The sequence below is a fragment of the Atractosteus spatula genome, chromosome 19 (genome assembly GCF_055471065.1).
Source record: "Atractosteus spatula isolate fAtrSpa1 chromosome 19, fAtrSpa1.hap1, whole genome shotgun sequence".
Lineage (NCBI taxonomy): Eukaryota > Metazoa > Chordata > Actinopteri > Semionotiformes > Lepisosteidae > Atractosteus > Atractosteus spatula.
Window position 1 is genome coordinate 110,266 of NC_142724.1, and position 72,089 is coordinate 182,354.

The 72,089-nt window shown below is 40.5% G+C and overlaps 3 protein-coding genes across 3 annotated transcripts; 1 reads left to right on the forward strand and 2 right to left on the reverse strand.

Moving 5' to 3' along the window:
- The first annotated feature begins 491 nt into the window (after positions 1 to 491).
- LOC148817755 (annexin A13-like) lies at positions 492 to 16,443 on the forward strand. The gene is made up of 11 exons (XM_088937093.1): positions 492 to 601; positions 3,707 to 3,782; positions 4,111 to 4,205; positions 4,323 to 4,493; positions 5,247 to 5,280; positions 5,962 to 6,041; positions 6,445 to 6,513; positions 6,764 to 6,865; positions 7,125 to 7,200; positions 7,936 to 8,048; positions 15,206 to 16,443. The coding sequence occupies exons 1-11, from the start codon at positions 587 to 589 to the stop codon at positions 15,323 to 15,325; spliced, it is 951 nt and encodes a 316-aa protein (XP_088793219.1). The 5' UTR covers positions 492 to 586; the 3' UTR covers positions 15,326 to 16,443.
- Positions 16,444 to 19,272: 2,829 nt separating this feature from the next.
- On the reverse strand, positions 19,273 to 30,198 carry sack1c (scaffolding CK1 anchoring protein C). Its single transcript, XM_088937092.1, has 5 exons — positions 30,011 to 30,198; positions 29,363 to 29,886; positions 28,065 to 28,232; positions 27,082 to 27,206; positions 19,273 to 22,210 (listed from the first exon to the last, which is right to left on the reverse strand). The coding sequence occupies exons 2-5, from the start codon at positions 29,879 to 29,881 to the stop codon at positions 21,241 to 21,243; spliced, it is 1,782 nt and encodes a 593-aa protein (XP_088793218.1). The 5' UTR covers positions 29,882 to 29,886; positions 30,011 to 30,198; the 3' UTR covers positions 19,273 to 21,240.
- Positions 30,199 to 41,563: 11,365 nt separating this feature from the next.
- Positions 41,564 to 57,850, reverse strand: uqcc1 (ubiquinol-cytochrome c reductase complex assembly factor 1). The gene is made up of 9 exons (XM_088937094.1): positions 57,661 to 57,850; positions 56,243 to 56,350; positions 55,959 to 56,066; positions 54,809 to 54,881; positions 54,134 to 54,191; positions 52,071 to 52,179; positions 45,429 to 45,506; positions 44,770 to 44,883; positions 41,564 to 42,095 (listed from the first exon to the last, which is right to left on the reverse strand). Exons 1-9 carry the CDS (start codon positions 57,733 to 57,735, stop codon positions 41,961 to 41,963), a joined length of 858 nt encoding a protein of 285 aa, XP_088793220.1. The 5' UTR covers positions 57,736 to 57,850; the 3' UTR covers positions 41,564 to 41,960.
- Positions 57,851 to 72,089: the final 14,239 nt, after the last annotated feature.

The following is a 72,089-nucleotide window of genomic DNA, read 5'->3' on the forward strand; positions in this document are numbered from 1 at the left end:
TCGGCTGCTGTATGAGCTTATCCACTGAAAATAGATTAATCCCCTTGTGTCCATGATCAATAGGCTTGCCTGGAGAGTGACTCACTGCCCTTTTCTGACACTTCCCTTATAATATTTAAAGGTCAAAGAAAAAAACACGTCTGGGGAGGAGATTCGCTACCGAATAAAAAATAATGGCTCCTTGCTGTGCACTTTGGGGTAAGAATGAATGGTGCAGCCTGTGTTTATTGCCAAATACAATCATAAATAATTAAAATAAAAGGCATTTGAAATCGACAGATAACTTTTCTGTAAAAAGAGACAGCGTCAGTGGTGAATCAACGTAACAAATCAAATTCTATCTGGAGAGGGAATCTCTTGGATTTTTTTAAAAGAACGATTTAATTTCTTCGTCCTGTGTGTCGTTATTTGTTCGTGGTGCGGCTGCTGCAGTCAGTGTTGTTACCCTGTGAAGCTGCGCTCGAGTCCCACCCAGAGCACGTCATCTGCGCGCAGAGCTCTGGCCAGCGGGGGAGGAGACGGGCGCTCTGTAGTACTGACTGGCGGCCGGGTTGCAGCTTGTAGCGGAGGGACCAGCATCGCAAACATGGGCAACATCCAAGTGGGTATCATCACCTTTCTCTCCGCTCTCGTAAAGTGCTTCTGCACCGTTAGGGCAATGGTCCAGGAAAGGAGACAGGAGACACCTCTGAAAAATTCATTCGAGAGCTGTTAACGTTTTTTAAAGTTTGTTTTCGGATATTTGCGCAGAAAGGTCATTCGGGTTGTTTTTAAGTGCCAAAATATTTCACTATTTTGGAACGCTTACATGTTAATAATCCTGGAATATTCATTGAAGTATGTTGTGATTGTTTATTAATATATAGTTATAAAATAACGCTAGCCTTATATCTGCTGTGAAATACTTTCTCTTAAGCTTGTGAACAAAGTGATTAGGTTTCAAATGTAGTTTTGATTTAGGTTTGGCTCTGGTACCAGTTTACAGGCAGACATTTTCTGTTAAAGTTGTGTTTACAATACATGAGGAGGCAAAATGTCTTAATCCTGTTGGGAATTGGTTGTTTTCCCCATGCGGTATAACTAACTAGCATGGATTGTTTTGCAGTACGCTTGTTGTGTACACTAGAACAACGGTATTCTAGTTTTCTGTAAGCGAGGGAACGCACCAGTGAGGCCGTACATTTGCTGGGGGTCAGCAGCCCCTCGCTGGAATTCGGCTCAGTCCTGCTAGGGGCCCTGGGTAGACAGGGCGTGTTTGTGAGCTGTGGCAGAGAAGTGCGGACGGGAAGGAAACTGCAGTTCCTGTGATGAGGTCAAACAGAGCCGGCCCTTCCTTTCTGGAAGCTATTCTGAGGGCGGGCGGGGGGGAGTTCTGCAGACACCCTGTCTGGCTCTCCAGGCGTATTAACAATGACCGTTGTCTGAAAATAAGCGACGTCTCTTTGCTAGTGCTGTTACAGCTTCTGGTGAAACAAAACCATCAGAACAATATGGGGCACCTGTTGCAGAGACTGGGGAGAATATGTGCTTCCAACCTTTTTTAAAATAAGCTTTTTTTATCACTTCAAAACTGAAGACATAAGATGTTTTATAAATCGATATTGAAAACATATTTTAAGTGCCATGACTTTCTGCAACTTTAACATTTTGTTTGGAGCAGAAGAGAAGCCTGGTCTCCTCTTAAGATTTCTGCCCTGCTTCCTGAGTTACAATAAGTATTTTTTGCCCTTAAAGTGTGTTCTTTACACACAGTGACACCGAAATACAGATTAAAACAACCTTGTCTCAGCTAAGACTGGCATACTCAATACAATAACACACATAGAAAATGTGAATAAAAGTACAAGTACAATAGAGAAAAGCTTTATAATAACAGCATCTCCTGTTGAGACTGGAAGTGCAATGCAGGTGCCATGCAGAGAAAATGAAACATTAAGAACTGAGTGTACAGACAGTGTGGATACATATATGCAATGTCAACACACTGTAGGTGTGTGTACATTGATTATATTGTATTGAGTAAACGTAATTAACAAAAAATATTACAAATCTGAGAATGAATACTATTAGTGAGATACAGCATGAATGTTACTAAAGGATGTTGCTGAGCTCAGCGATCACCTGTGCTGTCTGAACATGTAAGTCTTGAGTAGCACTGACAGGTGGTCATGCACTGAGCACTTCTGACCTCTGTAGGCAAAGTCATCCCTTCATTGAGGAAAAAGAGTAGATAATGAGCTGATTGTGGTAGTGGGAGTACAGAGCTGGGGTAGTGTACAGAAGGTCTTGTATAATAATAAGAAGTTAGTGTTCTAAATATTTAAAATGTTTTTGCTAATTGTTATTGTTTTGGCAATGCTGTAATTCATGCCACAAATCTGAATATGATATGCCCTTGAATTTGAATGTGATAAGAGGCTGAAGACAGACAAGAGCAGAGTGGCTGAGACAACGGGAGCGGAGGAATATAGTTTTGAGAAAGAGGTGTGTAGCTACAGAGAGACGAAAGTAATGGGGAGCATGAGAGAAAAGACGAGGTGTGTTAAGAACTTCGGTCACCTGGAGTGGGCAGCTTGCAGGGCAGCCCGTGAAGAAAATCAGGGTCTGGACTAGGAGTTGTGTAGACCAGGATTCTGTGAATGAAGTGGCAGGGATGTGCCAGAAATGTGTTGGCACTGAGAGAGGGAGTGGGTCTTGGCAGAGGAGGAGGGGGTGATGATGGATTCAAGAAGAAAAGAGGTGGAGAGACCCACCAAAGAAGAGGAAGAGGTAGGGAGAAAAGGAGGTCTTGCTTTGAGAAGCTGAGTTCAGGGTGATGGGAGAGCATCCAAGAGGAGAGAGCTGTGAGACTCGCAGGTATACAGTAGGAATGAGTATCAGTGGGAAGCGATGAGAGGACTTGGGGAGCAGGAGGAAAGACGGGACAGCAGCTGACTCAGAACAAGACCTCAGGAATGGACAGGAGAGCAGTTTCTGTGCAGCAGGCCAGTGGAAAACCAGGCTGTGGAGTGTCAAGCACTGAGTGCTGCAAGAACAGAGAGAAAAGAAAGAGAGAGGGAAGACAGGGACTAGACTATAATTCTGAAGGTATGAGGTGTAAAGGAAAAATACAGATGTGTTTTGTACCAGAATGTGTTATTTCTATACTCTATATTCTAAATTTCTACATGGGACATAAATCTATTTGTAAGGCGGGTAGATGAATGGGATAGGCTTGCATACAAGCCTGAGTGAGAGCCAGCAGTGTATCTAACCGACCAGAGCTGTATAACTGAAAGAGCTGGAGTTGTGCTGCTGGGCTTCAGCAATGCTCAGCAGAGACTGGGGAAGCCCATTACTTCACACTGACCCTTTCTTACACACAGGAATGGGAGCAGAACAGAGGGAAAGTCTGACATTCACACTGCAGTTATACTATGATGTCTTAGTTGAAAAAGGCAGCTGTGACACTCAGGCATGTTGCTGATACACAGTGACTTTACCATCTCTTGGGCTATTTTGCAAACAGTGTTTCCAGTTCTGTGACTATTGTCCCTTCTATATGCTTGTAGAAGAGCTTAGAATAAGTAGCTGGACAACATGAGAGAGGTTATAGGGGGCTTTTCTAAACACAGATTAGTGATCCTGGGTACTTGTGGTAAAAAAACCTGAAACCTCCCTTAAAATTAGAACCAAATCTGGAATTTTGTCTTTTCTTTTCTCCCAGCCTACCATTGTGGACTATCCTGACTTTGAGGTAGTGACTGACATTAAAGCAATTCGCAAAGCCTGCAAAGGACTAGGTAAGAGCCTGCTATGCTTCTTCTAATCAAGTACCACAGCACAGATTCTCAGACTCGCTGTCTGACTGCCCACCACTGTCGAGATAATTCAAAACAGATTAGCAGACAGAAGAAGAATGGTGGCCAGATAAAAATCCCATGGTGTTGATTTACAGAGTAAAATGTGAATGTGAAGTGACTCTATGAGGAAGCCTTTTATGTGCTGTGGTGGGGAATGGTGTGGCTGGTGTCTGTAAGTCCACTTGCTTTATCTGTGTGCTTTGAGGGAAATTGTTTGAGAAATATGCTCTTAATTTCTCTTCTCATTTGAATATTTGTTTTTCTTCAGGGACTGATGAGGAAGCGATTATTGACATTTTAGCCAACCGATCCAGTGCTCAGCGGCTGGAAATTAAGCAGGCATATTACGAGAAGTATGATGATGTGAGGAAATTTCTGGATTATCTTTACTCAGGATGAACAAACACATTAAATTGCCAATTTGTAGTGGCGAAGCACTGAAAATAATTCTTTGCATAACTGAAAGAGCTGTATTTCCAGGAACTGGTGGAGGTCCTGAAGAAGGAGCTGTCAGGCAGCTTTGAAAAGGGGATCATTGCAATGCTCGACTCGCCCACTGTACTGGCTGCAAAACAGCTGCGGGCGGCGATGAAGGGCCCAGGAACTGACGAGGACGTTCTGGTTGAAATTCTGTGCACCAGAACCAATGAGGTTTGTCAAAGGGGCAGAGCAGAGCTGTACAGGAATGCACACATGTCTTTCACAATGTGTTACATCTCGTAGTACCACAAAGTTTGCAGAAAAAGCCAGTAAATAATACAAGGTCTTAAGTCACTGTCCTGTATCTACTCTGTCTACTATATTTGGCTGTGTGGAGTCACCATGTAAAGACAAATGGGTTTAGCCTTTGGAATCAGCTAATATTTTCCTATTTCATCATGTTTCTATCTGGCTCTTTTTCCTGTACTTTGACAGAAATTAATATAAGGGATTATAATATATCATTTGTATACAAGATAAATATTTACTCTTCCATGTGACTGAGTTGAGAAGACAAGGCTGTTCTAGTGACTTTCTCCCCGCTGTTCAAATGTTTCTGTAGTGCAGATGAATGCTTCAGGTAATATTTTTACCAGATTTCAAATTACTTCACATTAACATCTGTTTTTATCCATTAGGTCTTCCTGGAATTAATTTACAGAAACAAATACAAAGTAAAAACAGAAATACAAATACAAGTTTTCAGATATATTCTTAAAATAAGTACTGCAAACTGCAAAAAAGGTACAAATAAATAACAATAACAGAAATGACCACTGCAGCAGGCAGATGTGGTATGGAGTCCTGGGCTGAAATGTGCCTGAAACCGTTTGATATCGAGATTGTTGTCCTCATCAAGTCAAATGTCTTTGAAGGTGTTCTGCTCACCAATAAACAAAAAAAATTTCCTATTGTTTCCAACAGGAGGTCAAAGCTGTAAACAATGCCTACAATGAATGTAAGTATTTTGTCAGTAGAAGTCTTGTCCGAAACTAGCATGCTGTCCTTAGTAAATCAATCCAGACTTGTGTGGTTCTCAGTTTTCTCACTGTGTTCCCAGCATAAACAGTTGAAAAAGAACTAGATAAGAAACAAATCAACCCCATAGGGTCATATCACATTCTTGAAAGCATGTCTAAGGAGGTACAATTTAGATTGACCAAATATTCTGTTTCGGAGTTAGTACTAGAAACCCTTAATGACAAAAGGCAACTCTTTATTCACAGCAGCATTAACAATGGCAAAAGGACTAAAGGTGCCTGTTAGGATGTTTTCAAGTGGTTAATTAGCCTTTTTGGACAGGTTATGATTTAATTTTCAGATGGGTAGAGAGCTGTCAGGGAGATTTGTTCTTTTTTTTTTCTCCAAAGGAGCTGAGCTGAGCCAAGTTAAAAGTCTCTGTTTAATCCCTGTGGTGCACATACAAGCTGTTCAGATCCAGTTGAGCCTCATCTCTAGTGTCTGCTAAGAAACAGCCATGAGAATGCTGCTGTTATATCTCCTGACTGGATTCTGTTCTTTCCAGGCAAACAATGAAGAACAGCCTCGCTCAGGGCAGCTCTTGTTGACATTTGCACACAGCTCAGCAGTGTAGTAGCTGTGTGGCTGAGTGATTCTGTGATCTCTGTTGCTGTTGCAGTGTTTGAGAGGGACCTGCAGGAGGACATAGAGGGAGACACCAGTGGGGATGTGAGAAACTTGCTGCTGACTTTACTAGAGGTGAGTACACAGGGAGCCTGAGCAGATATTTTTCAATTGCAGGATCAGCATTAACTCATGTATGTTCTCATGAGGATGGGGTGCTTGACGGGTATTTGGGTGGAGCAGTGGCTCTGTGGCCAATGATCTGCGCCTGTGGCTGGAAGGTTGCCAGTTCAAATCCTGCAGCCGGCAGATTAATCCTACTCTGTTGGGCCCCTGAGCAAGGCCCTCAACCCCAGCTGCTCCAGGGCCGCCGTACAATGGCTGACCCTGTGCTCTGACCCCAAGCTTCTCTCCCTGTCTGTGTGTCTGTGTCTCATGGGGAGCAAGCTGGATGAATTCCTAATTAGAAGAATGAATTCCTAATGCAAGAAATTGTACAGGGCTAATAAAGTGATGTTATGTTATTTCTCACTGTTAGGCCGACAGGGATGAAGGCTTCGAGGTGGATGAGGCACTGGCTGAAGCAGATGCCACTCAGCTTTTTGAGGTATGATTACTTGCCACTGCATTTATTTAAAGAATCAGAACAGCTGTTCACACTCTGTAATCAGAGCTCTTGTGAACAAATATATGCTCAGTAACATCCACTATTTAGCTCCAGTCCATAAATATATAATCAATCAAAATGAAATTTCTTGCTGCACAAATTCTGTGTTGCGTAGATATGCATATTCATGCTGTGCCGGTTTCATGTGGCACCCTTATGCTTTTGAGTTTTTTCTTTTGATTTCTCTTAGGCTGGAGAGGGAAGGTTTGGGACAGATGAGTCAACCTTTACCAACATCCTGGCCAAGAGGAACTACTTGCAGCTGCAGGCCACCTTCAAAGTGTATGAGTCGGTATGTCCTGTTAGACTGCAGTGCATGCTGTTTTACTGCTGAAGCTCTTCTATTTGATACATTTATTCTGCTCACTGATTTTTGCAAAAATGGTCTTTACAATTTTTGCATGTTTTGTATTGAAAAATAAAGTCCTTTAATGATTCAAATCCATTACAGTTTTAAGATAAAAACAAGTGTTATTGAACAGTTGGAAATCTGACATCTGACCCTCATTGTTACTGTGGACAGTTCAAACAAACCTGACCTCTCTTTCTAGCTTTCAGGGAATGACATTAAGGATGCCATCAAGAGTGAAGCTTCAGGAACTTTGAAGGACTGTTACATCACTTTAGGTAAATATTCAGAGCCATATTTGTGTCTTGCCTTCCCACAAAATGCAATTAATTGTGCTCATCAGCTGGTGTAGGATGATTATTTCTTAAAAAATCTATGTTGCATTTTAATTTTTCCACTGTATATGCACCTCCAGATTACAAGTCAATTAAAAGAATCCTGTATTTTAATACTACACACTGTACTACTGCACGCGGAACTGTGGCATTGTGCATGACTGTGTTTGTCCACTAGATGTCAGTGCAGCCTTGCAGACATAAAGGTGGGGCGTGGAATGATGTTTTTCAGGCGAAGTGAACAACATGTTTTATTCATGTTTAATTTACAGAAGGGTAGGTTTGGCTGGCAATGAAAATACAAAGGGTTAGGAGTGACACATGCTCCTAACACAAAGACAAACAAGGAGTTGCAATGAAGATGAACAACATATACAATGATTGAGTCCCTAAACATAATCCGTGACAATTTGTAATGCAGAATAAACCTATTGACTGAGAATCACCTTTATAAAATACTGTTATTTTATTTATTGGTTAACATGTTAGTGAAATAAATTTCACTTTGGAAACAAATGAATGTTTAGACATGTTTTCATCAGTTCATGGTGTTAGTTTGCTTTTAATTATAGTTGATTTCAGAGAACATTCCTTACCCAAGTAGTTGACTCTTTGGCTGCAGAAATGTAGTGTTGGAATGGAAAGCAAAGAGCCTGACAGCAGCTGTTTTTGGTTCAGTCAGGTGTGCGAAAAATCTGCAGCTGTACTTTGCCCGGCGTCTACACCACGCCATGAACGGAGTGGGAACTGATGAGGACACACTCATCCGCATCATCGTGAGCCGTTCAGAGGTACTGCCAGTGTACTCTCTTTCCTACACTGCTACATCACTGCCCGCACCCTAGATCTCTCTCTTACACTGTTACATCACTGCCAGCTCACTGCCCATGTCCCAGATCTCTCTCCTACACTGATACATCACTGCCAGCTCACTGCCCATGTCCCAGATCTCTCTCCTACACTGCTACATCACTGCCAGCTCACTGCCCATGTCCCAGATCTCTCTCCTACACTGCTACATCACTGCCAGCTCACTGCCCATGCCCCAGATCTCTCTCCTACACTGCTACATCACTGCCAGCTCACTGCCCATGTCCCAGCTCTCTCTCTCCTACACTGCTACATCACTGCCAGCTCACTGCCAATGTCCCAGCTCTCTCTCTCTCCTACACTGCTACATCACTGCCAGCTCACTGCCCATGTCTCAGCTCTCTCTCTCTCCTACACTGCTACATCACTGCCAGCTCACTGCCCATGCCCCAGATCTCTCTCTCCTACACTGCTACATCACTGCCAGCTCACTGCCCATGTCTCAGCTCTCTCTCTCTCCTACACTGCTACATCACTGCCAGCTCACTGCCCATGCCCCAGATCTCTCTCCTACACTGCTACATCACTGCCAGCTCACTGCCCGCGCCCCAGATCTCTCTCCTACACTGCTACATCACTGCCAGCTCACTGCCCATGTCTCAGCTCTCTCTCTCTCCTACACTGCTACATCACTGCCAGCTCACTGCCCGCGCCCCAGATCTCTCTCCTACACTGCTACAGATGCAGCCATTCAAAATGCGTGAGGTATTTCGCGGCATACCCCGGTGGGCGTGTCACAGTATCACGCGGTATGACGCAGTTAACGTGGTGTCACGTGGTTAACTATCCGGCGTCGCCTTGTAAAACCGCCAGGGGGAGCTTAACCTCTCATGTACAGCATTTGAGCCTTTAATTTTGAACTGTGTATTACAGCATGTTAATCATCAGTCATTAAAATGTTGGTATATTTTATGAAAGCAAGATTGCTCAGTTGGACAAAAGTACACAGCCTACCTTTATCATAAATATGTATGCATCAAAGCCTTTACTGAAGATATTACTAATAGTATTAATAATGGATGACTTTAGACAAGCTGTATACTCAAAGTATAATTTCTTTAGCACATTTGTACAAGCACTTGGAATCTGTCCAAGCCATACTTTGTCAGGCATTTTGTTTTACTTCAACGGGCATAAAAACTTCCTTGCTTTTAACAGGGCGTTTCATAATTTCTAACTACGAAAATGATTTAAAATGCGACACTTATCATTCAACTAGAGCTTAAAATATCACAAGGATCCTCAAGAGCACAGCAAAGAGTGTATTAAAAGACACTTGTATTTATCAACGCTTTCTTTTCCGTATACCAGATTTTATGGAACCACTTCAGAGGGGTGTCAGCCAGTCAGATTCCAGGATTCGGCACTTTAAAGGAAAAATACACACCGGTATTCCATTTCTCCCTAACGATTTTAAGCATCGAAGTATTTAACTAGCATGTGAAATAGCGTGTGAAAAAGTGGTAGTTTTAAGCTTTTCTGCTAATATAATATGGAATCGATATTGATTTAAATCGTGTTCTGATTTAAATCGCAAACGCGTGTTTAATTATATGTGTTTTTTAATCATAATCAGGCTAATGCAACATAAATTGATACAGTATCTTTGTCTTCTAAGCATCTTAATAAACTTTCAGCATAGCTTTCTACCCGTCAAGATTTATATTTCTTGGGATTTTGGGATCAAACGTGGAAGGATTAGATTATAATCGTTTTTATTTGTCAAATACGTGATTGTATTTCTGAATGTTATGTGACACCTACAGTAGTTCACTGCTTTAAATACATCGAATTAAGAAAGTTATGTGTAGCACTTTAGATCTTTTTTCTGAACCAGGGAAAATCTGATCATGTTTCTCTATAACAATAATAAAAAAAACTTTATTTTACATATCGCCTTTAAAAGTGGCATCTCAAAGCAATACAGTAGATCGAAAAACAGTTAAAAGGGACCAGATTAAATACCAGACAATCGCAAACGCATTTTCAATAAAATTATTTTATTCATTCAGCAGTTTGTGAGAGGAACATCCAGCAGGGAGAGACACACACACCGGTTTTCATTGACAAAATTGTTTTTTTTCAATTCCTTTTGTCTAACAGGAATGTTTTGTTTGTGGACAAACTGTTAGACAAGAGGAAAAGACCGCCTCCTCCTACGAAGCATTAATCGCGTATCTAAGGAAAATTGCAGTATACCTTTGTTCATGCACATCATTATACAGTACAGTATCTCAATTTGTATTTCGATAAAAAAAATCGTTTGCCCAGCCACTACTGTTGTTATTGTTTTTATCCTGTAAAGCGTTTTCTTTTTCTGCGTTTTCCATTTCCTTTTTCTGATCACTCGCTTTCTGGATACACATCTCACCTGTCCTGTTCTTTGTTTTCCTGGTTTGCTGATTATGCCTGCTGCGGTCCACTCCTACCCTCACACCTAAAGAATACTATTTTAAATTTCTTGGCGCAGTTCATTAACCCTTGTATGTGCTGTCCGCGCCCAAAATGCAATTAAAAAAAAGTAAAAAACCGTGCTCAAAATGCAATTTAGAGCTTAATAAGATACACTCCACAGGCAAAATTAAAGACAAAATTAAAGACGATTAAAATCTGTAATCTTTCCACTTGTACTGTGAGTCATCGGACAGTTTCTGCTTTGTGTAAGGATGGTGAGAAAGCTGTGTTCAATGTATTTAAGGGACTCAGAAGTAAAAGAAGATGCTTCATATTGCGTGACTAATTTTAAAAACCAAGTTATAAATGCAGACGCTCCCTCGGTGCCGCGCCGGGTGTAAATATCAAAGTATACATTCCCAACAAGAATTGTACCCATCTGTCAAACAAATAAAACACCTTGAATTGAATTGAGGGAGAGATGGGGGTAGTGGGACAGAGATACTGTAGACAGACTCAAGGCAAATAAGATACTTATGGGTACGCAGGCATTCACGACAGCAACATACGAAACGTTTGCACGTACTGTATAGTTAAGTTATTACTTGGTTTTCAAAGTGCAACGAAATACAATATTGTTGTTGCTGCTGTATTGGTTGTTTTTATCCCGTAAAGCGTTTTGAGAAGCCACCTTTAAAGGCGATATATACTGTAAAACCACTGATTCTTATGGAATGTGCTCCGCGGGAGATTCAAATTTTTATTTATTTATTTTTTAATCGCGTATCTTAGGAAATCTCAGTATAACTTTGTTCATGAACAGTGGCATGTTACATTATCATTCGTTTTTTTAACAAGGCTCGCCAGCTAATGTGAATCGAAACCTGTCTTGCTAGCTTTTAAAGTCGTGCATGTGTAAACTGTACTAGAGGGCATGCAAGTTACTCTGCCCCTTTCAGCGGCAGGGAGTCCCTCTGCTGCAACACACAGCAGACAGAACGGGAGACTATTGCCTTTCATATCTGACACCAGTGAAGTAAAAGGGGTGTCTAAAGGGGTGATTTTAGACCACATTTTAGTTACTTTATTTTGTTTACTTTTAACATTTCTGTAATTTACAGTAGATGTCACAATAGAAGCCCGAAGCCTATTATACTCAGTCTAGCCTTGGATCCTCTGAGTCCCTTGACTCAGTTATTGCATATTAATTTCTTGAGATACGCGATTCCATATTATATTCCCTTTTAATCAAATTCTAAAAGTATGCTTGTTGACTCCGGTATCGCGTTACTTAAAGACTTCGATGCTTAAAATGTTTAGGGAGAAATGGAATACTGGTGTGTATGTTTTCTTTAAAGTACCGAGACCAGCCATATACTGAACGTTTAAGTTCCAAAATTAATATCGTTTATGGACTTCACACGCGTTGCAGTATGCTCCTATTCTTTTTATGCTCAGGCACTAAAATCTCCCTTCTGCTTTGTGTAAGGATGGTATCAAGAGCAATCTTAAGTGGTGAGAAAGCTGTGTTCAATGTATTTAAGGGACTCAAAAGTAAAAGAAGATGCTTCATATTGCTTGACTAATTTTAAAAACCAAGTTATAAATGCAGACGCTCCCTCGGTGCCGCGCCGGGTGTAAATATCAAAGTATACATTCCCAACAAGAATTGTACCCATCTGTCATGCAAATAAAACACCTTGAATTGAATTGAGGGAGAGATGGGGGTAGTGGGACAGAGATACTGTAGACAGACTCAAGGCAAATAAGATACTTATGGGTACGCAGACATTCACGACAGCAACATACGAAACGTTTGCACGTACTGTATAGTTAAGTTATTACTTGGTTTTCAAAGTGCAACGAAATACAATATTGTTGTTGCTGCTGTTCTGGTTGTTTTTATCCCGTAAAGCGTTTTGAGAAGCCACCTTTAAAGGCGATATATACTGTAAAACCACTGATTCTTATGGAATGTGTTCCGCGGGAGATTCAAATTTTTATTTATTTATTTTTTAATCGCGTATCTTAGGAAATCTCAGTATAACTTTGTTCATGAACAGTGGCATGTTACATTATCATTCGTTTTTTTAACAAGGCTCGCCAGCTAATGTGAATCGAAACCTGTCTTGCTAGCTTTTAAAGTCGTGCATGTGTAAACTGTACTAGAGGGCATGCAAGTTACTCTGCCCCTTTCAGCGGCAGGGAGTCCCTCTGCTGCAACACACAGCAGACAGAACGGGAGACTATTGCCTTTCATATCTGACACCAGTGAAGTAAAAGGGGTGTCTAAAGGGGTGATTTTAGACCACATTTTAGTTACTTTATTTTGTTTACTTTTAACATTTCTGTAATTTACAGTAGATGTCACAATAGAAGCCCGAAGCCTATTATACTCAGTCTAGCCTTGGATCCTCTGAGTCCCTTGACTCAGTTATTGCATATTAATTTCTTGAGATACGCGATTCCATATTATATTCCCTTTTAATCAAATTCTAAAAGTATGCTTGTTGACTCCGGTATCGCGTTACTTAAAGACTTCGATGCTTAAAATGTTTAGGGAGAAATGGAATACTGGTGTGTATGTTTTCTTTAAAGTACCGAGACCAGCCATATACTGAACGTTTAAGTTCCAAAATTAATATCGTTTATGGACTTCACACGCGTTGCAGTATGCTCCTATTCTTTTTATGCTCAGGCACTAAAATCTCCCTTCTGCTTTGTGTAAGGATGGTATCAAGAGCAATCTTAAGTGGTGAGAAAGCTGTGTTCAATGTATTTAAGGGACTCAAAAGTAAAAGAAGATGCTTCATATTGCTTGACTAATTTTAAAAACCAAGTTATAAATGCAGACGCTCCCTCGGTGCGCTGCTCTGGTGCGCCGGCTGTTACACAGTGCCTGTCTGCCGTAAGCGTTACAATATACATACCCAACACTGCTTGTACCCATCTGTCATGCAAATAAAACACCTTGAATTGAATTGAATTGAGGGGAGAGGGGGGGAATACTAAAGCCAATACTGGCTCAATACCCTCAATGGGCTTTGACGTGCTAATGCGTTGGTTTAACAGTCCGGGTGTGGCAGGCTTCCAATGTCAACTCGACTCGATTGGAAGACAATGAACGTATTTTAGCCCTAAATGAATTAATAGCAAACATGGTTTACATAAAATACATTTTTCCAAGAAAGTTTATAATAATACGATCTATAGTTGAAATCTGAGCCTACTTTAAAAATAAAGGAAAAGCATTTTCAGAGAGTAATCATGCTGTGTTTATGTAGAAAAAGCGATTAGGTTTACGAGCAATCTAATTACCTATTCGCTTAAAACGCTATTAAAAATTTACTCTGTTGCACACACACACACAATAGAAGCAGGCACCGCTGTCAGAAGGGAAGATATGTTCAAAATATCGCAAATATCGATCATGTTGCGATATTTTGAAATATAAAAGTCAATTGATTGTCCATAATATCGCTATTCTATTTTTTCGAAGAAATGTTTGTTAAAAGAAAAGACCAGCACCAGCTGGATTCGAAAACACAACCTGTCAGCTGGTAGTCACGTCTACAAGACAGCTCACATGAACAGGCAGGCGAAACAGCCCTACACAGCCCTGTCGCAGCACACGAATACCATTATTAAATTCTTTAGATACGCGATTCCATATTATATTCCCTTTTAATCAAATTCTAAAAGTATGCTTGTTGACTCCGGTATCGCGTTAGTTAAAGACTTCGAAGCTTAAAATGTTTAGGGAGAAATGGAATACTGGTGTGTATTTTTTTCTTTAAAGTACCAAGACCAGCTATACACTGTATGTTTATGTTCCAAAATTAATATCGTTTATGACCTTCGCACGCGTTACAGTATGCTCCTATTCTTTTTATGCTCAGCTACTAAGATTTCCCTTCAGTGGTAAAATTCAATACCTACAACGGGCACAGCAAAGACGTTTACTGTCTTTCTACGACAGACCAACGGACCACGAGTGCCCCTGTCGGTCAACCAATCACGTACTGCGGTGCCCCGCGTCATCTTGCGTCATACTGAGCGACGTCACCTGCGGTACGTGTCTGTAACGCGCACTTTGAATGGCTGCATCTGTACATCACTGCCCGCGCCCCAGATCTCTCTCCTACACTGCTACATCACTGCCAGCTCACTGCCCGTGACCCAGATCTCTCTCCTACACTGCTACATCACTGCCAGCTCACTGCCCATGTCCCAGCTCTCTCTCTCCTACACTGCTACATCACTGCCCGCGCCCCAGATCTCTCTCCTACACTGCTACATCACTGCCCGCGCCCCAAATCTCTCTCCTACACTGCTACATCACTGCCAGCTCACTGCCCGCGACCCAGCTCTCTCTCTCTCCTACACTGCTACATCACTGCCCGCGCCCCAAATCTCTCTCCTACACTGCTACATCACTGCCTGCATCCCAGCTCTCTCTCCTGCACTGCTACATCACTGCCAGCTCACTGTCCACACCCCAGATCTCCTACATCACTTCGGCCTGTTCAGGGGTACTGCCAGCTCACTGCCCGTGCCACAGATCTCGATCTTACACATCCAAAGCACTGTGGCCCGCAAATATTTTTCTTCTTCTATAAAATATGATCATGAACAAGTTGAGAAGGGATCCTGGGTCTCAGAAAATGAATTATGCCTGTTTCAGATCGATCTGGAGACAATAAAGGATATGTACTCTGAGAAGTATGACGTATCTCTGAAGGATGCCTTGTGCTCCGAGTGTGGGGGTGATTTTAAAAGGCTCCTTTTGAGAATCCTGCACTAAACGTCCAGGGGTTCTTGCGCACCCCAATGACCCACCTGCTGCCAAGTCTTCAAGGGATTTTTAGCGACAGCCAGTGACTGAAGTCCACTGTTAACTACTGTGCATACACCTTATGTAACTTGTTTTTCTGTGCATGTCTCACACAACACATTTCTAATTTTAAATTAACAATTTAACAATTGCTGACAACTTGGAGTGGTGTTAATGTGAAGGCTTTTTATGAATGTCTATCCTCTGCCCTTTAAGGAACAGTTGCTAACTTTAACATGAATACTTAACAAATGAGGTTTTTTAGTGGAGTGTTGAATTGAAACCGATCATACTCTTTACAGCACCATCAGCTGGATAGTGGAATCAGTTATGACCAGGAAAGAGAGGACTTCTAAGCTGAACTCCCACAGCTGATAGCTAAATGCGACTCTCCTGTTGGTCCTTTCATTGGCTGTCTTTCTGACTGCTATGACAAATAATTGCATTCTACTCTACTCTGACCTGTTTTATGAGTAAAAATTAAAAAGTACTTAATTGCAAGACTGTAACATAAAATTAAGTACACAACAGATTTTGTGAATAAACAAAAATGATCAGCTAGCTGTGCTTGACAGACCTGCAAGGTCTCGCTGTGAAGAATGACTCTGGGCAGTGCTGATGGTGTTGGGGTGTGGGAATCCCATCCTGTTTGTCAGATGTCAGTGAACCGTGTGTACTGGATGTGCTGCTTTCCAGAACTGCACAAAGTCAGAAGAATCATTAAAGTTATTTTAGCAGGAGTGGCAGCACAAGGAAAGTTTGTATTTATTGAAGTAAATTCACTCTGTAGAAGAACTACTGGAGCTATATTAGTAGTCAGACTGTTCTATTTTCTGTTTCTCATCAAGGAAACATTTTTAAAAATAGCTCCTAAGTGTGTCTATTGTAATCTGTTGCACTGCTTTTGCAATAGATGAAAACTATTAGAAGTAATCTTCTACTTTGCAGAAGTGTGGGTAACTGCTGTAATGACAGGAAGTTGGTCTAGATTGTAAAGCACAGACAGGGACCAAATACTAACCTCAGTCTCGCTACACATGAAACTTTCTACTTTCTGCTCTAAAGGCAGCATTAAACATTAGAACAAACAAGATTTGTCTGTCTCTTTTATTAGTCTTTTTTGAAGCGAGTGCACAGTGGTCAGTGTCTAAGTTTGTCAGTGAACTGACATTTGTCAGTTAAGGAACAAGTAAAGTTTTATTCCATGCTGAAAAGAGAAGAAAATAAATTCAACATTTCAGCTGTAGACCCTGCTTCAGGTGGAATAAACCTTTATTTGTTCCTTTGCAGCCTTCCCATGCTGATGCAGCTACTTCCTTTAACTAGATTTGTCAATTAAGCTGTCTTTAGCGCTCCTGTCTGGACAGTGGGTACACTCTTGTGATATAAAAAAGGCATGTCAGGACAGCATTAAGAAAACATTAGCAAAGAGCTCTAAGACTATACGTAATTATATTCAGTTTTCATATATTGAACGTTTATGTGTACTTTGTGTACTTTGCAGCACTGATTTTGACACAGTGTTAAAAAGCTTTGTTTTCCATTAAGGACTCCCACTAATTTAGCAGTCATTGGAAAACCTGGTGGTAATATCAACACCAAATTGTTCTTTGTTTCTGACAGATACATTTTAATTCTGTCAATTGATTTAGATTGTATTATATAAAAGGAGTTTCATTCTGAGACACTGAACTTTTAAAAGAAATATTTGAACTCCTCTGCAGTTCAAGAATTTTAAACAGCTGACCAGAATTTAAAAAGGCTGAGATTCTTCAAGAAATGAAACCTGTTTTCTCTCAGGGTTGGCTTGGTTTTTATTTGAAATGTTGTAAAAAAAATTATAAGTAAGCTTCATTCATCTGTAATGTGATGCAAAGATCCCTTCATGTCAGCTACAATTAATTCAGCTCTTTAGTTTTTTATAGAAACTGTTCGCCAGTACTGAACTGGGTGTGTTTGGAATTTCTCCCCTTCTTTATGAAAAAGGGAACAGTATAGTTTTACTCAGAAAAACTGAAGTTAGTCTTTCCAAAATAAACTATTTAGTCAAGGCAAATGTGCTGTTTATGCCACTAGTATGTTCGGGCTAAGACAAAAATACATTACAACCAGCACTGCCACAATGCATTCCCCGTAGAGTACTGTCTGTACTAGTACAGCAGCTCATCCTATATCTGTGTGTAGGCAATTGGTTGCAATTAAAGCAGTAATCGATGCATTGCGAGTCCATGTGTGCATGTATGTAGTGCGAGTCCATGTGTGCATGTATGAAGTGCGAGTCCGTGTGGACGTACGCAGTGCGCGTCCGTGTGGGGCCGCATGTAGTGCGCGTCCGTGTGTGCATGTATGCAGCGCGCGTCCGTGTGTGCATGTATGCAGCGCGCGTCCGTGCGTGCATGTATGCAGCGCGCGTCCGTGTGGGGCCGCATGTAGTGCGCGTCCGTGTGTGGACGTACGCAGCGCACGTCCGTGTGTGCATGTATGTAGTGCGCGTCCATGTGTGCAGCGTGCGTCCGTGTGTGGATGTTGGTGAGTGTTATGTATGCAAAGAAACAAGTAACAGGTTTATTCCATGCTGAAAAAAAGAAGAAAGAAAACAACGTTTCGGCTGTGGAGCCTTCTTCAGGTGTAAGAAAGACAAGGCAGTCAGCAAAGGTAATGTAGCGGGAGAACAAAGGCTGGTAGAGAGGAGGAGCGAGAGGTGGGTGCAGGGGACAGAAAGAGAGGCCAATCAAGAGGTGTGAAGTCAGAATAGGTGTAGAGAGGTGTGAAATGAAACCTCCAATGAATGGAGAAAATTTAGAAGAAAAGTAGTCTGTTGTTAAGAGAAGGGGGAAGGTGTGATCCTAGCTGCAGGATAATTTTGGTTTCAGTAGTCTTTCTGATGTATGAGTTGGTAAAACTGTCTTTGAGAACACAGACGGAGAGATTAGAGTGGTCCTGGCCGTCAGAGGTGACGGGAAATGGGAAACAATGGGCTTGGAGAGATCTTTAATCTTCACAGCCCTAACGTTCTCTGAAGAGAACATGAGTGTTATGTATGCTGAGGTTCTCATTAGCTGTTAGGGGATTCATTTTGATTTGTAGCCTCAGATTATCCATTTGTTTTCTATCAGCAAGCACTCCGTTAAAGAATGGTTATGGCCTGATCTCATTCACAAATCTATTTTTTAATGTATTTACACTACAATTGAACCAGCTTGCATTTTTCAATTTTTCCGTCTATTATAAAAGCCAGGCCACCTATGCACAGCCACAGTGGAATGCACTGGGACAGGCTTTTAGCATACCCAAAAGACAGTCTAATGTCTCGACACACAGCAAAGACATCTGGAGAGCTGAACAAACAGCAGGCAAACTGCTGATGTATAGTCTCAGTCAAGATCTAAAAACATTTCCAGACAGTAGTGAACAACAGGAATAAAGAAGAGGATAGCCCTTGTCAGGAGTTTCTCTTGACACTATTTCTGCTGTAACCACAGGTTCCACATCTTGTTTAGGATTAAGGACCATTAGAGGTTTTACCAGGGTGGTTATTTGCTCAGAAGGTTACCTCTAGAATAAGACAGAACCAAAGAGAATTGTGATTGAAACCAACTTCAAAGAGTGGTTTTGGGCATTACAGGTGTTGAAACAATGATAGGGATGGAATCTTAAACTTCAAAAGTGAAACAAAACTTATCCAATAACAATGCATTGTTAAAAGGTGACTTTCAGCTAAACCAGAATATTTGAATATTTTAAATACAGCTAAGAAGACTGTAATGAGGACTTGAGGTCAATCTCATTTGTTTTTGCACACAGGAACCATAGTCAGTCCCTAATCTCTTATTTGTTCTGAAATCTATTGGTATTACAGCATTTATACTTCAATGCAAAACAGTTTGCAATGAAAAGTAAATAAAACAGAAGTCAAATTCTTACAACAAACTTTATTTTTTTTACATTGTTACAGTCTAGGTACATTTTTAACTGCAACTGTAAGAACAAGACAGTATGTCCTGTTTTTGTTTTCCAGTTTAGCTACTTCTACCCTTAATCAAGACAGCATCAATCATATTTCAGGACTTTTAAATTTACAGGAACCCTATAATACATAAAATTACAGGCCTTTGTTGAATTTGTTACTCAAGACAACTGAATTTACTTTTGTATAACTATCGGCCTTAAACAATACAATCTACTGACATTTTTGTAACACTGTCAAATAAATCCTGCATCCTGCACATAAGAACATTTATTTGAAAAATGTAAATAAAAAGTAAAAGTAAACAAAACATCACATCAACCCATTTTTATGTACATTGCTCAATGCGTTTGTAGAAAATTCACATTGTAATGGAGAGACTGAATCGTAAACCACCAGCTCCTCCCCAGTGGAGCTCAGCTAGAAAATAACTTTATTTTCCAGTAAAAATAAAAAAACTGGGAATGACACCAACCATAAATTCCAGAAAAATTGTCCTACTACCCAGGATTACATTATGTGTTGTTGTCTCTCAAAGTATGTATATTTACAGCAGTCCAATAAAAGCTCCCAGTGAAATGTGAAGAATGTATGAATTACAAAGTGCGGCTGTAAGCTCCGATGTATATGAGCAGCTGGACAGCAGTTAGTGACACCACAGGGCCCAGCTGTGCTGAGTGCCAAGTGCAGCAAAACTTCTGTAAGTCACTGAACCCTCTACGTTTCGGGGAGCCTGAAGTCAATATTTCAACTAGTCAATGTTTCTACAGAATTACTGACTCTTCCCTCCTGGGTTCTGTAAATTGACAATTTCGCACCAAAAACACCATTAAAACATCACGAAAGAGCACTGTTCCTGTAGACACTTCACTTTATACCACAATGAAGAGCAAACATAGTAAAGCCAAGTAGCAAATTACACTGTGTTCTACACTGCAGATTTACACTAGTGTGTTACAGTAAAAATTTGTACTGTGATGCATTTCTTACTAGGACTAGTAGAGGTAAATCTTTTTGTGCCTTTCATGCTGACCCAGGTTTACAAATGTGTATTTTAAAAAGAAGTGCCTTACAATTATTTTGTTAAAAATGTATTAAATGAATAATATTTCTTTACATACAAACCAATAAATACAACAATCAATACTCATTAAAAACTCAACTGTTTTGGAAGACACCACATTTAAAGATTTTCCTTTTCTTAAAAAATACCAAGTTCAGATAATACCAAACATTTTAAAGAGAGAACTTGCCCAAACAGAACTGAAAATACAGGTTTGTCATGCTCACAGTTTTAGTTTATTAAAAAATATGATACCAGTTAAACATCATATAGTACATAAATGTGTACAGGCTTTTTACCATTAAAAAAGTATAAATATGCTGTACAGATTTCAGCACCATCTCCTTCCAGGAAACAATGCTTCCTTTGGAAATTGTGGAAAAATTGACCTTTTCCACATCAGTAAAGCTTTATATTAGTTCACTGTTTCAAGGTACCAGTTTGCCACTTCCACAGCCATCAGACCATAACATTAAGGCTTTTGCCTTGCTACGTTTAAAGAAGCCACATGACTTCTGTTATATCTATGAGGGACACTGATGATACAGTGACCTCTTTATAAAAAACCTCTCTTTCTATTCTTACCAATCACAGTGGTAAGGTGCACAGCTTCAAATAAGTATAAAGTGTATAAAAAATTGTAATGAACAGTCACGCCTCTCTAAATTATAATTCTCTCTAAATTATAGATTAGACAATTAAAGTGCCATTATTGTATGCACGGCCACAGTGACCTAACCAAAGGAGGGAATGCAACTTTCTTAATGGCTGACAATAGTGACAAATAAGGTATGGTATGTGCAAGGACACTATTTAAGCACCAGCACAGCTCTGCGGAAAACATCTCACTGGTGTTCAGTTGTTGCTGTTCTTCACGAGCTCAAACCTGCTGTAGACCTGCTTGGACTTCATCTTGTTGTACTGGTTGACAAGGTCCAGCTTGCTGTGCCCCAGCGTCATTCTCTTCTCATCGTGGCGGTTCAGCCGGGGCTGCCTCTCCACAGGCAGCGCCTCAACAGCAGGGGGCACAGGGGGGAACGGGGGCTTGCACTCTGGCTCCATCTGGGAAAGGTCTGGTCCACCAAAGGCCATGCTGTGGGGGGGGGACTTTCTAAACGCAAAGGTTTCTCTGTCCTTTGCAGAAGAAATGAAGAAATCTGAGATTTTACTGAGAATAGGAGCAGTGGTGGTCTTCTGCTTGCCTGTAGGGTGTGGATCATGTGGAGGGGGGCTCTTAGCTGCATTCTGAGGGATGTTTTGCTTGGGTTCGTACAGACCCAGACCATGAATCTTTGAAGACAACCCGCCCATGTTTCTGCCCAGGTGCTCAGGTCCAGCTTTGGACCACTCTATTCCAGGGGAGTGGCCAGGCCCAGAGCGCTCTCCAGTGAGGCCAAGGCCATTGGCAGAGCCCCTCCTGCCCTGGCTGTTCTGATTGTACGGTACTAGGTTCTGACCTCTCCTCTCAGGACTCAAGTAGCCACTGTTGGGCTCTTTCTTCTCATGGTTGACTTTGTAGGTGGAGATGGGCATGCCTGGGGCTTTCTTGATACTATCGAAACTGTTGCCAGACAGACTGCTGGAGTTCTCAGAGGATACCCTCTCCAACTGCTGCGGCTTCTCCTGCCTGATGTTCATCTCCCAGATAGCAGGCGATAACCCAGAACAATACCTGGGCAGGCCTTCCTCATCCGGATTATGGAAGCAGTCAATGATCTCGGAGTCAGCATAGAGGCAACGGAACTCATGGTCAAACAGCTCGGCTATCCTGCCAGAGAAGTGCAGTACCATGTTGCTGTGGACTTGTGCTGACAGCCATGTGAAGCTAAAACAGAGAGGAGAAGATGAGTGAAGTCAGTCCATTTCAGCAATATCAGGAGGACACAGACTAAATGAGGGCAGTCTACAGCAGGACAGAAAAAGCAGAGGGACAAACAGTGCTAAAACAATTATGCCACAGGAACCATCTCCTTTACTCCCTTTGCTCCATGGTATACTGACCAGTTGCATTGTCTCTCTTGGCAGTTTCAGTTCTGAAGTTGGATTAATTAACACTGGTGTTCCTCAGGAGTTGATATCGAACCCCCTGCTATTTTCATTATTTACATGTTCCCACTTGGTCGCTATTAAGATCATATGGTCTAAATGATCATTTCAATGCTAATGATACTCAAATCTACGTCCGTACTAAACCTGATACTGAAGTGGCTTTCTCCGCTCTCATTGCATCTCTGACGTAGACACTGTATGCATGACTCACAATTTCCTTCATGTAAGCAGCAACGAGACTGAAATCATGCTTCTTGGCACCTCCCATCAACTAAGAAAACCCAATCCGTAATCCTATCTGTGATTGGAACTGTACTTGAATTTAAATTGAAAAACTTTGGGGTGATAGTGGATCCAGGCTTGACATTTGACATGTGCAATATATTGTAAAAACATCCTTCTTCTTCAACTGTTGCTAAAAAGCTGGTTAACACTTTCATCTTCTCTTGAATTGATTACTGTAATGGCCTACACACTGCAGTATATAAACATTGAACAGTTCAGTATGTCCAGAATTCATCAGCCTGACCAGGTCTTGTACAAGCGATCACATTACTCCTATCCTGGAGTCTTTGCATTGGCTTCCTATCAGGTTTCGTGTCAACTTCACAGTCCTCATGCTCACCTATAAGACTCTACACCTACTTGGCATCTCAGTGTCTGTCTGACTTACTATCATCCTACTTCCCACCTCAGAACCTTTGATCATCCAATTCTGGTCTCCTGTCTGTCCCACAAGCCCTTCTACATAGTATGGGAGATAGGGCTTTCTCCTGCCATGCCTATCCCCAAGGACATTATAGAGTCACCTTTCCTGAACACGTTTCAAATCAAGATCCAAAACCCAAACCAAGTTAATTATTATTTATTAAATAAATTATTTGATAATATACAGTATACTATAGAATATAACAAGGTAAAATTATGTAATTTGAAAACAGAACACAATACATACTAAACCTTTTAAATTACCCACACAAAATTCTTATTGATTTACTTATGGCCTGATATGTCAACAATACAAACACCTGCCATGTCCAACACACAGAAACATTCTACACTAGCACAGCCACAGAACAATTCTCAATAAAATTATGAGGATTCCTGCACAGTTTTGCAAAGTAATATATTATTGTTCATGAAAATCACATAATGCAGTCACTGAAAGTACATTAAATCTATTCTGCAACACTGAGTTTTGAAAAAGTATTAACTTTACTTACACAGCATGTAATTCCAGACACCTATAATTGTGTTGCATGTTTGATTTTGAATTTTTACTTTTCTTTTCACTGATCATCAGTGACATTCCTAATTGTAGTAAAGCATATTTGCAAATTTATAAAAAAAGGTGACAGTCTGAATACTTGCAGTGTGTATAGTCTATAATGTCTACACTGAGCAATTGTCTCAAAAACCATGAAACGTTCTTAGGTTTGCTTCGGGCATGCTATGAATCCCAATTCTCAGATCAACTCAGTGAACATCTCTCAGGTGACCAAGACAACTTTGAATTTCATTTGAATACTGAACCTGAGTCACATCACCCATTTTCCTTAACTGCATGTACATTTTCCAGTTCTTGGTAGCTGAGGGAAAATCCCTTTAAAACACAGCACAAATCAAGCTCAGAAGTAGAACAATAACTTGTATTTGATATTTGCCAAAGCTGTAAACAACTGTATCCTACATTGTGTTACATTTGTAACAAGTCCATCTAGTAAAACAGATAGTTGCCTTGTCATTTTGTTCCTGTTTTAATTGTTCCTGTTTGATCAATCACTGGTCACAACCTTCACCACAAAGTGCATGGTTTCCGAGATAATAATTACAATTAAAAAAATACAATTGATTAAGTAGATTAAGCATATATGCTTTTATTACTAACCAGCATCATAAAAGGGCTCCCTATTAGGGAGAGTGAGTTACAGAATTACTGTATTACTATTCCAGGAATAGATTATCTCTGGGACACTTTTCCTTGTAAAGAGTTGGGTGCATAGGGACATTTAAGGATCAGTCCCTCTACCCAGTTGCTCTCTTTATTTTTTCAAGTGCTGTAATGTCTGGGATAATACAGTACAGACTACCTCCTGCCTCTGAAAACCGCACCTACTACCACCTTCTCCTCTTCCATGCAGAATACTCTAATTTGTTCAAGGCTGTTGCCAAATCAGTTGAAGATATATATGTCAATGCTCAACTTAGTCTCCATAAGTACTTAAGAAAATTAATTCCAAGTGTTTTATGGAGACAGGTTTACTCTCCATGTAAAGATAACTAACTTGAAAAAATAATGTGAAATAGTAAGAATATTATTTTTTGTGTGGGTAGCTGCGTCAGCATGCGTAGGCTGCAAAGGAACAAGTAATAGGTTTATTCCATGCTGAAAAAAAGAAGAAAGAGAACACAACGTTTCGGCCGTGGAGCCTTCTTCAGGTGTCACCTGAAGAAGGCTCCACGGCCGAAACGTTGTGTTCTCTTTCTTCTTTTTTTCAGCATGGAATAAACCTATTACTTGTTCCTTTGCATATTATTTTTTGTTCATCTTTCACTTTTGTTTCCAATGCTTTAATCATTCATACAACAGTATGAACCTTTACAGTTACTATGGTATTAGCAACTCCCTTGTGCACTGTTCCACATTTTTTCTAGCTTGATCATGAATGTCAAAACCAAACACTACAAACAGGTTTTGCTTGTATTTTGGGGTTACTGAAAATGCCTTTGGCATTTTCATTACAAATGACTACGTGGCTCTCAAGTCAAGCAAAACATGTCTGTGTGACAGGCACATCTATAACATGCATGTGCTATATCGCTTACATGCACAAACCAGCCTTCCCTGCCCAGAGCACACAAGAATGTTTGCACAATCACACTGAAGGTAAAACCACAGCCACTTCATTCATCCCCTCCCTGAAACAAAACAAAGTTCAGAAAAAAACAGCTGTCTTGCGTCCAGTTTGATGAACCTTGGAGTAGTACACTCTAGGGGCCAAAACAAAGACGCTGCTGAGTTACACTGCTCAGCCCTTGAAGCTTTGAAGGCCAGTGCCCTGAAACTGCATTTGTTCTGAAGCTCAGCTCAGCCCCTTCTGTACAGTAACCAAGTCACATGCTGTACTGTAAATACTGCAGAATCATCTCACTATACGTAACAGCAATTCGAAAGAGGAGCAACACACACAGTGTAGTGTAAAATGAATACTGACCATGGAAATAACTCAACTAAGGAGAGATAACATGGTTGGTGCTAGATATTTATTTAGAGCTACAAATAATAATAATTATAATAGTTTTTAACTTGACTTGAAAGGTAAGAAATCAGTCTTTTTTGAAGTTTTAATCTTAAAAGTATGTTGCCTTTCAAGAGCATGCAATCACTGAATTAGACATATTAATATTAATTAGCCCTTTTCACTTTTATCTTGAAAGATGTTCCCTCTATGACTCATTTATTCATCTTTATCACCGGTCAAAGTTAGCTATATCACTCTGATCACCCCTATTAAGGAAAAGCAGCAGTTCTTGGCTGTTATGATTGACTCTATACGCAAAAACAAAACTAGAAGTCTCTTTGAATCAGGAATGTCAAATTCAATTCCTGGAGGGCCTGGTGTCATCTGTTTTTTGTTTCAGCAGAATTCTTAGATACATAGTTGGTCTAATTATTTAATTTACTTTATAACTGAAATACATTTAACCCAGCTCATAAGTTTTTTAAACTAAACTTATTTTAATTAAGTGACATTGGTTTGGGTTATTAACTGTAAAAGACCTTAACATATAGAAAAATCTTGTAATAAATCTAAGAAAGCAATTAGATCAATTGTTTAATTGACAACTCAGATTGGGCCTAAGTTTAAAAACTCCAGGCCCTCCGTGAACCAAGTTAGATATCCTTTATTTAAATAGCTCCGCCCCTCAGTGTTGGAGCATAGTAGACAAAACTATATTTTCACATATTCAAAAAAGATCACCTTAAAGGACTGGAAAAAAAAGGATAAAAACACAGAAAATACAAATAATGATTGTAAAAGAGGGAAAAGTGGAAGTTAAAAGATACTGAAAGTAATATGTGTGTAAACAATATATAACAAAACCCACAAGTATTATGGGAGCAACAATAGCAATGCTAAGTCATAAAAATATGTTTTACTCTTTAAAAATAACAGGGAGATCCTTTGTCATGGAGATAAATCATTCCACATTAGAATCTTTAAAGGCAGTGCTCTTCAGTCAACAGGCTTGTATTCTATGGCCTGTCATAAGGCTTACATGCTAAAATATGGTTTTAAAATCAGTCCTGAACTGGCATGTAAGCCAGTGTAAGTATGACAGCACAGGAAAAATATGTTAATATTTCTTTGTTCTTGTTAAGACTATGGAAATACCAAGAAAAGTTCATTACAAAATTTAAGTTTGATTCTACAAATGTACTGTAGTAGTCTTTCAGATTCTGACAGACAAAAATGTCTGAATTTGCCAATTTCTCACAGACGGAAAAGTGACATTCCTGATAAGTTGCTCAAAGGAAAGATCTTGATAAAAAAATAACAAAGTAACTGAAACCAACAGGGATTATCTGTCAGGAAACAAGCATAAGAGATTCATTTTAACAGTCCTATAAGGTATGTCTCTTACCTGTAAGAGCCAGCAATCACTTCTTCACAATCTATAATTAAAAACTTCTCCTGGACCTGCCCGGTGAACTTCTTCCCAGACTTAGTGCAGTACGTATCTCCGCACACACTACGGATTCTCATGTTCTGAAAAAATGGAGAAAATCCCATTTAAAAAACAAAAAATATGCTCATCATATAATCATCATGAATATTACAGTTATTTAACCAGTCAACTGCTCACTTGAAACGTATGACATCTTTCAAATCAGTGTGATGTTTTATCTCCTCAAATAGTCACTTAATTACAAATATGACCATAGGAAAAATACTAACATTGTTTCAGACACGTGAGAATGTGCAACCATTATTTTTTTCAGAATTCATATCCAATATACCAGAACTCATAGATAATAAAAATCTATATATATGCACAGCATAGTTGATCAGGAGTGAGAACTATAGCCTGAATACTTTTTTGTGGTTTAATATTTATCTGAGGTCCCAACTCTTGCATATATGTTTAGACATGTTCCTGAGGGAAGACAGACATTTTACATAGCATAATTCTGGGAGAATTATGTAGTTGTATCATACTAGAAAATAACTATTACTTTTTATTAAAAATTGTAAAAATGATCTTATCTTTCAGAATGTAGCCAATGTTTAACTAGACTAGTTTCTTTAGTACTTTTAAGTACCTCACTTGCAGCACCGATGTAACATGAGAATTTTCTATATTGTGTGCTGTATGGAGTTTAGTATTAAGTGTCAAAAATGATTGTTGTTAGTATAAATCCTAAACCACATTATAAAGGATGACAAATTAATGTGTCACCAGACCTTGCTTTAAATGAGATGGCACCTGGATAAAAACAGGAATTTGCAAAATTAGGTGAACAAATATTTTACAGGGACATGTAAAGAACTACTTGAATGACAGTGTTCTTATTTTCCTCTCTGCCAGAATGAATTTTCCATGCTCTAGTTCGGTCGCATGCTTACACCGAGGTGTGTGTTGCGGACATCCAGAGCCTGGCACATATTAATGAAATACTGCAGGTTCCTCTCATCCAGCAGAATGTACACTGGAACCTTGCGCTTGTTGGAGGCTTCCATTAAGTCACAGAACAAGTCGACATCGGTGAAGAGATCCATCACTAATGCAATCACCTGGAACAGAAATAAAGATGCACACATACTGTATGTTTCCCTAGTCTTCACAAGGAGAGGCAGAAAAATTAATTATACCAGCCACTGAAATTTTGGACAGGAATGCATTAGACACTGTATATTAAATAAATATTAACTCAAAGCACATTATACCAAACACACCCCACATAAAATTTTGTTGGTTCTCTGTCTCACATCTATTGTTTAAATGCTGAGTCACTTTATACCAGTACAGACATCCTTTTCAGGTCAGTGGCTACTGCCCAAGTCAATCCACCAGACTCCACCAGAACTCAAAAAGAAACATTTGGTTCAGAAGGTGTAGAAATCTGACCCTGAACACTGCTAAATATAATCTTCAAAATCAGATTGAGTCCTACTGAGTCTGGGGAAAAAAATATCTGTGAAGGATATTTTACATTATATTAATACAAGAACTACAGTTTGCAGTGTTCATTAACTTGTTTTTAAAAAGCATTATTATGACATTTCATTTGAAATTTTGAAATGATTTCAGTGCCTGGTGAACATCGAAGAAAAACTGTACAGCGTGCACTACAGCATTTCAACCAGTGCTGACATTTCATTCATAGCAAAACACATAATTTTGTATTAAAAAGGTTTCATTTGTTATTTGCAAAAAAAACAAAAGATAACTATAAAAACGGTAAAGTATAGAGGACTGCAATTATGCATCACATGGGGTAAAACACGTGTTTTTTCTTAACACGAGGCGTGTCAGCCTCGATCTCCGGAGCATCTGACCCTCAGAATCGATCCACAGAGAACACGACTCGGACGCACTTTCGCGTCAGCTATCGAGCTTGTTATACCGGCAAGGACAGATGCCATTTGTCATTTTCTCACTTGTGGCCTGTCAAATTTGTTGAAGATACATTATAGTTCACAGATACACAGAAAATATACACGATAAAAAAAAAATAAATTTTTATACTTAAAAATTAGTGGTTAAGAAATTGTTGCGTCTACTTTAAAATCAATGTTTTCAAATACATATCGTGAAATTCTTCTGCCTGTTGAGTACGTTTATATTCCTGCCTGTTCGTGGTTCGATTAAATCTGGATATGTACAGTAGCTGGGCATAAATCAAGACCTGTTCCTTCCTTACCGTTTTGGCTTTGCTAATAAGGGAACGAATATGATCTTTCAAGTTGTGCGATCTGTCTCTCTGGAAGTAGACCTTGGTCTCTGAAGGGCCGTGGCGGGTCTGCATTTCGGGCCAGCCCAGTTCCAGGGCAGGAGGCTCTTCATCGGACATCATGGGGAAATAGGTCCCGGAGGTGAGCTCTGACACCGCGTCTCCTTCCAGGAGGGAGTCCCTGTCGGAGCCATTGGCGTTGCTGTTGTCTGAGCTGGTGTTCTTGGCTACGGTCTCCGTGATATACTTGATCTCCAGCGGCGACAGGAAAGACACTTCTCTCTCCTCCGCCAGAACTCGCCTGTACTCCGTCTCTCCGGACTCCAGCAGGGCGTCTGTGGCCAGCCTGGCGGCTTCATTGTGGCTGAACTCCAGAGGGGAGCCCTGTCGCCACGGGTTTTTCACGTCTTCCACCCGAGAGGACAGCTTTCCCAAGGGCTTCCGTCCTGTGTTGGAGGAGCTCGGCCGCAGAGCCTCTGAGTTCATCATCTTGTCTGTGAAAAGAGTGGCTTCGTGAGCTTGGAGGTGCCTAAATCTTTGTGCAAACTAGCTATAGTCCGACCAATGTATCGATGAAAATAAAACAGAATTATTGAATAGAACAGCACACCTACTTACCGAAAGTAATCCAGTCGTTGCGACCTCCAGTCCTCGCAATGACAGCTTTCCCGAGGGGATGGTGTGTTGTTCGTGTCTGATGGGAGGGACACGCCTCTTTCACCTGGACCCACCTGTCAGGGCCGTGAACGCGCAGTGGCTCCGCCCTCAGTCGCACACGCAAAGGCGCGCCTCCCGCGCCCCTCACATGCAGCCCGCGGGAGCGCGCTCAGAGCTGCTGGCATAGCGCCCGGCATAGATCCGTCAACAGGTGATTCCGGAGAAATTCATGAGAAAGTGGACATTCTTTCTCACTGCTGCTTAACTGTTACAGTATATCTGCTTTCCTAGCAAAGCGAAGCAAGATGTTCAGAAACAAACAAACTGTATTTGTATAATAGTCATGTGAGTACGATGCAAAGGAACAACAGGTTTATTCCATGCTGAAAAAAAGAAGAAAGAGAACACAACGTTTCGGCCGTGGAGCCTTCTTCAGGTGTGAGAGATACAAGGCAGTAGGCAAAGGTAATGTAGCGGGAGAACAAAGGCTGGGAGGGAGGAGGAGTGAGAGGTGGGTGCAGGGGACAGAAAGAGAGGCCAGTCGAGAGGTGTGAAGTCAGAATAGGTGTAGAGAGGTGTGAAATGAAATTATGTGAGTATGATGATGAGCTATTGCTTTGTTACTGTGAACCATCCTATTTCCATAATGTAACGTTCTTCTTGTGCCCTGGAGTGCTACAGTATTAGTGGTACAGGAAATATGACTAGCACAATGCCGTATTAAAAAATACTTGAATTGCAGCTCTTCATAATGCAGAAAAATGAAGACGAATGTTACAATTTATATGCCGGTATTTTTTTTCAGTAAATGATGAAATTTTACAGTGAAAGAAGTATTTACATACAGTATATCATTTTGAATAAAGCGCACTGTCTGACATGAGAGGTGACGAGTATAACTCCCACTTTCCCTCTTATTTGCATCCCCCCCGGGACCGGCAGCGGCCACAGAGCAGCGAGTCTCCTCAGCTCAGCTCGGAAGATGCTGCGTGTCTCGGCACAGGCCTCACACCTAGTGCATTCACATGTCCTGCTCCACGCCCCCTGAACATTCACCTCCAGGAAGGACCAGCAAGTATTACTTATCATTCAGGTAACCAGCATAAGTATTACAATACAATGGAGCTAAGGCTTATTGGGGAAAGACATCTTTAATTCCCGAGACCTTAATCAGTACTAAAATGAGCTCAGATTTCAAGTTTAAGTTAAATATTTACCATATCACTAATTCATGTATTTTTAGTCAATTTACATTTTGCAAACTTTTCATAAATTTGCTTACAGTGACTTTATTTCTTAGATTAAGGAATTACCGTTTATTTGACAACAGTGTCCCCTCAAACTGCGAACAAAGCATGTTCAATGAATGCAAAACTATGGACTAATAATCCTCCAAAGTTTATGTTTATGTCAAACTTGTATCATTAAAATGGCACTAGGGAAGCAAAAAAGAGCCACAAGAAGGAGGTTAAAGATTAAAAAGAGCAAATGGGTTTACAAGCATCAAGGGAGCAACATTAGCATTAACTCCCTTAAAAGGTTAAACTGTTCTTAAAAATATAAGTAAGTTATATATTTCACAACCAAACTGTTGTGTGTTAACGGGCTTCAAAGGCTTCTCAGTTCTGCTGATTGTTCAGAACAGGGCTGATTTTGCATATTATCAAATAAAGAAGCAGAGATCATTTTTGCAGGAATAATTTACCCTGTGTGCTGGAAAGGTCACAAGAAGTGTAAACGAGAAAAAGAGATTTTTTACTGTCTTGCTGATGTACTGGATTCTTGTGTAGACTTTGGGAAAAACAAGTCCAAATGGCAGAACTTGCCTAGTGGAATGTTTTGAACAGTGAGCAATTGACTTTAATCCCTTGTTTAGGTTTTCTTGCAATCTTAGCATTATACTATTCACAATTATATTCCCATTGCCTTGTACAGTGGTTAGTTTAAATTGGGATGAAAGAAATTTCTTGTAATCGATTCTGTTGGTGACTGATGGTGAGAGAGGTCAGAGGATTCGAGTGGGAGTCAGGAAGTCAGACCCTTCAGCCACCCTGTGAGAGTCTGACTCCTGACAATGGCAGGCGACCAGACAAAGAAAAACAAATTAACACAAGGACACACCTGTAAGATACTATTCTTAAGCACAGAGACACCAGAAATTCACAATAAACCACTAAGTATGTGTTGGGTAGTATCGATTCAGCTAGTCCCTGCTATGTTTGCACATGGTTTTTCACTCTCGCTTGAGTCGAGAGACTGAAGTCTTTTGAGCAGAAGAGTCTCTCAGCCACAAAACCTTCACCTCCCCAGGCCTGCGCCTTGCTTAATCTGGTTCATGTGTGAACCTTTGAACTCTGAACTTTGTCAATCATACAGTGCCTTGCGAAAGTATTCGGCCCCCTTGAACTTTTCAACCTTTTGCCACATTTCAGGCTTCAAACATAAAGATATAAATTTTTTATTTTATGTGAAGAATCACCAACAAGTGGGACACAATTGTGAAGTGGAACGAAATCTATTGGATTTTTGAAACTTTTTTAACTAATAAAAAAATGAAAAGTGGGGCGTGCAAAATTATTCGGCCCCCTTGCGTTAATACTTTGTAGAGCCACCTTTTGCTGCGATTACAGCTGCAAGTCGCTTGGGGTATGTCTCTATCAGTTTTGCACATCGAGAGACTGAAATTCTTGCCCATTCTTCCTTGCAAAACAGCTCGAGCTCAGTGAGGTTGGATGGAGAGCGTTTGTGAACAGCAGTTTTCAGCTCTTTCCACAGATTCTCGATTGGATTCAGGTCTGGACTTTGACTTGGCCATTCAAACACCTGGATACGTTTATTTGTGAACCATTCCTTTGTAGATTTTGCTGTATGTTTGGGATCATTGTCTTGTTGGAAGATAAATCTCCGTCCCAGTTTCAGGTCTTTTGCAGACTCCAACAGGTTTTCATCCAGAATGGTCCTGTATTTGGCTGCATCCATCTTCCCCTCAATTTTAACCATCTTCCCTGTCCCTGCTGAAGAAAAGCAGGCCCAAACCATGATGCTGCCACCACCATGTTTGACAGTGGGGATGGTGTGTTGAGGGTGATGAGCTGTGTTGCTTTTACGCCAAACATATCGTTTTGCATTGTGGCCAAAAAGTTCGATTTTGGTTTCATCTGACCAGAGCACCTTCTTCCACATGTTTGGGGTGTCTCCCAGGTGGCTTGTGGCAAACTTTAGACGAGACTTTTTATGGATATCTTTGAGAAATGGCTTTCTTCTTGCCACTCTTCCATAAAGGCCAGATTTGTGCAGTGTAAGACTGATTGTTGTCCTATGGACAGACTCTCCCACCTCAGCTGTAGTTCTCTGCAGTTCATCCAGAGTGATCATGGGCCTCTTGGCTGCATCTCTGATCAGTCTTCTCCTTGTCTGAGCTGAAAGTTTAGAGGGACGGCCAGGTCTTGGTAGATTTGCAGTGGTCTGATACTCCTTCCATTTCAAGATGATCGCTTGCACAGTGCTCCTTGGGATGTTTGAAGCTTGGGAAATCTTTTTGTATCCAAATCCGGCTTTAAACTTCTCCACAACAGTATTACGGACCTGCCTGGTGTGTTCCTTGGTCTTCATGATGCTCTCTGCGCTTTCAACAGAACCTTGAGACTATCACAGAGCAGGTGCATTTATACAGAGACTTGATTACACACAGGTGGATTCTATTTATCACCATCAGTCATTTAGGACAACATTGGATCATTCAGAGATCCTCGCTGAACTTCTGGAGTGAGTTTGCTGCACTGAAAGTAAAGGGGCCGAATAATTTTGCACGCCCCACTTTTCATTTTTTTATTAGTTAAAAAAGTTTCAAAAATCCAATAGATTTCGTTCCACTTCACAATTGTGTCCCACTTGTTGGTGATTCTTCACATAAAATAAAAAATTTATATCTTTATGTTTGAAGCCTGAAATGTGGCAAAAGGTTGAAAAGTTCAAGGGGGCCGAATACTTTCGCAAGGCACTGTATCTATTGCTACATTAAGTGTTCCAGTATTGCACCTGATTTGTAGTAGCAGACTCAAATTTATTACAGATAGTATTAATAAAATTCTATATTATTGCACCATTTATGGCTCCTGACTTGCACACTCCTTTATTTCTTTAACAGACAGACACAAGCAAAAAAGTGTAATGTAAGCTTTCCTCTTAAGTATTAGTTAAGTTTCAATCTATAAACAACAAGGAGATGGAATATTGAATAGTGTCCCATCAGGTTTAACAACTATCTCTTGCTGGTATTTATTTAATTTAATTTAATAATAATTTTGCATTTAGAAGGATCCTTCATTTAGAAGAACTTTTCTAGAAGGATACAAAACTTTGTGAAATAGTAGAGGTCCAGACAAGTTTTGAAAAGATTTCTGGTGATTGATACACAAATGAAATTATGATGTCAAATATTATTATAATGTTTCTTATGTCTAATGGATTTATTCAAATGTTTTAATCAGATATCAAACTCAATCACAAAATCCATGAACAAAAATAATATGTGTGAAATTTGAAACATTTTGTCAATATGAAACCATAACTTAAGTTAGTATTGGATAAGACCTCTCTGAACACTGCTGTATTTCTGCCAGTGTTGACACACAGACCTGATCAGTCTATGCAAAGACTGATATGTGATGATCATTCCCAACTTTCCAGCTGGCGAGAGGGGACTGGTGGTAGCTGTCTCTTATTAATGTCAACTTGGCAAGTTATTAATGTCATTTGGCATGTTATACTGGAGATGTTGCATTAGACCCAGCTCAGAAGAGAAAGCTGGCCACGACAAGACCACAATGTTGTGTTCTTGAAGTTGTGTCATCGTAGTCCTGCATTGTATGGTCCTGCACTGCCCTGCTAGAAAATGGACTCTTGTGGATTAGCATGCAGGAATGAAAAGGGCTAAATCAAATGTGACTGAGCAGTAGGGCTGCTTTCAATCTATACCAAAGGTGTTCTAGTGTTAAAGGGGATGCCCCTCCACATCACTTCATGACATGAAGCAACATCTCATCAGTTTGCTTGAATAAAGCAAGAGATCACATTATCTCTACATACATTATTTTCTGTCAAAGTCCTTTCTGTCCTTTTGATTTGATGTTTATACAAAGTCTTATTGAACTAATGTTGGTAATTGTAACTCAATTATCTAGCAAATTACTAAGTACCTGGCAGTTTAATGAAATCACTTTACTTTTGCTCAGAGTATTTTATCCCAATGAGTGATACTACACAAGCAATGAAACAATCTGATCTCTATTTATATATCTGAACTCTATTTAAATAACATTATGCATGACCCCAACAATCTACTGATTTGAAATGGAGGGTGCAGCACTTTCATTGTTCAAATTCCTTCAATGCACATGGCAGAAGGAATGCTTGATGGATGTGCAGAAAGCACAGCTCAAACTCTGTGAAGCACACGTCCTGACAAGCAGGGCAAAATCTCATTCACATTGGGTTAGTGCCCCCCCAGGGAGCTGCTATAAACTTCAATTCATAATGTTTATATGCGAAGAAAAACCAAGCCTGATAGAATTACCAATCCATACATTTTCTTCCAATGCAAGGTCTTGGGGGTGCTGGAGCCATTGGAAGGGCAGACACACAGACTCAAACAGACGTGCACACACTGACCTCTAGGGCCAATTTACCCAGAATCACATTAACCTGCCACTATGTTTTTGAACTGTGGAAGGAAACCAGGCCACCCAGAGGAATCCCACATGAATCAGGGGAGAACGTACAAACTCCACGCAGATTGTACCCCAAGTCCAGAATTCAAACAATGCTAACCACTGCATCCTAGTGCTGCCCTTTTTAGAATTAGGGAAATGTTCAGTTATTGCACACACAATGAAACACATATTCAAAATTGTGAAACACATCAATACAATGAAACAAGCATTCAAAATTGTGAAAAACATCAAGAAACCCAACCCAACATATCTTCTGACTGAACAGTGAAACACAAAATTCAAGAACAGGAGTCACGTCTTTGCCCAAAGGGTTGTGGGAGTGTGGAACAAGCTAACCAGCCATGTGGTCAAAGACAATACTCTGGTTTCTTTCAAGAAACGGCTGGATCAGATCCTTGGTTCAGTTAACTACTAACCACAGATGGGCTGGATGATCTCCTCACATTTGTAACTTTTCTTATGTTCTCAGGAATACCAGTTATGTTGCAACATGGGTGGAAAAAAAGTTGTATTTTTCCCTTGGCTCTGACTAATGGATGTTGTCTAAATATGTGATATGAGGCGTTCACATATGTCATGAACCAAACGTATTTACTTCAAGTGGTCAACAGTTTCTGTGGAAATTTATTTTTAGAGCAGACTGGAATGTGGTTGGAAAAATGAAACATTGCTATTTAGTTCTGTTTTTAGTTTCGCTCTCTAGAACCATGGTAATACTGGTTTCCCCTATTAGTCAGCAACTCGAGATTGTTATTGTTTGTATTAGCTGTCAACCTCAACATGTGACATGTGAGTCTGACTGACTCAGACATCTTAATCTCATTACTGCTGATTGCAAAAGCAGGTACCTTTCAGTGTAGTCCTTACAGGAATATCTGCCTATTGACTGTCAGTCAGGAACAAGGAACTGCCACTCATTAACTTAGTGCTTTCATGCTATAGTATGATGTTGTATACTGTATATATATCTATCTATCTGTTGTATGAAATATAACTGTACTATGTATTACACCATTAATCAAATGCCTTTCTATAGTTGTCAGCCAAGTAACAGATACCATTTAATGAGATGTTATAAAGAAATATAGTAGCAATATAGGAGGATATTAATATTCAGAGCTATGAAGTGAAATAATTGTTATTGCTTGTTGCCACAGTATTATCCTTCTACCTGTGATTATAAAATTAGGATAAAGTAATCCCTTCTGCATCAATTATGAATAAATAAAATTCATTTTACTGCAAATGTACCTAGATATCAAATAAATCATGCCAAGTTTACAATATGAAGCGTTACCTACTGTTAAAATGAAAATATCACAAAATATGAGGTTCTTGTGTTAAAGGAGAGTCTTCCACGCACATTGTCCTCTGTCAGAGCAAAATAAAATGCATCAGTGCCTAAAACTCTGTTTTCCACTTTATGTACTACTTTCTCTGCAACTTAGTCATATGTTCTTTAACCCACAGAAACGGATGATTTCATCTGTCAGCTGTCAAAATGTTAATCGTGAATGTGCACTAAGCATGCAGGTAATTTTCATGCAGAGAGCAAAACTGCTGATTATTCCTTCCTGGAATCTCTCATGTTGTAGCTACTGCAGCCTGAAAACAGGAACACAGAGATATCAGCTGGGCATGACAGTGCTGGGACAAATTGGTGACCCTCTGCCTTCCAGAATGTGGCTTGTTCCTCATAGAGCTTGTTTCCTGGTTTCATGCTCTGGCTAACGTTTCTCACCGACAGCCTAACATTAACTATCCCAATAGCAGCTCGACAATCTTCATTATTCAGGAACAAACACAGTCAAATATCTTCATGTTGTATTTTCATTGTGTAGCAGTATATACCTAGTTTTAAATTTAACATAGCCACAGTACAAGGTAAGCTCAAACATGTCTGCACAGAATTAGAAAGAGTATGACAAGTTTTATCACCTTCTGTTTCAAAGGTATCTTTTGCAAGGCACCTTAATCTTTTTCAAGCTTTTCTAAAAACATTCTTTGTGCATTGCAGGTAAATCAGGAATTGTGTGGGCTCCTTTCAAAACAGGCATAAAACTTTGAAAAACAAAATGCATGCATACTTGAGTATATGCTATTTGTTAAGTATAAATATAGTATTATATAGTATATAATACACTCTAGTAGGTGATTTGTCATTTGTCATTTGTACACTGTCTTATGATATTGCTACAAGAATATTTTAAGGTCTAAACATTTCCAGTCTGTTCATATGGTATTTGTATCAAGCTGCTTTCCTTAAAGAATTAAATGTAATTCAAGTAACACACCCTAGCTAGCATTATCTTGTTAAATAAGCCTTTGACAATTATGCTCCAGAGCATGTGATTTATAGCAGAGGGAGAATGGCTGTCTCTGGCAGAAAAAAACATTGAACCACAACTTACCATTGCACTGGTCGCAGCCCTGAAACCAGCCAGATCATCATTCTTCTGCCATCTGTTTCCTGAAAACTCAGGTCTGAGATTAATTGTGGCCTCATGGACAACAAACACACCTCCTCCTTTCCAAACATAGCTCACACATGAGCAGTCAAATCCCCAGAATATTTCACTGCCGAATGTAGCAGGACACACACCATCTTCCTTGTTTCCTGAAATATTTTACAGGCTTTGTAGAGACAAAAAAAGAAAACTATAACTAAACAAAGGCAATACATAGCTCTGATGTGATACAGAAAAATATCCACCAGCATCAATCACTGATGGGTAATCATGTTAATTATCAGAACCTAATTTTGACACTTCACATGCATGTACCACTCCAATGTGTTTAATAACCAAACAGTGTTATCCACTCTCTTCAAAAGGGATTGAGAGGAAAATTAGTGCAAAAAAGCCTCACTGATAAATGTGATCAAATGAAATGAGTAAGAAGTCCCCTAAGGACTGCAGTGAAATCATTTCAGTTACCTAATTATGCAAGTTTCATTTTCATCTTTGACAATGCAGGGAACCAAGTGGCAAATTGATGTACTAGTATATTAACAAGCAAAGTAAAGATTAAGAATTGCACAGTTGCACTGTGTACCATGTCAACAGAAAGGTGAGGCCCGTTTGGCAGAGGCTTTTTTCTTTAGGGGGGGGAGCACAGCTTGCAGCTACAGGACAGCCAGGGGAACAGCACACAAGCTGAGAATGAAGCCCCCTGACCATGACCCGTTCAGCCCGACAGCACACAGCTCAGCCAGCCCATGGGCCCAGGCGGAACCTCAGAACCAGGTCAATGTGCATTGGCCAGTCTTTTACCAGACTAATTCCCCACTGTTTTGTTATTCTAATTAAAGTTACACCATGTTTTTTGTGTAATTAGGGCAGGACTTAATTTTATCACTGGAGAAAAAAGGCTGCTGACCTAGATAACAGCTGTGTGTCACTTTCAGAATACAAAGAAAAGGTGACTCTCCTGCACTCTGTGGAATCACATCGCCCAAGATGAATTATCACAGTAATTTCCAGCTTCTGGGTGTGTTGAGGAAATGTCTTTTGAGTCATATTTCTTGAGGACATTTGTAAAATACATCCTGCTGACAAAACCAGTAACAGCCTCTGGCTGTAGGTACAGTAAAGGGAAAAATCAAGTCATGACACAGTGATCTGCCGCTATCCCTTTCTGCAATATGCTCTTATTAACAGGATGCCCTCTGCTGTGCACTTGGTCACACTGCATCCCTAGAACCCTCAATCATTTGCTCCAGCAGAGGACAGTTCAGCTCTGTTCTGCACACTTTTTTCTAAAAAAGCAATATTTTGCACAGGTGCCAAATAGAGTTGCTTTTATTGACATAGTTAGTTACTCCTCTTGGGAAGGAAAACCAACCTGAAAATCTTCCACTTTCAACACTCCATTTTACCTGTCCACACGAGGAACAACTGCAGGGCTAAACTTCCCCAGGGTTAAGTTTCAGGTGATGTGCCAGGTAATATTACAAAATCCTACAATCTTTAAATTGTACCTATACTTAATGGACTTTAATGCAACGTTTTTCGCTTTCCACCATTTACAACTTTATTAACCTTACAGGGAACTACACATTTACGTTTTTGTACCTTAACTAAGTCTCAACATTTTGTGATTATGATAGAGACACACTGGAAACACAGGTGAATAAGTGATGGTGCACTATATGAAAAAAGTGTTCTTTAGATCACCAAGCACACAAACAGATCCATGCAGAAAACTTTAACATGTAAAACAACAAACTGCTGATTAACTGATAAGTAAACCATACGTTTCAAGCACTTGGCAATGTGCTTAAAGCCACTCCATGACATTTCAATACAGCGTGTAAGCTGTAGAAAGGCAGAGCCACAATTTTTGTGAACAAACTTATGCAATTTCTTGGACACCTGCATGTCCCATAATCTACTGACTGACTGTCCTACCAGGAAAAGCATGGGTCTCTGGAACCACGCAAATTAGAAAGTGAATGTGATACCCTCTAGCACAACCAGAACAAAATGAATCAATCTTGACCTTATTACAAACTTTAGAGTTAGGCTTGTGCTCTTCCAACAATAAACTGTGGCTGCTGCCACAGACAACAAACGTAGGTGACATATCGGTTTCTGATTCATGGGGATTCTGCAGCAATTCATCTGTCGCTTGTCAAGCAGAAAATAGATTTTTTTACAATACAAATTGTTCAATAAGAAAAATATATTAATCTTTGCAATTTATCTTTGGTATCTAAATGATGCTATATAATTCAAAATTATAATCTTTTTTTCCCCAAGTTTGTGGAGAAGAATGTATTATAGGTTATTGCATATTATGTCATGAAAATACATATCACATTCTTCTTCGACACACTCAAAGAAGGCTCCACAGCCAAAACGATGTGTTTCTTTTCTTCTCTTTTCAGCATGGAATAAACCTTTACTTTTACTTCTATATCATATGTTACATAACCAAAATATGTATCATAAATATATCATAGGAACAAGTAATAGGTTTATTCCATGCTGAAAAAAAGAAGAAAGAGAACACAACGTTTCAGCCGTGGAGCCTTCTTGTCCACCTGAAGAAGGCTCCACGGCCGAAACGTTGTGTTCTCTTTCTTTTTTTCAGCATGGAATAAACCTATTACTTTTTCCTTTGCAGCCTACGCATGCTGACGCAGCTACCCACCTAAATATATCATATGTTATTGCCAGCTCTTGGGATGTAATATTTTAAGAGTTGTCATCTGCACATGATTTCCTCACAAGACATGGGGGGAATATTTACTACAGTAGGGACATCCACTTCCACTTTGCCCAGGGCAGGCCATATGTAATGAGCCCTATCCTCTAGTGTTCAGCCATTTCAGAGTATTGGCTGCTTTTAGGACAAAACACATCTCCCAGGCCACAGGTGGCAGTGGGGAGGTGGGACACAGAAACAAAAAATGAAAAATCATCTTAATGTCCAGTGGTGGACAAAATATAATATCAAAAAGTATCAGTGTTTCAAGGCTCAGAGCAGGCAGCAGTAATCTGTGCTCTTCAGCTGACTGACGTGGGGTCATGGCTGCAGTGAGTTATAACCCAGTACCAGTCCCTATCCTGGAGACCTGAGCATCACATACAGCTGGACAGCTCAACAAAGACAAGGAGAGGGAAGGTGAAAACAACAGAGGCTTCAGGCTTCATAGTTCATTCATGCATCACAGAGCAGAACAGTGTAATGAAACAATTCTCCAGAACTGCTTGGCAAGGCACAAAGAATTCCTCACAAGACTTGGGTAGTGATTCCTTTCAGTAAATTAATCATTACAGTTAGACAAAATCTTTTATTTCAAAAAAGCCTGCTTCCATAGAAAAGAAAGCTCTTCCATCTTGAAAGGCCTTAAATTTTCCCAGAAAAACACTGAATGCATAAAGTGCAGTGACAACCTTGCAGCAGAAGGTAAATACGAAGGTTTATACTTATAACTTTCTAATGTTACAACTGTAAAATCACATCCCTTCAGAAAAAATGATTGTGCAACATCTCACAAATATATCCACTGACCATCCATACCTTTAGAGTTCTCTCAAACTGGTCTCCCTGCTTTTTTTGGGAAAGGGGAGGTCAGGGGTTAAGTGGGTGTCAGAGAGGGGGTCTGTCTAGTGTATATCCTATCAACAGAGACCTGCACTGTCCTCAGAGTGGCAACAAGGGGGAAACAAGTGTTAGAGACCAGCGTCATTGTAAGTGGGGCTGGTGGGCTTCAGGATGCTCTGTGCATTCTCTTCTACTAGGGGGCGCCATTTGACCTCCCCAGTCAGCAACAGGTCCTCACCATCCAGTGAATCAATGTACTGCATCTAAAAACAACAGAAATAATGACAAAATTGTCAATCAGGAACAGAGAACAGTGGAGTTAAAATACAGTGCAGTGCTGTCTTGTATGTTCAACAGGCTTACAGAGGAAGTGTTGAAGCATTCTACATAAAATTCACAGTTTCTTATTATAATCTTTAAAAATACATTCCAAATGCCAGAGTATCCAGAGGCTACTGAAAGGGGAAATTCTATAGCAAGAGCAATGTGTACAGATACCCCTACAACAAATTGTAATAAATAATACAAAATGTAGATTTACACAGCTCAAACTCTTGCTTTTGACAGCAACACTCTACCTTGGAAGCTAAGCTGGACCTGGTCAGCACTGGGATTAGACACCCTTAAGGAAAATCATGTCGATGTTGTAAGTTTTGTTAGTACTTTCTAACCCTTGTACAGCATGGTGACCACAGATACTGTGTCATCTTTTGAACAAAACATTAAACTGAGGTCCTTACTACTTGGTCATTAAAGATCTCACAGCACTGTCCTGGCTAAATTGCACTAATTTTCACAATCTGACTCTCCTAACGTTCCCCCTTTATTCAGTAAGTGAAGGGATTTCTTACTCCTCTGCCTGAACTGCTGTAAATAGGACTGCTGGTGCAGAATGACTATACATCAACCAGGGGAGAGCTGTTCTTCAGAGATTGATAAAGTGCACCTTGTCCTGTATGTCAAAATCTTTAGGGTAGCTAAGGATTCAAAGCTCTGTATACATGCAAGGAAATAAAATAATAATAAACAGTTACATGCTAGTATGAGTTTAGTTTAACAAGCCTCTAGGAGTCAGTACTCTCCTGCTGAATCACCAATCAGGGACAATGTCTAGGTTATATCATTCTCCTCCTGGAATAAAGTTGACCAAAAAGATTTGGTCAGATCTATAGGAGTCCTTAAGTTTTAATTAAAGAAGCTGCATTAGCTCATGGAAGGAGTGTTTGATGAACGTAATTAGTGTGAGTAATGATGCAGGCTGGTGCCAGCATACAGGCCTCTGTACGTGATTTCATTACTACGGCCAGGGCTGTGATTTCCTCTCCTGTAGTCTGTCATCAGGCACTGCTATATTTTATGTGGTGCACCTGCAGTGAAACCACTCAGAATGTGATTAAATGCTTGTTTTGCACTCAGTTTTCTTCCTCTGTCTTTTTTTAATTAAGCCTCTTGAAAATGCTGGAAAAGGCATTTTTTCCTCTGCTTTCACAAAGCCTGCAATCCTTGCAGATCTCATAAATTATAACAGCCACTTGTAATGTGAGCCCCAGATGGCTGGTACCTGTGAAGCCCTGAGCTTCAGGACTGAGAGGCAGAACAAAAAGCCCAGACTGGCAGCTCTGCTCCTGCATCTTTCACTGCACTACCCAGCTCAGCTTTTCACCCTTCAGAGTAGAAACAACCACTGCCCACAGCCATTTTTAATAAAATATTGATGCATTTTTAGCATAAAAGAAAAAAGAAGAATCTTGAGGGTTGAGGGACCCAAGAGTGACAGTAAAAATCATCCAATCATCCTCCTTAATGAGCCAATTACAAACCACCCTCTCGCAGTGCGTGCTCACCAGCAGTCCAGTACTGTGGCTTTCCCCATTCTGACAAGCTGCCACACAGCCCTCACTGCTTGTTAAACTCTGGTTGGTCTAGTTGGTTCAACTTCCCAAGATTAAATTCATATTGAGTTTAAAACGTTAGACTTTTCCTTGCTGGTCTGGCATTGTTTTGGAAGGCTTGTAATGAACGTGTACAATGCTCTGAGAATTAATCACGACTGTCGTATGCTGCTGCCATCAAGGCCTGAGCGGCCAATCCTTTGTGATGTGTTTTGGTTACGTTTTCCTTTCTGGAAGCCTGGGGGACAGCAGGAGAACAGCTCCAGGAAAGCTTTCCTGTGGAATCTTTAGGAACATATGGCACAGGCTTACGCAGCCTGCAGGTGTTTCTGTACCACTGATGTTTTCAATCAAAGAGAACATGAAAATATACAACATAAAGGGAACTTCTTCTAGGGGCGGTGGAAATTAGAAGAGATCTGGCTCTGGGGAGGCAGGTTCAGCCAGTGAGGGCTCTCATATTACCATTTCCTGGGTATGAGGCTGGAATCCCGAGTCTGAAGCTGGGCCAGGCATGCAATACCGCCTTAAAAACACACTAGGACCAGGAATAAACACTGGAGTGCCAGACGAAAAGAAATCGTTAAAATGCTAAAATGCTGTTTCCCCTCCCAGCACTGTGACCTGCTCACCCCACACTGCCTCTTGCCCTGCTCTCCTCCATTCTGGTGTCCGCAGAGGAGCCCACTGCAGAAAGCAGTGCTGCGAAATGGCCCAATAATAAGTGCCGAGCTCCTCTATGGAAAAGAACAAGACTGCTTCTGAGCATTTTCTTAGCATTTTCTTGCTCTGTGTATCCCTTAGCAACTGAAGCAACAAACAGCACAGCTGGTCACTTTGTTCATATTTAAACCATTAAATAAGCCAGCTTTATTCCTATGTATGTGACGATACGAAAACAGTGCTGCACGTGAGCGGCTTGGTGCCACTGCCCACTAATAAAGTGTTTTTTTTTTTTCTGGTGCCCATTCCCTGCTGGTCAGGGCAGTGTGCGGCACCCAGGGCTGCCGGTGGTGACTCTGGGGTCAGCGTCGGTGGCAGCTACCTGTTTTCGGACGTATTCCACCATCAGCTCCAGCTGCCGCGGGTCCTCGCACTGCCTGTTGAACAGGTTCCTCCAGAGCGCGGCGGCCAGGACTCGGTCGTCAGACAGGACTCCCTGCCGCGTAGAGCCAAACGTCACAGGTTACACACAGGCTGTGAGCAAATACGCCTGGACCGACCATCTTCTCTACTCTCACACCTGCTAGCCGAGACCCTGTTCTACTTCCTTAAGAGTTCACAGAAATGTGTAACATTTACCATACCTGGTCAAGGTGTGAGCAATATTGTCAAGGTTACTGTCTTCACAGATCTCAGACAAGGTAAAACAGAAATTCTGGCCACAATCATGAAAGGAGCATGAGTGTCATACCTCCCTATTCCACAATGGGACACATAGACAAAGACCAGTCTTCAATCAGCAGAGCAAGGAAGAAAGAAAACAAATCGGAAGCACAAGTGAAAAAGTGTGAAACTAGCCAGGACAAGACATAAACACAAGCAGATTTTGCTTGTTTCCCAGGACTCATAGCTCTTCCATTCAAACGCTCAGAACATGAGCTATAAATGGTCTAACCCTCTAGGATGTGCAATGTTGATTGCCTTTTCTATTCTCCTTCAAGAAAGTCACCACGCACAATGCTGGGATATAAACATGCTTACCTCATCATAGCCAAAAATAGCAGCGTAGAAGTTCTGTGTCATGGCCCTCATGCTCGCCTTCAGGGCGACGGAGTCGATCTGTAACACGGGAGAGAGCCGTCACGCGAGCACAGCGCCACGCAGCTCAGCCAGGCCGGGCTGCAGCCGCAGCGGGGGGCACGTGCTGGTTACACCACTGTTTTGAATAAACAGAAGACGACTTCTGCATTGCTGTGCTCTTTTAATCACATTTTCCACGTCAAACTTCGGCTTATTTTTTAGTAAAATAAACATTATTCCCCCAGGCTGGTGCTTAGCATCATTTCCTGTGAGTGAAATGCCTGGTTGGGCAGGTCAAATACGACAGCAGTGCATGTCTTAATGTGACTGTTTATTGTGCTTGGCACAGCCAGAGTGATTAGCATGTCAGGGTGATGATTATTTTTTACTGTTTTATTCTTCTTGTGAATATTATAATTAAAATATTAAAATTCGGGTTGCATGCATACTTTCTCTGTTTGCAGACAGATACAAGCAGAAGGCTGATCCAGCATTGCCACTGAAAAAGAACAGCAGTTGTTCAGCTTTTCCATGATATCAATTAAGCATCATGCTTAATGGGTAAAGGAAAAGAGATAAGAAATTACTATTTTGCTTGCTAAAATACCTGTAGTTTGATGAGGTGAGATTGCAAATAGCAAAACAATCAAATCCATCGCCACAGAAATATTATGAAATTTACAAAAATATTAATCAAGTTTAAAAGGTCATAATATCACTTCAGATGTGAAAATCATAAGAGCCAAGCACCGTGGCCTGGAGAGAGCTATTTAATATATCACATCACCAGCAGGGGCAGAAACTGCTCTGGCATTAATAGATAATTTACCATGAGGATATCATCCAGCTGTTTCTTGAAAGAAGAGTAGGTTTTGATCTCAAGAACATGACTGGGTAGTTGTTTCCAGACTCCCACAACCTTCTGCATAAAAAAGTGCCTCCTGCTCTTGGTTTTAAATGTGCATCCACATAGTTTCCACTACAGTGCTCCTTGGATAATGTTTCACTATTGACGTCTACTGGGTTGACTTTGTCTAAACCTTTGAGGGGATTTTGAATATTACAAATCCCGTCAAAGTCGTCTGTTCAAAACTGAAAAGGTTCTGTTACTTCATCCTGTCAGTGTTTGGACATTCTCAGAAGTCCGAGAATCCATAAAAAGCTATTAACTACCACTTTCTATTGTAGTGTCCATCATTAAGAGGTTCAAGGCCACAGGAAGAGCCAATACCATGATGGGAAGTGAACAGAAGAAATGATAATGAACTTTCAAGGCCTGAAGTTCCAGATCTCCCTAGTCTAGCATCATAGCGATACCACATCTCAAACACTACCATTCGACATCAACTGCATGAATATTGTATTCATTGTTGCAAAGACACAATTCCTTAGGATCAACACAAAAGCGTAGTATGGATTTACCGAACTACATCTCAATGACAGCAGGGATCATGTCTAACGGTCAGATGAAACAGAAATTGAGCATTACAGACATTCTCACCAGCATTCTGTTTGGACCACTGTGACATATGGAGGTGGCTCTATTTTGCTTTGGGAGAGTTTTGCATCTTATTGTCCAGGTGTCATACAGTAGCTAGAATTGAGGAAACGATGAAATCAAGAACTCACCAGAACTCTCTGCTAGGATGCTCAAACTGGGTTAAAAATGGACATGCCAGCATTTTAATGGTCCCAAGACCAACAAAGAAATGGTTAAATTAATACAAATTATCACACCTCACACATCTTAATCTTTACACATCAAATACATTTCAATTTTTGTGATCTGAATTCAAGAAAGCAGTTCACAAAAAAAAATGAAATCTTACTGAGCTGGAGAAATTATGGATTTTTGAGCAAATGTCAAAAAATCTTTTAGGAGACACGACCTTCTAAAATATTACTGGAAGCACTTTGTGGTGTGATCAAAGTTAAAACTGGATGCACAAAGTACTGACTGCAAAGGTTTGAAAAACTGAGGTCTAAGTATTTTTAAAATACACCATTCTGTGGAAAACAAATGATGTTGCTTCTTTCTGAGCTGTCTTAAAAAAGCTTATTTGCAATTTATTCCAAAAAAGAAAAAATATACCACAATCATTTTCTTCCTACAGAACAATTTTTCAGTAACTTACAACAAAGATATGAATACATACTGTAGGGTACACGATGCCTTCCGTAACATTGTTTGTCTCTTTTATCGCGTTCCCATGTAAATTATGTCAACCTAAACACTTCCACCTTTTTCAGAGCAGCTTCCTCTAACTCTGCCTTTCCCATTTTTTAATTATAGATTATGGTTTTGCTTCCCGGTTTACCAATATGCACTTGCCTACATAAAACACCTTCTTTCAGGTGTTTGACCGCCTTGAATTTTACCTAAATCTTTTTTAATTTCATTCACCATCTTTTGGTACAGGAACACACAACCTTGTTGCTATTCCACTACTCCCCAGTGCCCTGCTGACAGCCATCGCAGGAGTGAAGGAAGTAGCAGGGGACAGAGGGAGAGCCCCCTGTGACAGATGGAAGTCAGCTTCTCATGGTGGACAGACAATGTGAGGCCCAGGCAAAGCAGGTGAATGAGTGACAATAGCATGTGATCACAGACACCACTCCTGCTTTCCATCTGTTTGGAAAGGACTTCAAAGTTCCTCAACGCAAGCACTCTGGCAAGTGAAGCAAGTACTAATGAGTATCTCCTGCCTGTGAGAGACTCCTCATAACACAATGAGCTCCCTCTGGGAGGTCCGGGCAATGGTGAGCTTTGCTATAACTGGGGCTGGCAGTAAAACTTTATAAAACTGTAAAATATTTTACAGATTGGCCCTGGACCTCTTGTGTTCTTTGCACAGTGAATCATTGTGGAGCCATCACACAACATGAGGCTCTTTTACATGTTCTGTGGCTGTGTGTGTGTTTGTGATATGAGAACATGTTCCAACACATGATGGACTTTGTTTATGATGGGTTTACTACATGCTGAAGGTCTTGGTTACTCAACAACTCTACTCAAATTTTTACTCATCTTCTCTTTATCAGATAAAAAAAGTCTCTTTTTCAGCCGATTAATGTACAGTTTCAGCAGCATCCTGGGTTTTGATAACTTCAGGCAAATGCAAACCAGAAAGATACGACAACTATGGTTGTAATAATTAAAAAAGAGGCAGAGAAGATAGCTGAGCAAACATGATTACACTTGAAAGCTTAATCCCCAATGAAAACAGAAGTGGGACAAACAGAATTGAACCCCTTCAGTCTTTTGATTATTTTTGAAAATCAATTTGTTTATTCAAAATCATTTAGGGTCTCTAACACCCAACTGCATTCAATATCTCCTGAAGCACCTGTACGTAATTAGAAACCTGTTCATAATTACCAACATGTGGTACAGTTTCGCCCCAAGCATGGCAGGCACAGCTCTATCCAGCAAAATATTTACTATGCTTCACAGATCACACAGAAATGGTATGGAAGACAGAATATTGCCCTTTCACTAGTAATTAGTGTCATATCTCACTTCAGTTATTGCACAAACAGAATAGCCCCACTGTGCACATTACCTGGCACAGCTTTCCCACGCCATTGAATTCTCTCACGTGAAAAACCACAGTACAAATGGAAGAAGTGACCAATGTTTTCTTTTTCTGCACAACCAAAAAAAACAATTCTTTCACAAGTACCATTACTATGGTCCTATGCTATCTCCTTTAGTAAGGAGCACCTTGGAACTGAAGACAGAGCTGCTGTAGAGAAATTTAAAACACAAGACATGTAAGACTGGTACTCAGTGAAGAAAGACAACATCTTTAACAACCAACAGGAATGTGATCATGAAAGTGTTCGAATGAAAGCTGACCACTACCAACTGAAGAGTGCTTAGTTAGTGTGTCCCATGATTTATATTGTGGTTTAAGCATTTTGATTTCTTGCAAGTAGTCACCACAAGTTAATAAAAGAAGGTGTTTTATTATAGGCCAGAGATCTGTTTTTTCTCTTTAAACTGTACAACACAGCTACAATGTCAGTTCTCAAATGGCCACTTCTAGACTAGGGGGACAAAGTTTCATGTACCATTCTTAATAAACAACTTTTCCTTTCCAAAGGTAAATTCATATCTAAAACCACTTCTTCACAAGCTTTTACACATAGTGAGCCGTGTCCTTCGGTTTGAGGGAAAGGGCATCATTTTAAAAAATCTTAATCTGAACTCCAGCCTATTTATAGTAAAAATTTAAACTTGAAACAAAACAGCAACAGTGCAGTCATAAATTGTAATCTGAAGTTAAGAAATGTTTCAAAACAATTAATTTTCCTACAAACTGTACATATTCCAAAATGTTTTTTTTACTTACCAAGCATTTGTGATGTCCAAATTTAATAAAAATATAAAAAAAGAGGCCAAATACTAAATATTTGCCATGACACAAATCATATTACTTCTTTCAACCCGGGAGAAATAGAAGTATTTATCAACAACAACAACAATAATAATAATAATAAACTGACATGCTAGAGAACTGATGGCTAAGTTTTTTAAGTGCCAAAGTCTTAGTAGCTCTGGAGGCTCTAAATTACGGGTAATATAAACAATGGTGGTGCTATGAAAACCTCTGCCTGCCATGTCCTGTTACGTTAACAAGGGTCTCTTTATAACAGTAACCTCTCCTAAGTCAGGGAAATTACAGGCTTGCCCTCATTGTGCCCTCAGGCAAAACGGGTGGAGAGCTGGAAAATGAGGCAAGCTGTGGAGCTCAGCAACCAGCAGGCGCTGCCAAGCCCCTGGCTGATTTGCGCAGGCTTCACTCCAGCTGGTGGAGGACATCAGCCGACAGTGGACTGCAGACTCCACACCTGACGGCAGGAGGACTCTGGACTGAACAACACTTCCCCCTATTCCAGAAGGAGCTTCTCACTGTCTTTTTGAGATAATGTCTTCGGATACAGTGCAGGCAGAAGGCAGAGTGGATCGCAAACATTCAAAAGTCAGTTTAAGGAAATAATTTACAAGGTGCACATTGTTCTGCTTCCATCGAAGCAATTATTTGAAAGTCCTGACACCAACATGAGGCCAAGCCGTCAGCAGACCCTAGCTGTGACAGAACACGTTTAGCGGGAAAGCTCTGCACCACACGACGATGCACATCTGCTGCTCCCAGGGTGGGAGAGATTAACATATTCAGAGCTACATCTATGTCAACAGCCTGGACTGTGCCATCCTCTCTCCCTTACCCACAGAGCATTTCTCTTAATGCCAGGCTTCAATAAATAAATGAGTAAACATATGAACCAAGAAAATCATGGCTTTTTAAATAATTTCTTTTAATTCCAATTTATCGTCCCCAGGAGATCATCGATTTGGCTTTGGCAAACATTACAGCATGGAAAAGAGACAGACAACAGCACAGAAACACTGGTGATTTCACTGCTCAGCTCCTTCCCTCTCCACTCTTTGAAATTGTCATGAATCCAATTAAAACTAAAATCAGAAAATAACTACAGTGCAGCTGCCCATCTCTTCCATACGTATGTATGAGTACTTCTATGCTGTACAGTAATGATTTCAGGCAAAAATCCTTTCAGGTAAAAAAAAGTTATGATACTAATAAAGACAAATGCAAGAAATGCAGAAAAGCTGTTCATAATGATTTTATCACTCACTGTCAGTCAAGTTACAAACAAATATTCTTTTACAATTTTGATATACAGCCTATAATATCCTGCCATGTGACATACTCTGGTTAGGTTTTGATTTAGAGGGAGTTGGAAAATAAGCATGATTTACTCTCTCTGGGGGTAGCAAGTTTGTCAAGTCAGTCTGCCGAAACCAGCAACTCTTTCAAGACATATTACAGTTGAATTCTTTGAGAATCTTTTGAGAACTCTTTGCAGCATTATTAAGTATTAGCACAAAACATGGAATGCATGGAAACATAACTTTGAGAACTTTACAGTTCTTTGTAGTGCCTTGTCACCTTGGCAGGAAAGCATGATAAACATGCTTTAGGACCCTTCTTGCCCTATAGATAAGTAGCATGAGCACAAAAGACATGCTGAGCAGGCTGGCTTCGGCTTAGAAAGAGCACAACAAAAGAGAAATGGCACACCTGAGACCCCACACACACTAAAGAATTCTGAGGCGTTTCTTGGGAAGCTAGGCCCATCATTCCTAATTTTATCCCGAGGCTTGGTTCAGGAAAGGTGACCAGTCCTTGTGAAAATCATGTGGGACCTTGGAGATGGAGGAGGCTGGGAGCTGCATGGCCTGTTTTCACAGCTGTGTCAACGCCACCATCCTCACTAACTCAGCCAGCCAGCCCACTCAGGTCCTCACCATGCTCTCTACTTCAAACACGCCCAGCTCTCTGTTCATAAAACAGCTACGTAATGAAAAAAAAACAGACCGTCTTTTATGCCCGATGTATTTTCAAGTAATAAACATACCCAGATGAAAATGTACCCAGAAACTTGTATTTTTTAACTGCAGGATCGAAACCTGCTGCTCACAAACACAAGTGCACAATCTGGATACCTAGTTATCTGAGCTCTTGCTGGTCTTCTGTCAAGAGTCCCTGTACAAGCCGACCAGGTGCTGCAACTCACCCCCATTATCTTCCCGCGCTGCTCCACATCCTCCCACATGGAGTGCACGATGTAGCGGCACATGTACTTCCCCGCACGGCCCTCCTGTCTCATTCGCACGAGGCACATCCTGCAGGAGGACAGAGCACAGTGGCCTGAGCATCACAGCACTCCACACCGCAAGGGAGCTGCCTTTCCACTGGGATTCACCTCAGGCTGTTGTTGCAGGATCTGCCATACTGCTAAGTGACTAACAAATATTTCAGAAAATAAGAGTAAAACTAAACCACTTACGAATTAAATGTTATACACCTGAACCTCAACAGACCATTTCCATAGGGAGGAGCAAGAAGTTAGAATTGTGACAGTGACATGGACCCTGGTATAGACTGCAGAAGCTGTTTATCCCATAACTGTTAAGACTGCAGAACAGGAGTACAACCAGGTACAGTGCACAAACAATCTGCGATGAACAAAACCGGTGCATATCTTTCTGATCATAACATATTAAATAACTAATTACTGCTTAATTGTTACTGATAGCAGTCTTACTGATTAACAGGGGCATTATGTTGGAATGTTCTCCAAGATGATTTTCTACATGTAAGTAGCCATGACTGCAAAATTCCTAATACAGTATTATTTAATAAATTATTATCCTGTGTTTTGTTTTTGCAATAAAATCACTGCAAACAATAAATTATTTGAAACGTATTTTCTTTTAAATTAAGAAATTATTAAGTAAAAAGTAAAATGGAACTTTGCTATTCATTCCACTCAATGCAGTTATTGAGATGTAAGGCTACAAATGGGGGTTTTCTGCCAGAGCAAAAGGCATTAAGGACTTGCGTCTGTTGATGATAGAGAGTTCTAAAAGGGAACCTGTAAGGTGTTTGGCAAGAAAACAGCTATAATTTAAAGGCCTGCTCACAGGGCTGGGCATGACTGGTGCAGTCCTGGAGCCTGAAGTGTCCAAGCCCAGAGCAGAACAGGAGGGCATTGAGGTTTGTCCTGTCTCTGGATCACTCACTGGGAGGTGGGAGAATGTTAATATCACAGCTGGGATTAAAGATTACTACAGCTGTCAGCTAAAATCACTCAAACCTTGCTTTACGCAAATGTGGAACTTTTCCCGTCATGCAAATGAAAAGCAAACTTTCAGCTCTGAAAGCTGTGAAATCCAGTAACAAACCTGTCCCCAGGTGTTTGGACTGAGTTTGCTGGGGAGTGACATACATTCTCAAGAATTAAAAGCAACAAGAAATGTCATGAAAATACAAGAATGTCACTCCAACAGCACTGTGGTTTTAGATTTTTCCAACCTCACTTAATATTTATTTCATCAGTGATGCCAAACTATCTAATAGATCAAACTAATGCCTCAGTTTTAAAACAGTGAAAAATATCCAGACAGGTCACTAAGACAGTAGGAAACTGTTTCAGCATTTGAATCAATGTAGTTAAAAAAAGCTGAAAAAAAACAGACTCACCTCAGAAAATAACTTACAAACCAAGCTCAGTAAAAATAAAAAGAAAGGTCTATAATTGCAAAGATTAGAAAGTAAAAACTATTACTGCGTAAGTTGTAGTAGTTCAGGTGGGCAGCTGTGTCAGCATGCATAGGCTGCAAAGGAAGAAGTAATAAATTTATTCCATGCTTGAAAAAAGCATGGAATTCTTTTTCTTTCTTCTTTAATTTCCGCCTGGAATAAACCTATTACTTATTACTGTGTTAGTTTGAAACGATATTAACTGCATATTATTGTTTCACTGGTTCTTATTCTGCTATGGATCCTACTTAAAGAATACTATAGCTACTTATTTTAAATACTACCCATCCATTTTCTAAAAGGTCTATATAATACAGGGCTGTGTGAGAGCCAGGGGTATCGGAACAAGCAGCAGGCACAAGGCGGGATAAACCCTAGACAGGAAAACCGTCCATCGCAGGCATATTTCAAATGCTCATGAAGATTAACAAGAATCACATTAATAAGACCAATGAATCTTGTCTCGAAGGAAACATGTATGAAGCAAATTATGTATAAATGCCACTGTAAAAGATGTCCGAGCTCTGCACTCACCAGACATGGAGCTGGGCCACAAGAAACCAGGAGTTGAGTGTGTCTGGGAGGGAACACTCTGCACACAGAAAACCAGGGGTCAGTCAACCTCCTCTTCACCTCGGACTCAACACAGGCCACATCCTCTAACACACAACGCACCACTCAGCACTAATACTCTTAAGCTTGATGAGATGGAAAGTCACCAATTTATTTATACATCAAAAAGCTGCAGGAGTTAAATTCGTTCTGCTAAACTACATCTGAGAAATACTGCAAGGTCCTCATTTCAGTACTGAGGAAGTTCAAAGTTTGCTTGGGCTGGTCTTTCCTGCATACTGATGCTGATTTGCCCTGGTCTAGAACAGACAGGGTTTCCACAGTTCAGTGCACCTGTGTACAGGCACGGACTTGCCCTGGTCAAAATGTGTAAGAATTTCTGACATGCCTGGACCAGAAGAAACAAGCAGAAGTACTTTCTACAGAGTTCAAGCTACTTTATGTGTCCTGTGAAAACCTCAGTATAGGCTTTCAAACAATCTCAGAAGGATCCCATCTCTCATTTTAATTCACTTTTAGGAGAATACTATTTTTCACCATTAATCACGCAAAAGTTGATTCTCTCCTATTTAATAATGACTAACATTTTAAAATCATGATGATCACCCACTGATCATAACATTGGCGAACACTTACTTTCAAAAAAGTCATCATAGTTAATTCTTTCCACACAGCAGGTGTACATGCGCAATGCAGCAATCTTAATTTTCTGTTGAAAAACAATGAAAAAACAAACAAAACTTCAATTTATTACTGTGAGTATTAATCACCAATAGCTGGAACAGATGAGGCCTGGAATGGGCCTCTGAATCTTGAGTAATAAATATGCTGACACACTGCGGTTATTGGATGAAAAGCAGCTTAAGCTTAACCTTCAAGAGAATTTGGTCTTTTTTATGTCACCTTTGCTACACTTTGAGCATTATGAACACATAATTCAAATTCACACGTTATAAAAAGCAGAGGGTTTGGCTTGCACCAACAATGCCATAATGAGGGAGGAATGTGCATCATGGATAAATTACACTCTAAGCCAATGGGCAAATAACTGAGTTGGCTGATCCTCTCTGAGCTCAGCCACAGCTGCTCTGTATAATGTTATTTCATGAGCTTGTGCAACTCTGAATCTGTAACTCTACTACCATCTTCCTCTGCACAGCTGTGCGCCTGCTGTTGTGGCTCGAGCTGGGGACACTGCGTATGGATCGCCGGTCACAGGGAGGCAACTGGTGCCGGCTGAAAAGGTACAAGGTTTCCACTATAAACTGGCAACTACTGTACCCTCACAGGACTTCAAGCATTAATGTGAAATTCCAAGACATCATGTGTGCCCTTCCACTGTAAATCAATCTCTTGCTACCACACATTTTCCCATCATATCTCTCTATTGACTTGTCTTTTCATATATGAGCCCTTTGTAAAAGAAGAGTTGAACCACTGGAGCACAACCTGGCTCACTCACAAAAGATTTTCATAGACATAGAAGTATGCAGCATGCATCCCCAGAACTGTAAACACTGATTTCCACTGCCAGAGTAAGGCTACAATGCATAATCATGAAGTCTGGAAAGTAGGAAGCAATGAAAAAGGGAGCAACTACATATCATTCGGCATTTGAGTGAAGATTCCTCTTAGCCTACTGATGCGACAGGCTCAGCTCAAGTATGGCTGCTGGCATGTGACTGAAGACAAGACCAGAAGGGCAGGTAAGCATGACCCAGAGGAATGAGAAGTCACACACCTACTGAGTCAGACAGTCTAGCAGAGGGGATGCAAGATCATTTACCCATTTATTATATTTGAGAGGACCAGTGAATCCCATGGCTTCTATGAGTCTGGTGAAAGCTCCCACTTCTTCCTCTGACGCCTGTGGTGTCTGTTTTACTGAGAAGAGCTGTGCGGGGGGAAAAAAGTGCATTACAGTGAGTGAAACAACCACACCACAGCAGCAGTGCAACACTACAGGACCTTATGACCCACAAAATACCACTTGCTGCACTCTCTGGAAATCACAACCTTCTAACATCTTTTCCTGCAGACTGTATCTTTCAGCATCTTACAATATCGTACCTCTACAGTGCTGTGAAATGTCCTGCTCTGAGACAGTGGCCAGGAACACAGCTCCATTCTCCTGTGAACTTCAAGGGTTCTGGATAAACAAGCTCCCATCTGCCGGGTCTAAAACATAACGAAAACAATAATAAATGTTTCCCAAAAGTGCAGCGAGTATAATACAGCAGCAGCCCATTTTGTGCAGAACATGTTCAAGAAAACACCTATCTGATTTTAGAGTACTCATCCCCAAATTAGTACTGTCACTTAAACGTGGTTCGGACTGCTCCCTCAAGCACATGGCTGCTACAACATGAAGGAAACCTAACAAAACACAGAGCACAATGCATGTTGGGTGTTGCAGTTTGTCGGTAAAGTATGTCAGGCATTGTCATGTTTACTTGAAGATTAAATATGAGTGCTGCAATACCACATAGGAAAGTGTCATATTAGTAAGAAGCTGCATCAAAGTCGATTAAATTAATAACAATTAATCCACAAGCAAGTATACAGCTACTGTAAAATGGAGTTTCTATTTTAAATAGTATTTATACATTAATATTTACATCTACTATCAGTCATGACTGTACTAGAATAAGGAGATCAACACCCATACTCCTCCTCTCCTGAAAATTAATTTGAAACTAATAAGCAACACCAAGCTAACAAGCTGTGATGTCTTCTGAGCTGTTAGCTACTGGCAATGGTGAAGATCTTTCTGAAAGAGGATGGTGATGTGCCATAGTGATTTCCCTTAGCCATCGTAGTGTTCATTCTGCCATGAGCGTGGTCAGGGCAACCAGACATTCCGGATAAGAACCAACACAGAAAGCAGAGGAGGATTTCTTCAGACAATGCGGTGCAAATCAGTCATAATCGTCTACTTGCTGTTACAGAATGACTACACGTGAATTCCTTCTACCACAGTAATGGATACAGCATGCAACTGAGCTTAGATCATTAAATTTCTAAACATTTAAGCTTCAGAATACAGCACTACGAAAACATCAGCCTTAACAACATAATTAAGCACCTTATTTCAGACCCCAGAACCTTGTGTTTTAAGAGCGCGTCTTGAATGATATTGGAAATTGCACACGATATTAAACTTCTACTCCTTATTTTGTGATGATTGGAATGCTGTTGGTAGACAATAACCTTGCACGCAAGGATTCGCGAGACACAAATCTTGCCACAGAACTTCACTAACAAACTCTTATTAAATTTAGGGGACTGAACACTACGTCACAAATGGGCTACTTTAGTCTCCACAAATTGAGATATTTTCGTCATTTTAGAGAAAGTTTCATTATGGAGCCAGTAGGTAAAATGCACTTAATAAGCGCAACCTTCAAAGACAACAAATTCAATTAAATATATCCTGTCACAAGGCAAACTCATGGCTGCAATGTCTTTCCTACAGCTAAGGTATTTACCTTGACAAGCGTCCCGCAGTGTGAAGTTAAAGAGACGCCGCTCCTTACAGCAGATTGCATAACTCGCCGATACATTTTCCTCTATTGAAAAATAATCTTGCCAGATGAAAAAAAAAAACTTGGAAGTCGAAATATTATTTTGTGATCCAACCTGCACGTTTTGTAATCCTTCTGTCACCGCCCCTCCTCCGGCAATGTCAAAGGAACCCGTCCTACCGCGATATCCGCCCGGCCAGGAATCTGTGTCTATAGCAACGGGTCCGCCTGCAGACTGAGAGCACACGGAGGACTGCAGTAACCTCGTCAAAACAGCATCGTTCTGCCAACAAAATTAATATCAGACCGTCAAATGCAATGTTTCAAAATAAATAAATTCTGGATTTTCAACGTCAATATACAATATAAAATTCAGCCGTGAAACTGCATTACTGTAGACACCAAGCATTAGACTTAATCATTAGTCATCCATTTGTTCATTTTTAAGGAGACATCTTTGCATTGCAAACATGAAAGAAACACAGATATTATCCTTCAAACCCAGTGAGGTTATCAATATATTTAGCTTGCAGGGGGCATTGACTCCTCAGCCAAACACGTGCACCAAATGTCTGAGCCTGTGGTTCCTTATGTACTGAGCAGGATTATCAATATATATAACTGCTTATCAATATCTTAAATATAATTTCACAGTTTAATGTTCCGGTTTCCTCAGGAAGCAGAGTCAGACTCACAGCCCAGAAGGGCGAAGCTGGCTTAGCTGATACGCCCCATCTTCTACACTGCTGTCTGTCTGTCTGTCTTTACCCAGGTGAACAAAAAAGGTAAAAGAAATCCGTGCTGGTCATTTGCCACCCAAGGCATCAGAATGAGGTGCCAATGCGAGGGTGTCGAACAGAGCTCACCATGACTGTGCTGTGCAGCACATGACCAGATATCTCGCAAGACAACAGCTGCTGAACCGGCCAGGGAATGGGCTCATCCTGTACTGGTATTTTCCACCAATTTCAGGGTTGACTACAAGGGATAGCCATTGACTGATTTAGCCCATTCTTGAACAGAGATATAACCTAACCCCAAATACAAAATGTGGGCAAAGTTTCCTTCATTAAAATGTTTCAAGAATATATTTTGACAATATCCTAGCCAACAAAGACAATTGTTCATTACTCATAATGAAAGTGTATTGTGCTACGTTAGTTTCCCTGACTATACCAGAGATTTACTCTGCTCTGCTGCGATGCAAGTATTGCACAATGCTTTAAAAATCCCAGGACACACGGCGAAGGGGTGCGAAGGGCTGATAACTCCAGCGGTGGCGAAATGTCACTCTGGGCTTGCAAATCTTAATTCAATAAGTGAAGCATGTCAAACATGTCCACCTGCTGTGCTGTGCACTGGGGCTGGTGGCCCAGAATGGCTGCCAAGTGTCACCTAGGTGCACTTCCCCACTGGAAGAAGGGTCCCTCCTGGATGTAACGCACCAAGGGATCCTTTGTCCTGAAGGGTGCGGCAAAGGGATAGTAATATATTATTCTGTGCTTTTTCTGCTTTCACCCTGATTTACCTTTTGCTTTACTATACCAGCAGCCATATCACTCTGCAAATCACAACTGGCAACCCACTGAAGCTAAGCAGGTGTGAGCCTGGTCAGTACCTGGATGGCCTGGAGGCCTCCTGGGAAAAACTAAGGTTGCTGCTGGAAGAGGTGTTAGTGGGGACAGCAGGGGGTGCTCACATTGTGGTTCATGTGTGTCCTAATGCCACAGTATAGTGACGGGGACACTATACTGTAAACAGGCGCCGTCCTTTGGATGAGATATAAAACTGAGGTCCTGACTCTTTGTGGTCATTAAAAATCCCAGGGTGTTTCTCGAAAAGAGTAGGGGTGTAACCCTGGCGTCCTATCCAAATTTTCCATTGGCCCTTACCACTCATGGCCTCCTAATAATCCCGATCTCTGAACTGGCTTCATTACTCTGCTCTCCTCCCCACTAATAGCTGGTGTGTGGGGAGCGTTCTGGCGCCCTATGGCTGCACATTGGATGCCGTATATCCAGGTGGGGCTGCACATTGGTGGTGTTGGAGAGGAGTCCCCATTACCTGTAAAGCGCTTTGAGTGGAGTGTCCAGAAAAGCGCAATATAAGTGTAAGCAATTATTATTATTATACCCTACTGTGCTTTTAGCATGGAGTACCATAATGAGCATTTACAGAGGATTCCAGTCAACACAAAATCATTGACAAGGCAGGCTAAATCAGAATGCTTATTCCTTCCTGTAGCCAGTTGTTTGTGTGCTGAGTCTCTATGTCCATTCCCTCCTGGATGGTGGCCGCTGGATTGTATGGGGCCGTGGAACTGGACTCTGCATTCAGCGTGGCCAGAGCTGTACCCCTCAATAGCTCTCGTTTGTGTGCTGATTACATAGTGGAAATACGTCTGCATACTTCACCTGGGACTTAAACATAAACTCCCCTGACCACTTCATTATTGACAGGCCTGCTTGGTATGGGGAGTAATTGGAGATTCAGTTTTGTTTGCAAATGGTGAGTGACAAGGCAGGTAACAAAGTACCATGCTACTGAAAAGGTGACGTAGTGCAGAAACCTTCCCTTACTATCTGACTGAGCAGTTCGGTGTGGAAAATGTGAGAAGTGTAGACAGCACCAACAGGGTACAGTCTCACAGCGTGAATATGAGCAAACTCTGTAATTCTATAATGTGGGTTTGAGTGACTTTGAGATTGTAGATTCAAATGGCTTCTCTTTGCTACCTGAGAGCTAGTACCAACCAATATTTCTACTTCTTTCTACTTCGTCAGAAAGTAAGAAAAATTAGTTCTAGATGAAATAATAATTTTAATTTCTATAATTTGTGCTTCACAGATTTCTTTTAAAACTGTACATAGAATTTAAAATTTACACTCCACACCACTGGACTTTTGAAATTCCTTCAGCAAGGTCCGGTGCTGTGGATCCCCCTTTCTTTCTTTAACACACAGGAGTCTCAGAACATAAGGGATCCAAAGGAAGCATATAGTAGGCCAGGATAGCCCTTGATCTTGGAATGACGGAGAGATGGAGAAAAACCCAGACCTCATCACTGGGCTATGACTGCCCTGTTGTCCACACTTCATAAGCCTAACTCAACCCATCTGCCTCTTTTTTGGGATGATATGTACTGTAAGTACGTACAGGGTACTGGCACCCTGTTGTTATTGAGTAAATTCTCTCCTGAAACTTCACTACCTCTTGTTAGGATAAATGAATGCCAAATAAAATCAGGAACATTATATCTTAACAAAAATATTTATTGCACTTATTAAATCATTGAATTACTTTGTTTTGTTTTAGTGTCCTGCAACTCTATGCACCAACGCGTCTCCTTTCCTTATGGATTTTCTGTTTTTTTAACTGTACCCCTGTGGCCTCTTAACCCAGATTTGGTGCTGGGCCCTAATGGGACCCTGTTCCTGGCTCCATCCTAAGTGGTCCTGGAAACATTTCTGATGCATTGTCACTTGCTGCAAATTAGGCACCTGAAAAAGCAAAGTAGTTAACTGTCTTCACAGATAGGAGGGTGTTAAATACATGATGTCATGTTTCCATACCCCTCAAAGACCCCCCCACACACACAGCCCCACCCCCGAGGAAGCCAGACCACTACAGCACTTTGATTTAACAGTGTTTATTTTCTCTTTCTCTTAAACTCCTAAATCACTGTATTCCCTACATAATCATTAGACTTTTCTCCTCAGAAATTCTGCAAGCTTACTTCATTTCGTTTTTAGTTACCGTCTGTCTTCATGTTCTCTGCTTTTAAAACAAACACAGTTTCCGTTTCACATGGCTGAGCACAGCAACTTTTAACGATTGCTTTTGCTTCATAAGACGTCTGAAGACCTTTGGTTTAATACAATAAGTAAAATAGATGTTATGTTAAATGTTAAAACTCCAAGGTAAAAAAAACAGTTGGAAGATATTTTTCCTCAGTTTCTTCAGAACTGTCTTTGTCTCCGTGGTGTTCACTTTGTTCACTGTATGGTGTAAAATCATGCTGTTTGACTGCAGTTCTTTCTCTTCATTCACTATAAATTCACCATATATTCACTAAGCTGGAAAACAAGAATACTGCTTCTCTTCTACCAAATCCACACTGTGGATATTATTGGAGGTTCATTCTATCATCCTTTCTTTTCTCTGTTAGAGAGAGAAAAACAATTTATTAAAGCTGCACACCAGTTTTTTAAAGTTCTTCAAAAGCAAAAAAGATTTCTCTTTAAGGACATTAATCAGTATCTTTATTTAGCATAAAGATATTAAAAGCTTTTCATTTCTACAAGTCCTTGAGGGGGTTCAGCTCTGTGTTCCCACTGAAACACCAACACTGATGAGTTGGTCCCTGTTCCAGATGTGACTTCAGCTGGTCCAACAAAAGCAAAACCTTTACAGCACAAAGACACATAGATTCTATGTGCTTGGAAAGAAGAAATTCTTTTTATCCTGTAAAACTACCAATAATTTGAAATTAGAGAAAAACCAAAAACAAAGCACAAGTTTTGCATCTATGTTAAAGATTATCTATAGCATTAAATAATTATGATTATTTTGCTGTTGTTAAAAGGATTTTCAAAGGTATCAGTCATTCTTGTGCCCCAGCACAGCGCCGTGAGTAACCACTGAGTCTGCCCCCTGCTGACTCTCTGGATCTTCTCTGACTGGGCTCCTCAAAACCTATGCATGCCTGACTGCAGGGCTGCAGCAGACCACATGGCTGGCCCATTACTAAATCTGTCATTTTGGTTATGATCATTTGCAAATTCCTGTGTTCAAGGTCCATTAACAATGACACTCACTTCACAAACAACCAACCAGTAAGTGGAACCATTTTTCGTTCAGATTGTGGTCTGTTTGAGTTTCACCAGCTGCAAAACAGAACTGTTGAAGATCGCTATGCCAAAATGCATGCTAATATGCAAATTAAAAACTAAAAATCTGCACCTGACAACTTGCTGGCAGGGGCCTGGTATGAGATTAATGTTGGATAAGTACCTGATTTCACAGCTCCCAAGCTGTAAAGCAAGCAAAACCACGCATCGCTGCGCCTGCAAATTGTTCAAAGGCATCCAAGCATCGGGCAGTTTCCTACCCCAGCCTCATCCAAAAATCACAAAATATGTCATGTACTTCTGCATGAAAGATTGAGAAAAATAATACATAAACCCCACAGTATACACACGTAAAAGTACCAAAAACACTTGGGGCTTTGAAATGGGGATGTTTTCACAGAGGGGAGTGGATGAGGTAATGTTTTAATTGTCTGTAAGTTGCTCTTGAAAGGCTGTTTATGGTAGGTGAGAAATTTCCTCCATGGTGTTGATTTTTCAGCTTTCTTATTTTCTGATTAAATTTTGGGACTGCAGCAGAATTCGTAGTTTAAATCAGATGAACTCTAGTTGGAGACGTCCAGACTCCAGAGTCATGTACTGTACATACTGTACAACACTAGAATTTTAAACTCTTGTTATGATAGATATGCTAAATCTTGCTTTTAACTTTGTAAATCCATTCCTCACACAATCTAATTAATCTGAATCCATACTTTCATCTGGGTTGAAATGTACTCGCCCAACAGCATAATTTTAAATGGATTCTGAAACACTATCTTAATTATGATTGTGTTAAAAGAGCATGCAGTTTGTACAATTTTCCATTGGCTTCAGGTGGTATAAGCACTCAGCACTGCAAATTTGAAGCTCTTTAATGCCAATTGTGCATGGCAAAGATGTGATGGGCAAGATTCTGGTTCATATTTCTGTCATCATTGAGATAATCTTTCAGGCGTTCTCCCATACTTAGACCAGCTCCAACTGAAAGTTTCAGTGTAGAGAAAAAGAAATGAGCTCACCCTTACTGCTTGGCAGACAGCTGCATTGCTCATCTATCACTATTCACCTGTGGTTAAAGCCTGGGGATCTGCAGACATGCCCCTTGAGAAAGAGCACTCATCTTAGAAACAGGGTTTCTAAGCCTGGTTGGGTGGTGGTTACTGTGTTGGACTGCACCTAGGAGCCCAATGGGATCATAGCCTATCTGAGAAAAAAAACACTTGATGAATAGAAGTCCATAAATGAAAATGTTTCTGTTGATATAAGATTAAAATAATTGCACTATTACGAAAGTGGACCACACTCCAGGGAAAGTTGTTGCTAGTTTTGCAGTTTCTAATTATTTTCTGATTTATTTCCCGTGTGTTTATCATTGTGTTTTAATGTAGTTTTTACTACATACTTACTAAGTTGCAGAAACTCTGTTCTTATTTCTTTACTTGTTTTGACTTGTTCTGAGTTTTGAAAATTAAAGTGAATCTGAAATTTAAAAATTAATTTTGTGATTGTAATGCACATTGATGTCAATATAATAGTTGTGTCATTGAAAGCAATAATGCTCATCATTACTCCCAGAATGTAGTTTAATGAAGAGTTTCTGTAATATTCCATTACATATTTTGGCTGTTGCTGGAACTTTAGCGTAGCATTTTAAAATATGCATATTTTCCTGTGATAAAACTGATCATCATGAGTCTTCTCCTTCATGCTCCTTCAGGTCATTAATGGTTCTTATAAGTTCTTGAATGCTGACACTCTGCTGAATAAAGAGACCAAGGAAAGGGAGTAAGACGATTTTCATTGTAGCTGATCAATGTTATTAAGTCTCAGGACTCCCAGCAACTATTAACAAGGTCAAGTGTCAAACACCAGTGATGGACTGGTTGTAGCCTTGTTGATGCAGTGCCCAAAGCAAAGCCAACTTTGTGATAATGCCTCATTGTAGCCATGCCAGACAACAGCTTCCAGTCTGCTGAATCCAGCAGTTCATTCTGTTTGTCATAGCTGTCAGAAAATAAAAGGTTTAGAATTGCTCATAGAAGAGGGTGAAGAAAGCTTCTAAAAAGCAAGACAGGAAATGGAAACAAATGAAAGAGGTATACTCAGGAGGTAAAAAGTCACTTCTACAATTCTGTGTTATATTTCAGCAGCACAAAGATTTTGTCTGGAAACAATAAACATTTTAACATTCCAATAGCACTGTCGTTAATCATGGATGTTTGCCCAGCTCTACAGGTGTATCTAATAGCACTCATAAGAAAGTTCAGCAGAGCAGGGTCAGTACAGGCAAGGGTTGCAACAGACTGATTTATAGAGTCTTGCTACTTTCTTGTGGGAGAAGGCAGAGATTGGAAGACAGTTGCAATGCAAACAGGAAAAATATATTTTGTATGAAAAGAAACTCTTACTTGCTCTATCCAATAAACTCAGTCCCTGGCATTTCTGAAAAACCACATAATACTTTTCCTCATTCTTTTGTGACCTCACTGAGAATGAGAATGTTCTTAGTGCCAGGATGCAAATAATGCACATTTTAAGTAAATTAAAGCTGAGAATCATTAAATAATATGAATAAATCAAATCAAAGACAATAGTGTATATCACAAATGTGTTTCTTGCTTTTTCCTTCTCATGATTTGATACAATGCTGATGGAGAGGTTTTAAAAATCGAGTGCTTGGTGAAAATTCAAAGCTTACAGTAGGTACAGTTTTAAAAGAAATGTATTGGAACAAAGTAATAATCTACAAAAATAATATCTCAAAAGACGTTGTAGTGAATCACTAATTCAGGGGTAACATAACATAACTTGATATGTAAAGAAAAGGTGAAAGTCCAAATATTTTTCCACCTCTAGAATAATAGAAATAATAATGAAACTCAATTGATCAAAAAGTATTTTTTTATTGCACTAAGATTTAATTCTTCAAAATGAAAAAAGAGAAAAAACTTAGCCAGATAAAATGCTTTACTCAGGAAACTAACTACCCACATCCTTTCCCTTGAGTGAAACATGCTATCGCTTTTCACTTGGGTCTGATTAATAAAGAGTGATTAATGAAGACAAGAGAGGAAACATCAGCTTCCCTGATCTGCTCCTGTTTCTGTGAGAAAGCTTGGGAAAGAAAGCAGCAATAAATTACCACAGTCTGGGGAGCTTTCTCACTGTGGGCCTGCGGTGTTGCAGTGGAATTCCTCAGAGCGGTTCAGGTCTGTCCCACTCGCACTGCCACAGTCCTGCCGGACAATGGGAAGAAAAACACAGCAGCCACATAAAACCCACGGGCTGCCATGGTCTGAGCCTGCAAGCCGAACCAACAGGGACGAAAGTGCTTGTGGGTGGGAGGGCTCACCGAAAGAAAACCACAGGGTGACAGTTCCATCAGCATCTCATACCTGTAATTTAAAATTAAAAAAAAAATGTGCAAACATTTGCAAAAAGTATTCAAGAAATGTAAATATTTTATCCTCATAGGCTTAGTACACTCTGGGACAATGCGAACATGCAGTTTGTATATCTGAGCACTGTAGCACTGTGATACTGCAAAGTGAATTGAAAAAGCAGCAGAACAGAAAGCTGTAGCAGGAGCAGCAGTTACACTTGTATCTGAAACTTGGCAGGAGCCGTTCATATGCCTGTGACTTCCTTCGACAGGAGCCTAGGAGCTCGAGGCTAGAGCGCTGCAGAGGGCTGACAGACTGGACAATGAAACAATAAACCTGGCTGTGTAATCTGATTCTAATTAGAAAGAATGTCTACACTTCTTCCCCATAGAAAAAATAAACATATTAACTTAAATGTGCAAGGCGGGGGGTTTAATGTCTGAACTGAGAAAGTTCTGGAGCCAGGCAGCATTAAGAATAAAGTAATATCCGAACACACTCTGTAGCTGAAGAGAACTGCTGTGCATTCTTGCTCCACCTGGAAGAGTACAGGCCTGTGTTTTCCTCTAAATCCTTCTGATGTGAAGTGTTGAAGAGAGGCCTGTGAGTTTCAGTGTTAGGAGCCAACAGAAGGCCTCACAGCAAGAGTTACTGGTGAGGCAGGTGAGACTACTGTACAGATAGTAAAAAGGCTCATCTTTCTTTGAATACTGATGGCACAGCCAAATCATTCAGAGTGAAGATCTAACATTTTCTTTCCTTAAAAAGGCTTTCATGGGATTTTGCTTCAATTGTACAGGTTCACATATTTCTTTTGCCACTGCCTTCTGGTTTTACTGTACCTCTGATTATGCTTTTCCACAGTTTACCATGATGTAATACTTTTATAAGAGCTTCAGAAGTTCAAAACCTTGTTCTTGTGGTTCATGGCTCATAGCCTCTCATCACTCACTGAGCCCCATCATCCTCCCAGTCTCTCTTCCTTTTGGCTCCTGAATGCTGCCACTGAACTCTGTTCCCACCTTGGATCTCACCCCCAGCATCAGCCAGAAACACAAGAACAGAACTTTTCCAGGATTGTTAGTTGGATTGGGGACCTGAAAATCTGCCACAGTCTAAACTCACAGTGTTGCGGTCAAAGAACAGTATTGTCACTTCTGTCTTCATTGCACTCTAGTCAGGGGTTTCTTCTGGTGCCAACGTAGGATCACCCCTCCCCGTGCCAACCTGAAGTCTCTTGCTCTTCACTCTGCCTGCTTGCTGCTTTCACACACAAAATCATAACAGTAAAGCTGATGAACAGCCTGCGAACATGAAATTTGTATGATGGTAAACTTCAATACAACAAAACATAGAGACATTCATTACATTTACACTATTAAGTTATAAGAGCATATACTTTTTTTGTTATCTGATGCTTGGGTTAGAGAATTAAACTAGTAATTAATGACTCCACCTGAGAAGGTTATGTCTCTATTCATGTTATTTTTTAAAATTGTTTCCAAAAAATATCTAGCCATTTGTAGAAATGTCAAATATTTTCTTTTCATTTAAATAATATCAGTCTTCTGATATGCAACACCTGCCAAAAGCAACCTCCACTGGTCTACCACAAATTCAAACACTTCAGACTCTGCCATCCACACACTTGGATGTAAAATATGTGGGATTCTCACAAATTGCTGACACTGATGATCTTGAACTTGCTTCTGACAGTGAGGGCTGGGCACGGCTCAGGGACGTGTTTTCTTTTCTTATAACAGCGAATGGCTTGTAGACGATGGATGGCTTCAGGAGGAGGAATCTGGAAGACACATAATAGATTTCTGTAAAACTGTTGCTTTGACCTTTACCAGTAAATGGCAATGGATGGATAACTGATCCTATATGAACATTTACTTTAAGAGCCTTTGCAGGCTGTAGTGAGGAGCCAGTAATTGCTAAAACAGAAACTGTACATTTTATGTGTAATAAACCCAGTGGTTTTATTAAGACTCAGAAACAGGAGCAATGAAATTTCTCTGGAAACCAAATTTCATTTAGGTCTTCAGAAGAGAAAATCATCTAGCACCTTGTATGAAGTAAATTAGAATGTTTCACCACCTGCCTTCATCAGAGCCAGTGCCAACACGCGGCTCAGAGCCCACTGGCAAGATGGCAGCCTGGGACAGTGGGCTTCATGCGGCTGACTTCCTGAACAACGGTCAAGTCGAAGCTTTTTTTCTTTTTCTTTTCTTTTTTTTATTCCACATTAATTAAGTAGAGGGCAAGACTGGGGCTGTGGGAATGTTAAAATATAATGATGATGATGAAAACCAATGGATTTCATCCTTCTGTGCTTGACCAGATTCCTGGACAGTTGAAAAATGATGGGAGAAAAGACATGACCAACTGAGCAAACTTGCCTTGTTAGAACTGCTCAGCCCAGCAATGATGAATCTGAAACTCTAGGCAGTTCCACGGGGCATGAAACACAAGTCCAATATGTCTCCTGTAATGTTATACAGTATAAAAGCCCTTTAAAAGGATCTGCTTTTCATGATTTAGCGGTTACTTTAATCCCTTTCTTTCATTCCACTTTCAGCCTCATGTCTGGCTTGCTTCGTTAAATGAGAGCACAGTGTGTAATTTGAAGTTTCTGTGTATTTATCTAGATCATTGAGTGAGGTGTAATCAAAACGCTTTTTGGGCCAAGGTGTGAGAAAGGGGCCCAGCCCCAGGGAACCAGGAGATATTTATGAGCATTTTAAATAGGTTGCAACAGGGGACCCTGGTTGCTGGCTTGGATTTCAGTGTGTTTACACCGTCAAGCTCAATGGAAATCTTCTAGTAAGCTCTGTCATCAGTTAAAAGGACAGCAGCCTTGTTGACAATGGTCCTCAAACAGATTACAGAAACTGATAGGTGTTGCAGATGAGACTCCCAAATGTGTACAGTAGAAAAAAAGGAGCATCTCGACCCAGCAGTGTGGAGCAGCACTGTTCCCCTCTCCCTGTGCCGGAGCGCAGTGCCCACTGAGAGGCACCCCTTGAGCTCAGGCTGTGAGGGAGTTGTTTGGCTCGTTTGGGAGGCTGATAGATTGTTGTCTGGTTAGGTAAGCGGTCAGGGGCTGCAGTAATTACTCTGAGAAAATATGAGTCATCCGTTAAGCTGATGCCCACCCGGCTCCCGCACACACGGCCATGGCCAGCGGGCTGCAGCTATGACGGGTTTCTCCGAGCCCCTCCGCCTTTGCTCAGCGTCTCCACGCCTTGGCCAGGCCACACCGGGGGGAGACCGTGACACGTGAGAGACACTGAGGGGAGCAGCGTGATGAGGCTGAGCCCACTGTCCCACACACAGGACCCGGCCGTCGTGTGCTCTGTGGCAGGAACACACATGAATACATGAGCACCCCACTGCTCTTCCGACTTCAGGGGCCTGTGTGTGTGCCCTGTCCGTCGCCTGGACAAGTCCCACTGAGAACGCACTCTTCAGCCACAAGCGTGCAACATCATCGCTCAGAAAGCCCAATCACTGCTTTATTTTTGCCATGTTGCGTTATTATTGATGTTTCTGCTGTATGTTTTCTATCACTCTGAGCCAAAACACTAGTACGAGGGATTAGTATTGATGAAACAGACTAAAGCTATTGCAATGTTATTTTGAAGTTGAAATCAATTAAATATCTGTTAAACTATAATTTTCATCCAGAGCATCAGGTCATTGAGGTCACATGTGCAATGTGCTGTAGTCAATAATGGTCACCTGAACTCATGCACGTGTGGCCCTTTTCTCCGAGATGTGCGCCGAGGCCTTGGGAGCACGTGTTTGAGTTGGCCTGGGCTCGGCACCAGCACGCTACAGGCAGAGGTGACATCATATCTTTACAGTCTCTGGCATCGTGTAACTGCTCCCCGAAGAGTTGAGCCCCTGAGCACCAGGCCAATGTTAAAGTTCAGAGAGACTTGTCGTAAAGATTGGCTGCCTGGAGTATATAATATTCCCAGATCATTGCTTTTATTTGTTTCTACATTACAGTAGAAAACGGAAGTCCTCAAAGCTTCTTCATGTCAACATAATGTAAGTATTTTAAAAGAATAACTGCCAGTCTCTACCAAATAAGAAAATTATTTTATCCTAGAATTAACAATGAGGCTATAATATTATTATTTGTTTAATCCCCAGTTCTTTTTCACGCTGCAATGGGACTGACAATCTCCCAGAGTTATTCAAGGTTTAAAAGTTACTACACATAGCTACGGCAATACATGTTCTCCATTTTAAATGCAGACTTTCACTGTCATGCAGACACTGCCAGAAACTGTTCTTACGCTCTATGTTGAGAGCAGGAAAGGAGAATGGTGCTGAGAGACAAAGAGTAAAGAAGAAGTTTCAAACACTCATTGGAAATGTTCTATGAGTTGAAAGAGCGTAGTATTTCAAATACAGACCACAGTTCAAATACAGACCATAGCCGTAAGGACCAGACGAGAAAGTGACTTTAAAAACACTTTTGTACTATACAGTGTTGCTGCATTTCATTACAACACCAGGGGGTACTAATGTTCCTAGTTCCTTGGTTATCTGAACCTACAAATCCTGTCATGATGTTTCTTAATTGACTTGTGGTGTTGTCTTGGTGACAACTCCTTTCTTTCTTACTAATGCTGCTGATACATATCAATCCTTTTTCTTGCTTACATGAAAAAGAAATACAGGGAAATGTATGATTTATTACGATATGTATTTAATTATACTTATTGTGTGGTCTCTCCAAGCTCCAAATGTAATATTTTTAACTTCCTGCAAAGAGAACATTAGTGCACTTCAGAAATCTGCTCCTGACCATGGTCAGTTTATGAAGAGGAGCTGCACCGTGCTCTGTCTGTGATGCAGTGTTCTGAATTGTGTTTGTTTTACCGTGCTTTGTTGGCATCACACTGTCTCAACTATTAAAATAAAATCATCCATTCATAATTAATGGTCTGTCATGTCATCTGTGGTTTTATATATGAGTAATTTGATTTTAATCAATGCAAAATGCAAGCAGTTGAGTTCATTTGTCAGCCTCTACTCTGGGTTAATGAAAGTTAATGAAAGTCTGGAATCTGCATTACTTACAGCACCCAGCATCACTCACTGTCTCACACTGTAATGCTGCTACAGATTCCTAGCTGTGCGCGTTTGCATGACCCTACCACCTTTATCATGCAGATATTTGAAATTTGTAAATATGTATCTCAGTGTGTCTCTCTTCAGATTAAGGAAATCCGTTATACAGCTTAGTGGAAGTTCACAGGAAAAAGCAAGGAGTTTTTTCCCTCTTTTCATCCTTTGCTATCTGGATGTTTTACAAATTGTATTGCTATGTTTATTATGAGTCCTTGGCTTTAAAATCACACTGTTGAAAGAAAAAAGCCTTAGGTATGCACATGGAGTGTTGTACATGACTCTATTTTTCAAAGGCTGCACAGCAACTGGGCTAGGAGAGACAGAGTTTATAGGACATATCTGAAATTCTGTGATTCCTTATCTTTTTTTGTACCATCAATAAAATCCTTCACAACCCATAGCAGCTCCTACAGAAAACTCCATGTCAGTCTTGTTTTAAAGAGCCTGGACCAGCATCCCGGGACCTGTCAGAGTACCACAACCATTTTCATGATCCAGTCTGTGGAACAGGTCTGGTCCCTTTTCTCTGTTGTTCTTTCTATGAGACCAATGCTGAGCCAGAGATTTCAAACAAAACCGTACTGGTTCAGAAACCCAGACACGGGCCTCTCTCATCTAACAATGGTTTAAATAATAAAATGTATTTATCCAGTCATGTAAACAACTCCAAGGTGCAATAAAATGTGCTCGATGAGTGATGTCAACACAGAGGGTTAAAAGGCCATGCGGCACATAAATTAAAAAGTACTACAGCACGCTGGAGTTACTGCAGAATGACAGGCAGTGCCCAAGCCTCCCGCAGCACACTTTTACTGGGACTAGAGGAATGCTGTGAGAAAGAGTGCAGCATGCAGATCTTTCTAAGGAAGCCATTGAACAGTTTAAGCCGTAAATGTTTCACTTTGTTTTTGTCTCTCAAGACACATTGTGTTTTGAATTTAACAAGAAGATTCCAGGAAAGCGGAGGGATGCAGGGGGGAAGTAAGTGCCACTCTTCAGCTGACCC

Coding starts and splice junctions, on each gene's coding strand:
- LOC148817755 (XM_088937093.1), top strand. Junction 4,494..5,246: donor TGTGCACCAGAACCAATGAG/GTTTGTCAAAGG, acceptor TGTTTCCAACAG/GAGGTCAAAGCTGTAAACAA. Junction 6,866..7,124: donor CCTTCAAAGTGTATGAGTCG/GTATGTCCTGTT, acceptor CTCTCTTTCTAG/CTTTCAGGGAATGACATTAA.
- sack1c (XM_088937092.1), bottom strand. CDS start 29,881: ATGATGAACTCAGAGGCTCTGCGGCCGAGCTCCTCCAACACAGGACGG. Junction 28,233..29,362: donor TTATTAGCAAAGCCAAAACG/GTAAGGAAGGAA, acceptor TTTCTGTTCCAG/GTGATTGCATTAGTGATGGA. Junction 27,207..28,064: donor TCCGCAACACACACCTCGGT/GTAAGCATGCGA, acceptor CCATTTTTTCAG/AACATGAGAATCCGTAGTGT.
- uqcc1 (XM_088937094.1), bottom strand. CDS start 57,735: ATGTATCGGCGAGTTATGCAATCTGCTGTAAGGAGCGGCGTCTCTTTA. Junction 56,351..57,660: donor ACTGCGGGACGCTTGTCAAG/GTAAATACCTTA, acceptor GTTATGTTTTAG/ACCCGGCAGATGGGAGCTTG. Junction 54,882..55,958: donor CTCTCAAATATAATAAATGG/GTAAATGATCTT, acceptor GTTTTTCAACAG/AAAATTAAGATTGCTGCATT.